This window comes from Enhydra lutris, unplaced genomic scaffold, assembly GCF_002288905.1.
Source record: "Enhydra lutris kenyoni isolate GAN:26980312 unplaced genomic scaffold, ASM228890v2 scaffoldscaffold120, whole genome shotgun sequence".
Lineage (NCBI taxonomy): Eukaryota > Metazoa > Chordata > Mammalia > Carnivora > Mustelidae > Enhydra > Enhydra lutris.
In genome coordinates this window covers 170,726-241,368 of record NW_019154204.1, presented here as the reverse complement: position 1 = coordinate 241,368, position 70,643 = coordinate 170,726, and the positions used below count along the sequence as shown (strand labels likewise).

At 50.2% G+C, this 70,643-nt stretch overlaps 1 protein-coding gene across 2 annotated transcripts; it reads left to right on the top strand.

The window, feature by feature from the left end:
* The first annotated feature begins 24,202 nt into the window (after window positions 1–24,202).
* On the top strand, window positions 24,203–55,246 carry LOC111139819 (zinc finger protein 496). Of its 2 annotated transcripts, none has more exons than XM_022492238.1 (10): window positions 24,203–24,222; window positions 24,402–24,613; window positions 25,690–25,806; window positions 26,213–26,592; window positions 26,994–27,177; window positions 29,615–29,691; window positions 46,574–46,706; window positions 47,143–47,250; window positions 47,980–48,093; window positions 52,582–55,246. In XM_022492238.1, exons 4-10 carry the CDS (start codon window positions 26,263–26,265, stop codon window positions 53,328–53,330), a joined length of 1,695 nt encoding a protein of 564 aa, XP_022347946.1. In that variant the 5' UTR covers window positions 24,203–24,222; window positions 24,402–24,613; window positions 25,690–25,806; window positions 26,213–26,262; the 3' UTR covers window positions 53,331–55,246. The 2 variants fall into 2 exon arrangements, with proteins under 2 accessions (XP_022347946.1, XP_022347945.1); XM_022492237.1 differs by having other exon boundaries at window positions 26,166–26,592.
* The last annotated feature ends 15,397 nt before the right edge of the window (window positions 55,247–70,643 follow it).

Here is a 70,643-nt window from a genome sequence, read left to right as displayed (position 1 = left end):
GGAGTCCTGTTCAAATCAAATCCCTGCTCTGCACCCACTGAACCCCTGAGCCGGGCAGTGCAGAGCCCCAGTCCTGGCAGGCCCTCCCCTCCGTGCACCCGCGCCTTCCTCACCTCCTTTTCCCACCTCATCGACACCCAGTCACAAGAAAGTCTCGTGCAAGCCTGCAGCTGTACAGAAGGGAAGAGACATTGGAAACCATCCCATCTAATGCTCTCCCTTTAACCGAGACTCAGGCAAGGTTGGGGACGTTTGCGTGCTCAGTGTTAAAAAGTCAAAAGCCCCAGTTCTCCACGTGTTTGGCCTCAAGGACCCTTTACACTCCCCAAAATGAGAATCCCAGTAGGCTTTCTGGAGAGCATCCCATCTACCAATACTTACGGTGTCATAAATCAAAAGGGAGGAAAATGTTAAGTAATTGTTAATTTGTTTTAAAATAATAAACATGAGAACTTAAGTTTTCTTAAAAATAACTGTTTCCCATGACAAAAAAATGCCTCATGAGAGAAGTGACCTTTTACATTTGGCACATCTCCTGAACTTCTGATTGAGTGGAAAAAGTGAATTCTCACATCTGCTTCTGCATTCCGGCTGTTGCAATACCATACATCGCAGAGCCTACTGAAATTCCACTGCACCCTTGTGAGGGTGAAAAAGAAATGTCTGAATACTATTATGAAAATAGTTTGAACCTCACAGACCCCCTGAAAGGCTGCCAGGGGTCAGGAGGTTTCCCTTACTGCATTTTAAGAACTGCAGGTAGACATCTGGAGTGTCTCCCAAACCTCTCTCTTCTGTCTTGACATCCTCTGATGCTATTATGCATTATCATGTCATCTCTTTATTTATTTATTTTTTAAAAAATCAAAATTATTGTTAGAGCTTTATAGAAAAATCTGGAGAATATGTTTGGGATGACTGGACTGAAAAGAGAAGTTGCATAAATCACCTCAAAAAGATGTCCGGTTTTCTCTTCACGGAACCCAAAGGAGAATTGCGGAAGATGGGCTCCGGCAGTGCTGTGGGCGGTGGACACAAACTGTCAGTGCCAGCACATTCCCCACTGCTTGGCTCTGCACACAGGAGCTGCTCTTTGGGCACTGAAAGTTCCTCCCTATGGAAACTCTACATCCTGATGCACTCCAAGGGTGGAAAACACTCCTGCTGTCTTTCTTTGTAATTTAACGGTGGTTAGTGGTTTAGGCTCCTGCAGCTAGGACCAACCAGGGAGTTGAGGATATTTTGCCTTAGTCCATTAGTAGGGAGCCCACAAAGGTTGCTGCAGGGAGGAGAGCCTCCGTCCTGGGACCCACAGAATAAAGAGGGAGAGCTGCAAATCTGAGTACTGCCTGTCTCCCTCCACCTCTCCCTACCTCTCAGCCCCTTCTCCTCTGCCTTGCTCCATTTCCTGCCGGAGCTCTCTGCTCCAGGACTCAAGGAAGGTGCTCTTTTCTTCCAGTTTTAATCCAGATATGAGGAGTATAAACACAAAGTTTCTGAGCACCCACAAACCCCTGGATCTGGTAGCACAACAAAAGACAAAAAAAAAAAAAAAAGGCAGGGTGAGTAGAGAGAGACTTTCCGGTGTTAAGAAATTGGTTAATCTTGTGGAGTGTTGGTGGAATTGTAAATTAGTACACCCATGAGGGAAAACAATAGGGAAGTTCCTCAAAAAATTAAAAATAGAGCTGTCATATGAGCTAACAATTCTACTTCTGGGTATATATCAAAAGGAAATGAAATTCATGCTGAAGATGTCTGCACCCCCATGTTCATCACAGCATTATTCCCAGTAGTCAGGCCGTGGAAACAACCGAAATGTCCATCAACACATGAGTGGGTAAAGAAAATGTGATATATTCAGACATTTTTAAAAAGGGAAATCCTGCCATTTGCAATAATGTGGATGGACCTTGAGGGGATTATGCTGAGTGAAATAAGTCAGATAGGAAAAAATGAGTACTGTACAATCTCACTTATATGTGCAATAAAAAAAAAAAATCATGCAGAAGGAGATCCGATTTGTGGTTACCAGAGGCAGGGGCTGGGGTGTGGGAAAACTGGATGAAGGTGGGACAAAGTACAAACTTCCAGGTTCCCCATTATTCAATAAATAAGTACCAGTGATGGGACGTCCCTCATGATGACCAGAGTTAACACAGCTCGATGATATGCTTGGAGTTGCTAAGAGAGTAATTCATGTAAGTTTTCATCACAAGGGAAAAACACATACTGTTTTCTCTTTTGTATCTATACGTGATGATGTTCTTGACAGTCATCTCATGATATAGAAGTCATTGCACTGTCCACCCTAAACTTAAATAGTGCGTGTGTCAACGACGCCCAGGTAACACTGGAAAAGAAAGGAACTGGTTAATGTCATTCATTAATATTAATAAGACAAAAAAGCACAAAAACAATCACACGGTCATCTCCATGAAAGCTAATGATACATTAATAAAATTCAACATCTTTATTGATTTGTTTTATTGACCTATTTTTGATTTTTAAATACTCTTTGGGGTGCCTGGGTAGCTCAGTTGTTAAGTGTCTGCTTTCAGCTCAGGTCATGATCCCAGGGTCCTGGGATTCAGCCCAGCATTGGGCTCTCTGCTCAGCAGGGAGCGTGCTTCAGCCTCTCCCACTCTCTCTCTCTTGCTGTGTGTCTCTCTGTCCAATAAGTAAATAAAATCTTAAAAAAATAATAATAATAAAGAATAAATACTCCTTAAAGTAACAGTCATAGGACCAAGTACATGCCATGATGATAAGCATATCTACCACCACTTAGCTATGGATGGGATTGATAAGTTGGAGTCCTAACTCACAGAAGGTGACCTTGTTTGGAAATTGGTTAGTTGCAGAGGTAGTGAGTTAAGATGAGGTTGTGCTTGAATAGGGCAGACCCTTAGTCCTTAGATGAAGGACCCAGGCACATGTATAGCTATGGGAGAATGCAGACAGACAGCAGAGGGACACAACTGCAGGCCAAGGGGCACCAAGGGTTGCCGGCAAACACTGGAATCTAGAAGAAGCAAAGAAGGGCTCTGTTCTGGGTGTCCAAGTACGTGGTCTTGTCAACACTGTGATTTCAGATGTCTGGCCTTCAGAATGAATAGACGATAAATTTCTGTTAAGTCATGTAGTTTGCAGCACTTTCTTATGGCGGTCCTAGCAAACAAATATGCCCCCAAACGTCAACCTCATGCAGAATGGAAAAATGCAAGGAGTATCCTAATTACACGTGGGAACAGGACACGTCTACCCACGATTATTTTTAACCCTGGTCCAGAGGTGGTGACCTGCAGTCAGGTAAGAGAAAAATGGGCACTGTAAAAATTAAACAGAAATATCAAGTTGTCATTCTTTCCAGACCAGGTGATTGTTTCTGGAGGAACTCTAACTTCCTTTCCAGAGAATTAACCCAGAAATTGTTAAGAAGCAGGAAAGTTAGAATTTACAGCTGAACACAAACCTGCAGAAATCAGTACATTTCATGTATATAAGCAAATCATAGGTAAAAAGGAAAAAAGTATATCTATAACCGCAAACAAAAGAACAAATACCAAATAGGTGAACTGTATTTAAGATGTGCATAAGGGGGGGCGCCTGGGTGGCTCAGTGGGTTAAATCCTCTGCCTTCAGCTCGGGTCATGATCCCGGCGTCCTGGGATGGAGCCCCATATCCGGCTCTCCGCTTGATGGGGAGTCTGCTTCCCCCCTCTCTCTCTGCCTGCCTCTCTGCCTACTTGTGATCTCTCTCTCTGTCAAATAAATAATAAAATAAAAAAAAATAAATAAATAAAAATTTAAAAAAATGAAAAAGATGTGCATAAGGGGCGCCTGTGTGGCTCAGTCGGTTAAGCCTCAACTCTTGGTTTCAGCTCAGGTCGTGATCTCATGGATCACCATCGGTGATGGTGTAAGCCCCCATCGGTCTCTGAATTCAGCGGAGAGTCTGCTTGAGGTTCTCCCTTGCTCTCTGCCCCTCCCCACCTCCGCTTGCACATGTTCTCTTTCTGTCTCTCTAAAATAAATAAATGAGGGCACCTGGGTGGCTCAGTCTGTTGAGTGACGGCCTTCAGCTAAGTTCATGATCCTGGAGTCCCAGGATCAAGCCCTACATTGGGTTCTCTGCTCAGTGGGAAGTCTGCTTCTCCCTCTGCCCCGCACCCTGCTCATGCTTACTCTCTATCAAATAAATAAATAAAATCTTTTAAAAATAAATTAATAAAAATAAATGAGATTAAATTCATTAAAATTAAAATTGATTAAAATAAATAAAAAACATTTAAAACAAAGAAATGTGCAAGCATTTTGTATCTTCATGTATATGTTCATTTCAGCTTTATTTATGATGGTGAAAAAACTGGACACACCTTAAAATTCCAATAAAATGTGAATGGTTAAAATTTATGGCACTCTAAGTAATAAAATGACTATAGCTATTAAAACTCAGATTGACCAAGTGTACAGGGAAATGCTTATTTTGTACCATTAAGGAAAGCATTTATATTAACTAGTATAATCTCAAATATTTGAAAAGCTGTACAAGACATTAGAGGAATGTTTACAAATACTGTAATAAAAATGAACTTTTGGGAAGACATTTTTAATGATTTTTTTTCCTGTTCTGTTCCATTTTTCTATACTTTCCAACTTGTCTAAAATGAGCATGTTATTTTTTTTTAATATAAATTTAAGAAAAAATAAAGAAAGAAATGTGCTAATACTATATGAAGAGACATGGAATATAGAAGGGGATTAGAGAAAACGTGAGCCCCCCCTCGGCTAGCAGAACTCAGGACCCTAAAACCGCCGCTCTTGTGAAGTCAATCTCCAGGGTCAATAGTCAATAGGTTCTGTGCATGAGAGATGGGGACACACAGGATTTTATGAGCAAAGAGAAAATGCTGCAAAGAAAGAATGAAGAGGAAAGATTAATCCCTCTGGACACTAAAACATTTTAGAAACCTGAGCTGGCATGTCAGTGGGATGAGAACATCTCCATCCCCTGCAGACACTGAATTTGTGTACATGGTGCCTGGGGGCACCCCACGTTGCATTTGTTTGTGTCTGGCTTTCCCGCTGGATGTTGATGTCCTTAGTTCCAGTCCATCAATCTCTGCCTCTCCAGTGCCCAGAGGTGCTTCACCAGCCAGGAGCGCTCAGACTCCTGCTCTGCACACACGCCCTCCTGCCCTGTGCAGGGCCCTATGGGCGAGGGGAGGGTGGGCACACCTCGAGGCCAGAGGGCATTATCCAATATTACTGTGCCTCTGCAGGAAGGGATCCCTCACTCTCCAAGTCGTGCTCCTGGCCAGCTCCCAGTCAGCTCCCAGTCAGCCTTGCAAAGGCCAAGCCAACCAGCATCCCTCCCCACCCAAGTGCTGCCCAACATCTGTAGGAGGACAGACAGCACACCCCACCTCCACATCCCAAACATCCCCGCCACCCACAAATCTGCTGTGATGCCTCCAAGACTCCACACACCCATGTGTGTCAGTGAAAACGCTCACATCCCTGGAAGTTCAAGGGATCACCAACCATGAACAGCTTACTCTGAGATGCCTTAGCAGCTCCCAGAATCAATGGGGCCCACCGTACTGGGATAGGACAGCACTGTCCATACCCGTGTGCTTGTACTCTGATCAACCGAAACTCACTCACACACCATATGGGGCTTCATTCAGCCACAGCACAGGTTCTCCCAGCTCTCTGGGATTTCCCACCTTCAAGAGTGGAACGGAAAATAGTCTAGAGAGGCTCTGTGATGTCTCCCAGCTGTTTGAACATACAACGCTTTCATACCATCTCCTCTGTTTCAGACCCACTGGTCTTCCTCCCAAATTCCTATGTTAAAGTCCTAATCCCCAGGACCTCCAAATGTGACCATATTTGGACATAGGGTCTTTGTTTTTTTGTTGTGGTTGTTTTGGGGGGGATTGCCATAATTTTTTATTATGCTCAACTAGCCACAATACAGTGCATCAGGGGCGCCTGGGTGGCCCAGTGGGTTAAGCCTCTGCCTTCGGTTCAGGTCATGATCTCAGGGTGCTGGGATCGAGCCCCACATCAGGCTCTCTGCTCAGCAGGGATCCTGCTTCCCCCCCTCTCTCTACCTGCCTCTCTGCCTTCTTATGATCTCTCTGTCAAATAAATAAAATCTTTTAAAAAAAGTACAGTGCATCATTAGTTTTTGATGTAGTGTTCAATGATTCATTATTTGCATGTAACACACAGTGCTCATCACAACTCCTGCCCTCCATAATACCCATCACTGGGTTACCCCTCCCCCCACCTCCTTCTCCTCTGTAACCCTCAGTTTGGTTCCTGGAGTCCAGAGTCTCTCATCATTTGTCTCCCTCTCTGATTTCTTCCCATTCAGTTTTCCGTCCATTCCTCTGTGGTCCTCCATGCTATTCCTTATGTTCCACATATGAGTGAAACCATATGATAACTGTCTTTCTCTGCTTGACTTACTACACTCAGCATAATCCCCTCCAGTTCCATCCATGTGGATGCAAATGGTGGGTATTTATCCTTTCTGATGGCTGAGTAATATTCCATTATATATATGAACCATATCTTCTTTATCCATTCGTTTGTTGAAGGGCGTTTTGGCTCCTTCCACAGTTTAGCTATTGGGGACATTGCTGCTATGAACATTGGGGTACAGGTGCCCCTTCTTCTCACTACATCTGTATCTTTGGGGTGAACACCCAGTAATGCAATTGCTGGGTCCTAGGGTAGCAGTATTTTTAATTTTTTGAAGAACCTCATACCATTTCCAGAGTGGTTGTACCAGCTTTCATTCCCACCAACAGTGTCAGAGAGGTCACTTGGACATAGGTCTTTGGAGAGGTAATTACAATTAAATGAGGTCATTTGAGTTGGCCCTGATCCAATACGATTGATGTCCTCATATGAAGAGACTAGGACACCCACACACACAGAGGGACAGCTATGTGAGCCCAAAATGGTCATCAACAAGCCAAGGAGTGAAGCCTCAGGAGAAGCTAGCCCTGCCCACACTGTGACCTCAGACTTCAGCCTCCACAACGGTGAAAACACAAATTTCTATGGTTATGTTACGGCCACTGCAGCAAATTCATACACACCGCCACCCCGGTGTCTTCTTCCTGCACCACCCCATGTTCACAATGAAGGGTGCAAGGCGCTAGGAGCAGACAGTACTGGGATTTTACGATATAGCTCTTGAGGCAGAACCTGGCTCCCCCTCACTAAACGCTGGTGATGCTCCTCAGCTCCCAGGACAACTGGAAACACTCACTGCACTGCCCAGCACACACTCTGGGCACCCATGTGGACGCGTGGGAAGCAGATGCAGGACAAGGCCTGGCTTGAGGATTCCACATGTGAGCTTGCAGAGGAGCCACACTGATGTTCCCATATGTCATCCTTGTGGCCCTCATCCCACACCCAAATACTCCAACCGGAGAGCAAGGGTGGGGCACCTCCCAGAGAAGAGTCCGACCCACACTGTGGCTAAGCAGTTCCGTGCGCTGCGCTCCACTCCTAGCAGAAGGCCCCACACTGCACAACCCAGGAGATGCTGACACGGTCTCACAACAGCCTTCCTGTGCAGACAGACAGACATGTGACATGGGCAACGACCTCCCCGGCAGCGTTCCCAGGCTCACCGTGGGGATGGCCTCATGGGCAGCATGTCACAGGCTCATGGGCACACTGTGGTGTTTACAGCAGCCCCAAGATCAACAATTTGAACACGCCTATGTCTCCAGCAGCCTGGTGGAATCATGGTCCACAACCCTCCCCCTCCGACTCCGTCACCCCTACCCCCGCCCCGGAGCCCTGGAGCTTTCACCTCTACCAAAAACACACTCACACTGGCTACTTCACATGGTTAACCCTTGGCTGCCCACTCTTCTAGAATGGCCCAGAGGAAGTAAGGCATGGAAAAGGCTGCCAACTCAGCAGCTCAGACGGTCTTGTCTCCCGCATTTCTCAGCTTTCCTTTATTCCCAGCTATTAGGGCATGCCTGCAGTCCACATCACACATGACTGCTACTGTCTCTGTGTCTTCCAGAGGCAGCACCGAGGGCTGCAAATACACCTACGGGATCAGCATCCATTGACTGAGATATGTTTGTTTAAAAGGACTCAAGTTTGGGGCATCTGGCTGGCTCCCTCGCAAGGACGGGCAACTCGATCTCAGGACGGTGCATCTGAGCCCCATGTTATGTGGAGAGATTACTAAAAAATAAAGAGGTAAACTTTCAAAAAAATGAAAAATGATGGGTGTCTGGGTGGCTCAGTCTGTTAAGCATCCGCCTTTGGCTCAGGTCATGATCCCAGAGTCCTGGAAAGGAGCTTGGCTCAGGGTCGGGCCCCTGGCTTAGCAGGGGGTCTGCTTCTTCTTCTGGTTGCTGCCCCCCCCCACCACCGCCCGTTCATGCTCACTCACTTTCACTCTCTCCTCTGAATAAAGAAATAACATCTTTAATATAAATAAATAAATAAAATAAAAACAGGGAGAAACATAAAAACTAAAAAGAAGGCTTGGTGTAAATCAAGACAGAAGATTTAAACAAGATAAAAACACTCAGTTTCTTCTTTCTCAGTAATTTCAAAACCATCGTGGAAGACTGTGTGTCCTTGCTAACAACACCCGATTTAACCCCTCACTTTGATTCACCAATTCCCCAGTTCTCTGGACCTCAGATTGGAGGCCTATAACTCAATTCTGACAATACCTGGAGTCCACGTCAAATCTCACTGGCTCAGGGCTCCATCCCACAAGACAGCCCCCACCGCAGATGCCAATCTCATCAGATTGTCACTGGGATGTCTCGTGACATCTCCTACATTCAAGGGTTTCCGCATCCACTCCCCACCTCGAGTTCAAAGCCTTTCTAGAATGGCTCACAAAACTCAGAAAAGCACTTTGCTAGTTTGTTATAAAGAATACAGCTCAGTAAAGGCCCAATGGAAGCTGCACACAGACAAGGTTAGGGCAGGGGCGGAGCTTCCACACCCTCTGTGGGCACCGCATCCTCCTGCCACGACTCTGTCTTGGCCCTTCTGAAAGTTCTCCAAATGCCCTCACTTGATGGTATTACAGATGCGTGAATGAGTCAATCATTGGGCATAGGTGATGGAACTCAATCTCTAGCCCTCTCCCCTCCCAGGGGGTCTGAGGATGGGGCTGAAGCTTCCAATGCCCTAATCACATGATGGGTTTGTCTACCAGCCAGGCCCCACCCCAGGGCAATGCAGGGGCCCCACCTAGACTCACCTCATTAGCTTAAACTCAGGCGTGTTTAAAAGGGACTTGTTGAGAATAACAAGAGATGCTCCTCTAACCCACCTCACTCCATAAATTCCAAGGGTCCTAGAAATTCTATGTCAGGAGACAGGACAAAGACCTAATGTACATTTAACACCACACACTCACAGCCATCCTATCCGGCATGCATCATGAAGGCTCAACACTTCCATTCTATCAACAGGGATGCTGAAGCCTGGGAAATGATCACAGTGTGCACCACAACACCTGCTTTGTGTAGGCAGTGGTCCTGTGCATATGGCAGACAGCATTCTAAACTGAGGTGTGGTACCCACGCAGTCATGCATACACTGTGTGTGAGGTACCATGCTGGAATCTAGACCACTGTGCATCTGTTTATGTATTGCACCGTAGAGCACATCGATCTGATGTTTCATTCCCACAGGAACCTTATTTGGTACCATCAGTGGACAAGTGAGCAAACTGTTCTGCAAAGAAGGTCGACGACGCGCAGAAGCTCACACTGTGTGGCTGGCAGCCCAGCTGCTAATGTCACTTGCTGCCAACACTCCCTGAAACCAGGGGAATTTGTCTCAGAGCTGTCAGTCGCCACACTTCCAGGAATCTTCAGTGCTACAGCATTCTCTCCCTACTTCAATTGGAAATGGTTACCCCCAATCGGCTTCACATTTCCTAGATTCTAAACGTTGTAGACGTTTAGACGTTAGAAGGTGCCATAAAGTTTGTTTTTTTTTTTTAAGATTTTATTTTTTTATTTGTCAGAGAGAAAGAAAGTACAAGCAGGGGGAGCCAAAGGCAGAGGGAGAAGCAGGCTCCCCACTGAGTAAGAACCTGGATGCAGAACTCAATCCCAGGACCCTGGCTGGGATCATGACCTGAGCCGAAGGCAGCAGCTTAACCGACGGAGCCACCCAGGTGTCCCAAAAGATGCCATACTGTTAAAACATCAAATGATGCAGAATATAATTTGTGAAAATATTCTCATTTTATACAATAAATTATTAACATCCAAGGTGTGTAAAAATCTATTAAAAATAAGCCAGCAAATAAGCCCTATTGGCTGTCTGTTGTCATGTGTATAACAAGGGGCTACGAAGAGCAAGCATGGGTTAAATGGGTCTGTGCCTCCCGGATGTGGGTGTGACAGGGTTCTGGCTCTGGGTCTGGGTCCACTTCCAGGATCCACTTCCAGGCCCGCTCTCCGCCACTGGCAGGAGGCCGCAGTTCTGGCCACAAGCCCCCCCCCCCCCCCCATGTCTGCTCCTATATAGCTGGCCTCCCCAGAGCAAGGATGGGAGAGACTGAGGAAGACAGCACAAGTGGGCGGGAGAGGTGCAGTCTTCTGTCACCTCGGCTTGGAAGAGATACACCATCCCTTCTGCCAGGTGCTGCTAAGGGTCACACAGATAAACCCTCCTGCAATGGGGAGGGACCACCAGGGTGCCCCAGCAGCAGAACATGGAACAGGAGCCGCCTTCAATGCTGGCTGTCAGCGACATTAAGATGGTTAATCCATAGAGAGATGAGGAAATGCAAATAACAAGAAGAACCTACTCCTCACCTGTCAGATTTGCTAAAACTTTAAAAGTTTGATATTGTCTGTCACTGACCACAATATTGGCAAATGGTGCGCTTTACACCTTGTCTGGGAAGCTTAAATTGATTTTATTTTATTTTATTTTATTTTATTTTATGAGAGAAAGCACAAGCGGCAGGAGCTGCAGAGACAGAGAGAGAGAGAGAGAGAGAAAGAAGCAGGACCCCCACTGAGCAGGGAGCCCCACAGGGGGACTACATCCCAGGACTTTGGGTGGGGGACTCCATCCCAGGATCCTGGGATCATGAACTGAGCAGAAGGCAGATGCTTAATAAACTGAGCCACCCAGGCGCCCTGGGAAGCATACATCAGGCTGGCGCTTGGCAGGAAGAGGGGAAAGGTGGGGGGGGGGGGGGGTGGGGGGAGAGGAAAAGGAAGGAAAGGATGGCACAGAGACGACCCACCCGGCGCTGCAGAGAAGCTCGCTGCTCCCAGGGTCGGTGTGCCGCCGCGCTGAGCTCGGTGGGCCTCAGTGCGCGTGGGCGGTGGAGCGCTGGTGCGTCCGGGGCGAGCGAACCTTGGGGCGTCTCTAGCCAGTAGCTCTGGCCATTCAGATGTGAGGAACCCTGTTAGCACTGCGAAGGGAGCCAGCCCCCGGGGTTCCCAGTGCAGCACTTCCCAAACCACCTTTCCAGCCGGCAGATTGGTGAAAGCGCAGTTTTGAACCCGAAGGCCAAACGACCCTCCGGCACCTTCTCCGCCCTCTGGCGGCTATGGCAAAGGAAAACTGGTGGGCAAGTTTACCTCCGCTACACTCGGGTGTGCACGGATGGATTTATGCAGGAGTCCCGCGGGAAACGCTTGACCTTGCAATTTGTATAAGAAATAAAATAAAGGGGCGCTTGGGTGGCTCAGTGGGTTAAGCCTCTGCCCACGGCTCAGGTCATGATCTCAGGGTACTGGGATGGAGTCTCGCATTGGGCTCTCTGCTCTGCAGGGAACCTGCTTCCTCTCTCTCTCTCTCTCTCTCTCTCTGCCTGCCTCTCTGCCTACTTGTGATCTCTGTCAAATAAATAAATAAATAAATAAATAAATAAATGAATGAATGAATGAATGAATGAATGAATAAATAAATAAATAAATAAATAAAATATCTTTTAAATAAGAAATAAAATAAAAACCGGTCACCATTTCACCGCATGTGTGCACCCCAGCGGACCAGCTGTACCCTCGCGTTCTGCTCAGCACCCGCACGTCTGGAGCCCCTCTGCAGCCTGAACCCCATGCAGCACAGAGGGACGAGCCCTTGTCACCCAGAACTTCGTCTCGTCTGGGAGGACCTCTGGTGGTCATTCCCGGCGGGGAGCGTACTGATACCCTGAATGCCTCAGGGTAAACATCCGCGGAAACTGCAAGGAAGTCGCTCCGCGGGAGACAGGCCGGGAGGCACGGAAAGGAGGCTCCAGGGGATCTCCCGGGTGAGGCAGGGCGCACAAGACACTAACTTTTTTTTTTTTTAAGAGAATTTTTCGATCTTCAGTAAGCCACTTTATTTTTAGAAGAGTGCGCGACTGCTGATAAGCAGTCAGCAGGCATTGTGCAGGCAGCTCATAAACTACACGCCCCACTCCACTGCCAAGGATACGGGCGCGCGCATTGGCCTTCGGGTTCCTGCGGAGCCCACGGCTGTGCAGGCTCCCACAGCGCCTCAAGTCCAGGGAGGGAGTGTGGGCAGAGATGGACGCTTCGGGCTTTACAGCCCCTCCCTGCCTGTCTTTTGTTACCCATTAAAGTACAGCGCTGGGGGGAGAGGGTGAAATGGATGAAGGTGGCCAGAAGGTGCAAACTAACAGGTACCAAGTAAATCCTGGGAGTACAGGCCCACTGCGTTTTGAGAAATGGAGATTGACATGCTCTCCCCGTGTTTCCTACTGGGAAGGCTCGAGGGGCGGCCAGGAATCAGCATTTTCCTGGCACACGATTGGGATACAATATAGGTAACCCCACAGACTGCTCTTTAGGAACTCGGGGTTTAATATGGCTACTGTCTTTCACGCGTTTTTAAATTGAAAGCCAAAAAACTCATTTCACACTGTATTTATGTAAGTGCAAACGCGTGTATGTGTCCAATGAGAACAAATTTCCGGGACTACCCTGACTCTGAGGAGAAAAAGCAGCCCCTCCAACATCAGAACTACGCCTCTTGTTCCAAGAGTTGAAGAACCACAACAAAATTCCTTACATTCTCTTTGTTCTGAAGAAACCCCAGACTCCTCTCACTCCTCTTTGAAATGTATATTTGGATCGCTTTTTGGAGTTTGGCGACGTTTCTGGAAGAGGGAGGAGAGGGAAACAGCACTGCCGCTAGTTAGCAGAACCCGGGGAGCAGCTGTCGTTAAAGCAAGAGATTGAGAGTTCGCACCTGCAGGCGATTCCCCCGGCGGCGAGGGCTCTCCAGCCTGGGACTGAGTTTGTATTTGCGAACGTGCGGATTCTCTTAGGGCGCAGGAAGCCCGCGCCGCTCCGCGCCTGTCGCGCCCCTTAGGACTTTAGTTGGTCGCTAACAATGCGTCGGAACAATCTCGCGCCAGGGACCTCCTAGCTTCCCTTCCAAAGGAGATGCCCTAGGAACAAGATTTGCTTGTACAATTTTATTTAAACCACCTTCCGCCCTAGCAATGGGAGGACTGACCTTTGGTTTACTTTGTATTTCAAACATCTGCATGACAATTTGGAAGTAAGCACGCGCCCCCGAAGCCTCTGCGGCCCGTCTCTGGGGGAGGGCTGGAGCTATTTGAGACTTCCATTCCAGCCCTCGGATTGTGCTGTAGGCTGAGCGAGTCCCTAGCCTCTACCGTCCAGTCCCGACACCGAAGTCGGTCGGTGATTGATGGTGGGTCCAGCCAGATGCCGAGTCACCAGAGATAGCCTGGCAGAGATGCAAACGTTACAGAGATGCTCCCACTCGCCGACCCTCGGCTTCCCAGGGAAGGCGCGCCCCGGAGGAGGTCTGCTTCTAGACCCTCCCCTGGGCTGACCACCGCGGGTTCCGCCGCGGAGGCAGTGCGCCTTAGGACGCACCGCGGGCAGGGCGGGCCCCCAGAAACTCCTGGATCCCGGGCAGGGACCCCGGCTGTGACTGGGCCGCGTGGCAAAGGAACTGCAGAAGCCAGGCATCCCGTGGAGAGGACGGGGGAGAGGAAGATCATGGCGGGTTTGGCTCAATACACGGGTAAGGGTCTGGAATCCTAGAGAGACTACGTGGAAACGATACCGGAACAGAGAGCGGAATCTAAAGTCAAAGGCACTGTGTGTCCCCAGAAATCCCTCTAAGTTTTCTGGGCCTTTGTTTCAACAATTCAGAAATTTGATACTTGGCTAGTTGGTGAGGATTTACCATGGCATTAACTCTGCTAGTAGAAGCAGCAAATTAAAAATTAAAAAAAAAAAAACCTTTAAAGAAATTGTATCATAGCTGTGGGCGTAAATAACTGATCTTGAGACATGCAGGTGTGTGTGAGAGAGAGGCTAAGGATACAAGTAAATTCTCACCTTCCACACAAGAATATGTAAAGTAAGACAATGAGAATGCAAAGGAACATTTAAGCTGTCTATTCCTGGAGTTGGAAACCTGGATCATGGCAGGCATGGCTCACACAGAGTCCATTATAGCTAGCTAGCTAGCTGGTTCATCTGTCCCTCCTGCCCCAGCTGTGACCAGATCCAGAACCTGGGTGAGGGTTAAGGGCCAGACCTTCCACATTTCCCACAATACAGCCCTCACAAAAGGCTAAAGAGGTTTTGGTTTCCAGGCATCCCACAGTTCTGGGAGATAATTTTTACCTGACACTGTCTTTCCACAACCTGTTGGTGGCTGAGACATATAAGGGGCCCCTTCAGGGACTGCTGGATTCAGTCCCAGTTAAGAGGCAGCTGTCTTTCCAGCCTTCAATTCCTGTGCTGACAATTGTCTATTTTCTTGTCAGTGAGCCAGCAACCCACACTTCTCTTTCCTGGCCTTTCCCAAAATGCTACCTGTCAAGATCCTTCCAGCCTTCTGCGAACCCATCATCAAGACCCCTATTATATAAAAAGGTGCATTATAGTCTGTGCCAGTGTTAAAGGAAAAAAAAAAAATCCATGACACTTGTTAAAACACCGTAAGGCAGTCTATTCAAAGGACTAGAGAGATAGTTGTAGGGATCTGACAATGGAATCTCGCAGAGATTGGGCTCCAGTCTGAAAACAACAAGGAAAAGTGGAAATTTATGGCCATAGAGTAGGGTGAAAGTCAGTGGATATAAAGTTACTAAAAGAAAACTTTAGGAGTCAAAGGGGATTCTCGCCACAGCTACATGACCCAAGGGGATTCCCGCAGCAGGGTGATCTGACATCACCCGAGGGACACCTCATCAGGCATCTCAGGGGTGATCAGGTATCTCCAGGGGCAGTTGCTAAAATTAGACAATGCAGACATGAACGGGGAAGGCCAGAAGCCAGGTCTACTTGAAATAATGCCCAAGGAGCCTGAGAGGAGTTGTGCTGAGGAGAGAATGTTTGCCTACTACAGCCCAACCTTTTTCTAGCAAAATAGAATGAAAAGTATCAGAGTGCAACATGAGGCATGTGCTTTGTTTAGTCTTCCTACAAAAACAAAACAAAACAAAAGCAAACAACAACAACAAAAAACCAGGAGAAACGCTTACCCACAGAATGAAATGCATGTTCTTTAACCTGGTGACCTTGTCTACGGGTCACAGAGTTCCATCCAAACAGCAAGTGTTTTCAGGAGACCTCACCTTTCTGTTAGCTTCCTAGGTACCCCTACCTCCTACTACTTGTAAGCTGGTGAGTTCCCCTGATAACCCTAAACCAAACATAACTGATGCCACCTTGGAGGCCTTATTGCAGGCCGACCATGGAGGGAAGTCTGAAGCTGGGAGGGGTGCACTTCAAAGTACACTGGGCCCCTAGTCACCTGCAAGTTCCTTCTTGGCTGTAAACACCTCTGCGGGGATGGCGGGGGGGGGGGGGGGCGGGGAGCTTCTGCAGACTGTCCTGGTTGGGCAAGAGGAGCCCTCAACAGGGAAGTATTTTGTTCCTCTCCAGGAAAGCTGATCACTGCCCTCCTCAACTAATGGCCCTGTGTTCCCTTAGTTCATCTTCGTGTCGTGCCTATGAGGTTTTCAGGTCATCCACTCTAAGTTGATGCCCATAAATGACACTCATAAAATGCTCTGAATTAATCCATAGAGGAGAGAGACAAAGAGGACAGCAGATGTGCTGGCAATTAGCTCCCTGTTCCAAAGAGTTGGCTCTCAACCAAGATGGACAGGAATGCAAAGATGGCCAGGGGACAGTTCTCAAGTCTGCCTGGTTATATGTGGCAAAGAAAGAGCAGGAAAAAGCTGACAGTGACAAGTTTCAAGTCCCACTGAAGGGTCTCATTTATCTACAAGAGACTATGCACAAGAGACTGTGCACTGGAAATAATCATTATAAAACAAAGACGATCAGGCAAAGTTCCTAGTTTGGCAAGTCAAGTTAGTGGGTGTGTGTTTGGTGTGGGCGGGGGATCTTTCCAGGTCTTGGAAGCCCATCACCCCAATCTCCACCTGTGTTGTTACAAGGCTTTCTGTGGGTCTACTTGCTTTTGTTGTTGTTGTTTTAAGATTTCATTTTTAGGGGAGCTTGCCTGGCTCAGTTGGAAAAGCACCAACTCTTGATCTTGGGTTGTGCGTTCAGCCCACATTGGATGTAGAGATTAATCAATACAATAAATAAACCTTGAAAAGCTATTTTATTTTTAAGTAATCTGTATGTCCAATGTGGTACTTGAACTCATGACCCCAAGATCCACAGTCACATGCCTCTCACCATTGGAGCCGGCCAGGTGCCCCACATGGCCTATGTGTAAGGCATCACTTTACTTAGGGTCCACCCTAGGATGTCTGGGTAGTTCAGTCGGTGAGGTGTCTGCCTTTGGCTCAGTTCATGATCCCAGGGTCCTGGGACTGAGTCCTGTATCAGGCCCCCTGCTCATCGGGGAGTCTGCATCTCCCTCTGCCTCTGTTGCTCCCCCAGCTTGTGCTCCCTCTGTTGAATAAACAAACAAAATCTTTAAATAAAAGAAAATAAATAAATAAAAATAAAAATAAAATACTTAGGGCTCCGTGTAATTCAGTGTAACCTACTCTGAACTTGATTACATCTTTGAAGACCCAATTTCCAAATAAGGCACATTCATAGGCATGAGGGTCATTGCTTCAACCTATCTTGCTGGGGAGACACACTGGCGCCCAGTCTGCCCTCAGTGTCACCTGGTCGTGCACATGAGGTAATGAGCTTGAGGAAGAGGCCAGCACACGTGGAAGGGCTCGTAGCTATAGTATCAGGAAATTCCGGAAGATGCGGCACTAAGTTCCCCTGCAGTCATTCAGAATTCACATCTGGAGCAAAACTCTGTAGATGGATCCAGGGGTTTCCACAGCATAAGAATAAACAGATAAACACTAAAATGAGAGGGTTCGAGGTTCACAGGCAGCTAATGGAGGAGAGGAAAAGTACCCACTCGGTATCACTGGCTTTGTGCTAGATACTTAGGTAACATTTTGTTGTTTGATCCATGGGAGCCAGGAGCTGTATATCACCAGATCTTCATGGAGAAACATCTCTACACCTCTCAGCACTTAAGTACCTTACACAGCATGGGGGCAGGTACCGGATTTCCCTGGTCCTAGGACTGAAAGAAAACACCACAGTTATAGGACTCAGTGCTCAGGGTGGATGAAGATGGAGGTGCCCAGAATAGTGTCTGTGCTCTGAGAGGAGTTCAGGGTGTGGGTTCCAGGATGGGGTGTGTGCTCTGAGAGGAGGGTCGGGACACACAGGGGGTGGGATCCAGGATGGGGTGTGTGCTCTGAGAAGGGATCAGGTCACACAGGAGGTGGGATCCAGGATGGGGTCTAGGTTCTGAGAAGAGGATTGGGACACACAGGAGGTGAGATCCAGGATGGGATGTATGCTCTGAGAAGGGAACAGGTCACACAGGAGGTAGGATCCAGGATGGGGTCTGTGCCCTGAGAAGGATTCTCAGGGTGTAGGTTCCAGGATGGGGTCTAGGCTCTAAGAGGAGGATCAGGACACACAGTGAGTGGGATCCAGGATCAGGCTGTGCTCTGAGAGGGTCAGGATACACATAAGAATGAGGACACACAGCATACACTGGTTCCTCCTGTCCTGCAGGACAAATTATGTGGTTCTTTGGCTCCAGCTTCCTGGGATTCCAGGGAGCACTATGATAAAATGCGGGTGGTTCGCCAAGCAGATGCCAAACACATCTTATACAATGTCTCTGTTCATCACTCCTCTCCCCACCCCCTCACACACACACACACACACACACACACACACACACACCTGTCCCATCCCGTGCGGCCCTTGACCACTTTCCTCTCCCTGAGTCTCAGGGGCCATCCTGCAATTCCAGCATCCTGGGATCCACCTGACTTGAGCAGACAGAAAGGAAACCTTCTAGGGGCCAAAGCATGAAAATCAGCAGGATGGAGGTCCAGCAGGGAAGAGACCCAGCAGAGCAGCCGTGTTGTGTTCCCAGGAAACACAGTCTCGTGGCAGCCAGGAAATGCCACCATGCACCTGTCTTACTTGGGATGCCCCCGATCATCTCGCTGTGCCTAGCTTTGACTCTACCCTTCAGCAATCCTCCTATCCAAGAACCCCACTCTCCTGAGCCCACCTCTAGCAGCACCCACCCATGGAAGTTTCCCTAGTGCCCTTCCACTCCCCCTCCTCCAGCCTTTGGCTTCCAGCGGAACCCCAGGGCAACTCTGCTCTTCCCCTTTGATCAAGCCTGGCTCCAGTCTCCTCTGGCTGCAGCCCTCAAGACACCAGGACAAAACCCTGGTTGTTTCAGTGTGAGTGTGTCAGACTACAGGCTGGCTGCTGGTGGGCTGGCAGAGCTGGCTGACCAGAGATGCCTCCTGGTATGAACATGTCACACTATCTCCTCCTGCACTCACGCCTTTACACCCCCACATCCACAGACAACTCCCAAAACTAATGCTGGGGAGGTCTTTGTTTCGTTTCTTTGACTACAGCACCCAATGAATGAGTTCACTGAAAGGGATGGCATCTTTCCCTTGCCTTTCCCGAGGTTCTCATCAGAGCCCCTGAGCAGCTGGTTATGTTGATCCTTCCACAAAAGAAACAGGAACCCCACAAAAACAGATGAGCAGCCCCCTTGTGACAGCTGGGCGGCTTACAGTGTGACAAAATTAATGAAGCCAAGTTCCAGAACTCAATGGACTCTCACTGAGCCCTCTCCACAAGATATGACCTCTGTTGGATCTGAGATGCCATGGCAAGGCCCCTGCTGTCCTTGTCTCCTGGGAGCCCGGGAATAAGTCACAGTGATATCTGGCACTATTATTCTTAGGCCTCTTTGCAAAGCTAGAGTTTACTGAGCGTCTAGTATGCCGGGAACAATCATGGCCCATTTGCAACAGAGCTTCCAAACCACAAAGAGCTGGATGATCCCCCGGAACCTGGCTAACCATGCAGGCCACATGTGCAGCCTGGGGGTTCTATGTCTAATGGGCTCCCGGGGAATGTGGAGGTGGCTGGCCTGAGACCCTGCGGGGAGGCAGCACACTCTCAACATGCCCATATTTGCTGTAGGCACACGGGCCTGTCTTGTGGGGCAGTGACCGGCCAGGCCCCCAGGGAAGACCTGGCTGTGCGAAGACTCTGTTTTTTTGTTTGTTTGTTTTGTTTTTAAGATTTTATTTATTTATTTGACAGACAGAGATCACAAGTAGGCAGAGTGGCAGGCAGAGAGAGAGAGGAAGCAGGCTCCCCTATGAGCAGAGAGCCCGATGCGGGGCTCGATCCCAGGACCCTGGGATCATGACCTGATCCGAAGGCAGAGGCTTTAACCCACTGAGCCACCCAGGAACCCCCAGACTCTGGGTTTTAGGAGAGCTACGCTTCATGCCTCACTGTGAGCAGTTCCATCCCACAGGTGGAGGAATTCATCACTTCCTTTGCGATATCCTCATCACCTCCCAGTGTGCAAAATGAGCATATCACACCACCTCCTCTGGCACTCACATCTCCATGCCCTCCTGCCCCTCCTGGTAAGCCCAGGACCCTGTGTTGGCCAGGGTTCTCTGGGGAAACAGACCCACAGCATCATGTGTGTGGGGGCGGGGGTTAGAAGAGAGTGATTTAGGATACCTACGCAGAGAGATAGGCAGGGTATGCATGTAGAGATATTTAGGGTGTGTGTGTAGAGATATTTAGGGTGTGTGTGTAGAGATATTTAGGCTGTGTGTGTAGAGATATTTAGGCTGTGTGTGTAGAGATATTTGGGGTAAGTGTGTAGATGGAGAGATTTAGAGAGATGATGACTGGCTCACAAGACTGTGGAGGCTGGATGAGGCCCACCCACATTATGGAGGGTAAGCTGCTTTACCCAGGGTTTACTGATTTCAGTGTGAATCTCATCTACAACCACCTTCACAGGGGCGCCTGGGTGGCTCAGGTCATAATCTGAGGGGCTTGAGATGGAGTTCCAAGGGCTCCCCGCTCAGCAGAGCGTCTGCTTGAGTCTTCCTCTTCTTCTGCCCCTCCCACCATTCATGGGCACATTCTCTTTCTCTCAAATAAATCTTTAAAAATACCTTCCTAGCAAATCTAAACCAGTGTTTGATCACAATCTGGGCACCTGGGCGCAGCCAAGCTGACACATAAAATAAGACATTACACCTGCTTCTGTTAGTGGAGTGTGTCACCAGGGACTCCCAGATGGCCACACACCCGCAGCCTGTGAGCCGGAAGGAGCCCAGAGGCCACCCCCAATTCTCCTCCCTTTGCTGTTGCTCTCGGCCCTTCATGGCCTCCAGTCGGCTCAGGGGCATCTCTGAGGGCAGCTCAGGGGCATCTCTGCCCATCTCTACCCAACCCCAGGCCGGTATTTTCCTCAACCAATTCAGACTCCAACCACAGCCCTTCCTAAACCATCCTACAGCACGTCAGTGGGAAATCTGGGCCACCGCCGGCCCTGCCGGCCAGAGGCACCTCCAGCAGCCAATAAGGGAACCGCCACTTCCTGCCTGTGCTTCCCTGGCAGCTTCGAACACAGCGCCTGCCTTCTTTGTCTCACTCCAATCGGCTCTGCACAGCGACCACAGAAGACGAAAGTCCCTTCAGCCTCGCCCCTACTGGACCTGCTGAATATAAAGGGCAGTCGCTCTGTTCTGCCGGCTCCCTGCTCTCTCACTGTTCCCTCAGCTGGAATGCTCTTCCCCACAGCCCCTGCTCTGCTGTCAGAGCACCGGCTGAGCCCTCCCCTTGCTCTCTGTTAAAACGTGTCCTCATGCAGCTCCTTCCAGACTTCCCCGGCGGGCTCCTCCTCACCCTGCTGTATTTTACGCCTTTCATTTTCATGGCATCTATCACCAATGTTTTATTTTTTATCTGATTTCCCTTCAAGCCTCCAGAAGCCAGGATCTTCTGTCCACTGTGGTCTCTCCAAGGACGGAACTGGAGGCAGATGGAAGCTATCTCATAGAAATATACATGCTTAGCAACAGTCCTGTAATCCAAATAAATGTTCACATTGGGTGCGAGATGGTTACGTTCTTTTTTTTTTATATATTCTTTTTTTTTTTTAATTTCTTTTCAGCGTAACAGTATTCATTGTTTTTTGCACCACACCCAGTGCTCCATGCAATATGTGCCCTCCTTAATACCCACCACCTGGCTCCCCCAACACCCCCCTGCCCCTTCAAAAGATGGTGGACGTTCCTTGAGCAGGGTCTCCACCCAGGCTCATCCCATGCTGCTGCACACTATTGTACCCGACAAACCCATCTGGGGCAGAAAGAGACGTGGCCCTGCCCCCAAGCCCCGCCTCCCCACTAAAAGCCCACTCTTCCAGCTCCCTGGCCACCTCCCTGTAGCTCCCCATTAGGCCTCCACTTGGGACACTGTTCTCACCCCTGCTTGAGCTTGACCAACTCAGATATCCCAGTCACACAGGATCCTGCCCTGACCTCTCCAAAACCGCAAGCACCACCAGCCCCTCTCCAGCCCCCATTCCTTGACACTGCTCACTTCTGCACCACGCATCAAACACAGCAGATCGTGTTACAGAGTCTGCTAACTGCTTGCCTGCACCGTGCCCCTACAAGCCGGTTGTGTTCATGGATGTGCCCCAAGTGCCAGGCAGGGGCTCAGGTGTTTATCGAGTGCCTTAAGGACCCCAAATGCACTAAGTGAGGTGGACAGCTTCTTCTCCGTCTCCTGGATGAAGACAAACTAGGCATAGAAAGGTGGAGGATGCCCAAAATCACCCGGTTAGGACGCGAGGGGGCAGGATTTCACCCAGGGGTTGGCTTTAACCCCTGTGCTTAGTGAAATGCAGAAAACATGCAAAGGGGAGGCCTATTCCTAGCTGTGGGGGCACACAGTTTATGGGGATGGGGAGGGAATGGGGCTAAGCAGCATTGATCTGATGCTGTATGCTAGCCATTTCTGGGCTCCACGTTTCATCTGGGGTGAGTTGCACTGGGCACAGCCATGAGCACAAGATTCCCAGCCCTCAGCAGCTCGTTCTGCAGCCAGTCACAGAGCTCAAACTCCTGAGGAGGATGTGGACTCCCCCTGAGGGTGTGGATATCCAGAGCAGTGCCAGAGACCCAAGACCAGCCTACCTTTGGGGTGATCCTTGGTCCCTCCCTGGGGGGCATCTCCCCTCCAAACCATGGTGCCTAGCTGGTGCTCCTGAGGTTCCTGGTGTGCATGAATCCTGCTTATGGGGAGTCTGGTCAAGTCCGAAGGCGGCGGACCTGCCTGTGTCTGTCATTTGGGGGAACACTCACTGTTCACAAAAAGCTCCACTCCTTCACTTTGGTGCATCTCCTATTAAAGTCAGAATCCAGACGTTTGGCAAATGGTGGTTGCCAGTAACCCCACTAGTCAGGAGCCATTATTTGCAGTTTATGGGAAATGGGAAGCGGCCAGGCCCACCAACTGAAAATACACAGATAAGGGTCCAGATTCTCGTCCCTTTGCCTTCTCCCGCTCTGTTCTTCCAGACCACACTGTCTTTGGGCGAACTGGTTTTATTTCTGCTTGGCTTCAAACAGTGATCTGCAGTCAGGTGCCCCTCTGGGACGTGGAACCTTTCCTTTGCCTCCTCTTCCGTGGGAGAGGCCAGCATCAGAGGGGAGCAGGGTATGTGGAAGGGTTGGTGCCAGTCAGGCCTACTCAGGTACCCAACATGCTTTCTCCCAAGCTCGGGAACCTGGAAGACCCTGCTGAGTCACTGGGCTATGTTCAGCATAGGGTAGAGGCCGAGTAGCCCTGTCTGGGGTGTGGTGGCCCCGATTCCCGCTTGCCCCTCACTACCACCGGACTTCAAAGGCCCATAACCTCTTTCTCTGCCACATTAGGAACGTCTAGCTGCTTCCTCCACTGAACCCAGCAGCCCACCCACTGGGGTCGAGACTGACCCCAGCCCCTTTGCGCATTCCACAGCGTTGTCCTGATGCTCAGAAGGGCCATACAACGGGCATCCTTTCTTAAACTGTTAACTCCGAAAACGGGCCTCATCCCAAGGAAGCGCGGGCTTCATCCAGAGAAAGCCTGAGGTCCCAGAATGGACGAGGCGGGGAGGAGGGGTCTGTGGGGCTGCCGCAAGCCGGGCGGAGGGGAGGGGTTCTGGCGGCTAGGGGATTGCATCCGCCAGGGCGTGGGGTCGGAAAGGTCACAGGCGGGCCGCGAGATGGAGTGGTCCACAGCGCGCGGGAGCGGGGCGCACCTCCTTCCGCTCCCCCCTCCCACTTCCAGCATCTAGGCGCGGCTCGGGGGTCGCGCTCCGCCGTTCCTGGCGCCCGCAGTCCCGGGGGAGGCCGGGCTGCGGAGACCAGCGGCGGGAGGAGCCCTCACACTGCCCTTTCGGCACAAGCGCGCCCGGCGGCCGCCGCCCGCATCCGCGCTCGCCCGCTCGCCCGCCCCCGCGCGCGTCCCCCCCGCGGGCCCCGGGTCGTCCAGGCCGCCGCGGCGCGCTGGGCCCGCAAAAGCCCCCGGCCGGAAGCCCAGACCCGGGCGCGCGGAGCTGGGGCGGGGCGGGGCGGGGCGCGCCGGTCGGGCCGGGCCGGGGGTGTCGGATGTCACCCCCCGCGCACACCTCGGCCCGGGGGCGGGGGAGCGAAACACTGAGATGCGGAGACCTCCCCGGTCCTAGAGCGGAGCAGGAAGTGTCCCAGGGGAGGGAGCCGAAGGGCTCCGGCCTTTCCTTTCCTGCGCGTCCGGCGGGCTCCGCGGCGGCCAGGCTCGCGCGGCCCGCCACCGGGGACGCGCCGCGGGGGTAAGTGCGGCCTGGGCGGCCCGGCTCCCCGCGCGCCCCGGCCCCGCGCGCACGGCTCCCCGCGCGCCCCGTTTCCCCGCGCGCCCCGGCTGTCCGCGCGCCCCAGCCGCCCTGCCGGGAGCCCTGCGGCGGGGACGGTGCGGGCGGGGCCGTAAGGCGACACAAACGCTGTTTTGCAGGCGCCTCCATTTGTTCCCACCTCTCCACTCTCGAGCGCAGCCGCGGTTTTCTGGATGAGCCGGGGACGGCGTCGGCCCCTGCGAGGAACCGGCCGGCCTCAGGAGGGACGCCCGGAGGAGCGGGCTGGAAGGATGCAGAGCTGCTGCCAGAGGCTTCCGCCGCAGCAGGAGGGACTCGAGTTGGGCGCCCGGCAGCAGTTCCGGGCGGTGAGGTGAGCAGCCGGGAGCTGGCGGGACTGCGGTCTGACGGGGAGGCGGCGAGGAAAGCTGGCCCCTGCGCCTGGCCTGCAGTCCTCCTTCCTCGCCGCTGCTCCCGCGGAGTCCTCCCGGAGCTGCTTTCCGCAGGCCCCGCCCCTCCGGGGGTGCCCCCGGGACGAACGTGAGTTCATTCATCAGGCGTCTCCTCCGAGCCGCCTGCGTGCCGGGTGCCCGGTTGAAAAAAGGGCCCGGGCTGTGCGCTTGAGGGTGCCCCGCAGCGTCCTGAGCGGTGGAGGTGGGGCACGAGTCTGGGGCAGCCCTGAGCGCTCTAGAGGCCCTGCAGCTGTGGGATGGCGGAGTTCCTGGGAGCTGGGGGCAAGTCGGGCTAGGCTGGTGCTCCAGCGGCTGGCGTACACACCCTCAGAGTCCTTTGGTGTCCCCTCAGAGTCCTTTGGTGTCCTACTCTGTTTGTTTTTATGGTGGGAAGCCAAGAGGTCCGGAGCCTGGAGTCTGGTGGCAGGTCAGGGGCCTTTGCTGCTACTGTGGCCTCGCATGCTGTTGTGCGAAGCGTGGGTGGGGGTAGCATTATGCAGTCTGCTGTCCAAGCGTGGCAGAAGCCTGAGGATGAGGGAAGGGGCTGTGGGCCCCATGCACCCTTCACTTTCCTGGAGTCTCCCAGTCTAGAGTAGCCATGGTTGCTCTCTGATGTCCCTGGAGAGGTGTGGGGGCCCCCCCGGAATCCCTGTGCCCTGAACACTGCCCCTCTGTCCTGCCTGAGGAAGCCGGGAGCTGTGGGCTGTCGCCTTCACCATGGTTTGGGGATGACATGGGGGTGAGGAGCACAGGCTGATAGGCAGCACTGCTGTTTCTAAATACACAGTTATTTTTCTCTGGTTACACGTAGGATGTGGCTGCATCTCTGGTCTGTTGTCTTGGGGGCTGTCTGCTTCATCCTCTCCGCGCTGCTGGCTGGGGCTCACTCCTGCAGGTCCAGCACCGGCCCTCGGCCCTGGCCACACACGGGGTTGACTTCTGGTCCTGGGTCTGCTCTGAAGGCTCTTGCCAGGCATGTCTCTCTTTGTCTTTCCAGCTCTTTTTGCAAAGGTCTCAAGGGCAAGGACGGCGACTTTGGCTCCAAAGCCTCAAGATAGCGTCCTGCTTGGCGTGTGGGTTTCAGGTCCTGTCCAGGAGAACCTGGCCACTGAAGGTACCACAGCACCTTCACTCCATCTGTCTCCTGCGTGTGGTCCATCCATGACGCTGGTTGCTTGAAACACTGGTGTCCTGTCCTGCTAGCGCTTTTCTCCCAGACTCCCCACCCCCCACCCCCGCCTTGCGTGTCTGGTCACCGGGCTAGGGGAATCACATGATGGTGCTGTTGGGGGGGGGTGGTACTTCCCTCTCTCCCCTTGTGTAAGGAACAGCCATGCTGACCCCTCTCCCATGTCCCAGAACTCCTCCCAAGGGCTGGTCTCTGGGGGCTTTGCCACACTCCCCATCACCGCCCCCAAAAACCTACCACAGGAGACCAGAACATTGAAGCCAGTGATTTCTGTTTGGAAATAGGGTCGTCTTCTGCTGCTGACCCCCATCAAATCCCATCATGCCCACAGCCCTGTGCCCCCGAGTCTTGGCTCCAAAGGAAAGTGAGGAGCCCAGGAAAATGAGGAGCCCACCGGGAGAGAACCCTAGCCCCCAGGGGGAGCTTCCCAGCCCCGAGTCCTCCCGCCGCCTCTTCCGCCGCTTCCGTTACCAGGAGGCTGCGGGTCCCCGGGAGGCCCTGCACCGCCTCTGGGACCTGTGCCGGGGCTGGCTGCGGCCGGAGAGGCACACCAAGGAGCAGATCCTGGAGCTGCTGGTGCTGGAGCAGTTTCTGGCCATCCTGCCCCGGGAGATCCAGGGCTGGGTGCGGGCCCAGGAGCCCGAGAGTGGTGACCAGGCGGTGGCAGCCGTGGAGGCGCTGGAGCGGGAGCCGGGGAGACCCTGGCAATGGGTGAGCAGGGGGTGCTACGCTGGGCTAGTGAGTGTGGGGGGTTGCTGGGCGGGAGAGGCAGGGAGCGGGTCTGGATGACATTTGTGGAGAGGGGCAGCCGTGTCCTTGGATGTTCGGCAGTATCACATGTTCTCTGGCCAGGGGTGAGAAACTCTTCATGGAGCTCCAGGCTTCAGTGAGGCTCAGGTTGCAGTTCGGATTCCTCAGAAAACGGGTTCCGTGCCTCGAAGGGCCTGACCTCACAGCCCTGTAGAAGGCCCTGTCTGAGCCTCTGGCGCTCCACCAGGAGGGTGTTCAGCAGGTCCAGGGATGGGTGGTATTGGTCCAGTCTCTGGCCGCCAGCTCTCTCCTGGCCAGGGACCTCTCCACCTGGCCCTGAAAAACCCTCTCTGGAACTGAAGCTCAAGCACTGTGAAGACCCTGTGGTGATCGAGGATGGGGACGGCCCTCTGGACCAGGAGCAGGAGCGGCTGCCAGCAGAAGCCCAGAGCGACCTTGCCAAGAGCCAGGACACGCAGTCTGTGGCCCTGGCGCCAGGCCCTGGGCTCCCGAGCAGACCACCAGGCCAGCTCAGTGGGGATCCAGGTACTGCCAAGGGGGTGGGGGAGGGGCATGCATACCCCACCCATGCCCTTGGCAGCAGCTCTCGGTATCCGTATTTCCTTCTCATCCACTGAAGAGCCATGAACTATGTTGGGAGTCTGGGTCCTTCCCTAGAGCGATTCAGTGAAAATCTGATGAGCATGTCTGCCCTCTTCACTGTGCTAGGCCCTCCCAGAGGGACCACTGCCCATCTCTTGGAGGGCGCATCTCTGGATCTTGTCGGCTTGGGGACCAGCCAGGCACCATCACCCAGCAGGGCCTGTGTGGGCAGCTGTGCGCGGCTGTGCCTTGTCTCCCTGAACCGCTCTTTCTTCAGCTATGAAACAGCTGCCCTCAGGATGTGTCATAGGAAATATAAAATTGCCTCGCAGGGAACGGGCTGGTGTTTTCAGGGTACAGGGCCTGGGTGTCAGCTAGATGCATTTGGCTCTCTGTGGGAAGAGCGCCCGTGACTGGAGGCAGGTGGTTTTGACAGCTTTGAATCCTCGAGCTCTGACCTAGGGCATACTCCAAGTCCCGGTTTCCAATGAAATCTAGAGACATTTTTTAGAGACATCTGCACAATTAGGAACTACATGGCTTTTACTGGAGGCACATCCCCAGTAACAAATCAAGCACCCTTCCTGGGTTTGTTGAGGTTTGAAGGATGAGACCCACAGAATGCTGAGAGCAGGGACCCCGAGCTGCCCATGATCATCACGGGAATTGCAGTGCCCTCAGGGTGAAGGAGGGGATATCCACGATGGGAGGGTCAGTTTGGGAGGACTTGCCACATTGTCCTGTAATTACAGCTGGAGAAAGCCAGGAGTGCATGCTTGTGATTCACACAAGTGGTCCTTTGTAATGTAGTCAGGTTTTTAGTTTCCAAAAAAAAAAATCCTAAATTTCTCTCAGTGTGTAATTAATCTGCCTTCTGTGTAAGGCTTCATTTTTCTTTTTTAATGTCAGGGCTGCTGGCCATTGGGGCTCGCTGGGGCTTCTGTGAACAAGCACCATCCACTGGGCAGTTCACACAACAGGAACGCATATTCTCACAGTTCTGGGGGGCCAGTGCCCTCCAGCAGGGCATGGGCGTGTGGCTTTCTCAAGAGGCTCCTCTCTGTGGCTTGTAGGCTCCTCCCTGCATCTTCACAGAGTTGTCTCTGAATGTCCATCTGTGTCCTAATCCCTTTTGATCAGGACACGAGTCACTGGATCAGGACCCACCCATGGGACTTCACTGTAGCTCAGTTACCCCTTGGAAGACTTCATCTCCGAGTGCAGTCATACTCTGAAGTTACACGTTCATGATTGGTCACTGGGGGATGAACCTCCAGTAGAAGCCATACAGTTCCTAGTCTTGCAGGTCTTCCTGAAAGGTAGATTTCGTTGGAGACTGAAAGCTCTCCAGTGATTCTTATGGCGTCCCTGTACTCCTTTCTCTTGCGGACAAGTGAGGGAGGGCTGTAGTTACCTGGAAGGAAGCACTTGTGAAACCGGAAATACAGCGTCCTCCCACATCCGAGCCCACACAGCCTGCACTTGGGCCAGTGGGGCGGTCACCTGTCACTGCCCCTGAGCTCGCCCTGTTTCACCCTCCTTGTGTTGGAGGCTGCTGTCCCAGCCCTGCAAGGGGAGGCACGCCAGATGCTGATATCGGCTTGGTTGGGGGGGGATTCAGCATGTGAAGTAGGCTTCTCCTGGATTTGCTCTGACCCTGCAGACGCCTGCTTTCCAAGTCTTCCTCTGCGGAAGAAGCAGGTTTCAAAACAATTCGTTTTTCAGGGCGGCCCCGCAGTCCAGGCATGTGGCTCACCATCTGCAACCCTGAGCAAGGTGGTGTGTAGGCAGGAGAGGAGTCCTCCTGCAGCCGAGCGGAGGGGTTGACCGGGCTGCTGGTGGGCCACACTCCCACGCCTGCTGGAGCTTAAAGCGCTTGGCCCACGGCTCTGCCGGGAGCTGCTCGTGGTTGGTAGCCGTCTTTCTTCCGGAGCTGTGTGATTTCTCAACTCGTAAATAAGTGACTGCAGGTCGCACAGTGATGTTCGTTGCTGGCAGCTCTTAGGGACACCTCGATGCCATAGAGCTTAAACCTTTATTTTCCCGGTATTGGGTCTCTGAACCTGTGGGAGGCAGTGGAGTGTGTTGAGTAATAGATTGTCAAATCTCGAATAGGTAGATGGTCCTCCTGATGCAGATAGAATAGTGTGTGTTCACTGTACTAGGAGGGACAGCAAACAAGAAGAGAAAGTAGGCGTCACTCATGCACGGAAAGCCGCCTTGAACCCAGGCATGCCCTACCTGCTCAGGCCCCTCCTGGCTACATCGGAAAGCACAGTGACAGAGTTTCCTGTGGTTTGCAGTACTCTTCATGTGCATCGTCTTGTACTCCCCCCCCTCCTGTGGACGAGGAAGGAGACATGCTTTCCCTGTCTTTCAGTTCTGCAAGACACCCCCCTTCTTCAGGAAGCAAGTTTGAGGGATGCACAGCCCGTGACGGCCCTCCAGCTACCCCCGGTGAGTGACTTCTTCCAGAGCCCTTGAACTCCCCAGTGCTGCCCCTCCCTGCCCCCACCGTGCTATGTGAGCAGAGACAGCCTCAGGTCAATGTGCGCCATCCTCTGGACACCTTAGGGTCCCCCTGGGAAAGATGGGGGAACCTCACGGCATATCCGTTTCTGTCCTAATCGTCACAGTGATTATATTCCAGAAGTGTTAGGAGGTGAGGGGAGAAGGCACATGTCATTTCAGTACCGTACATAGCCAGGCACACTCATCAGGACTTTTTGTGGCATGTTCCCATGTGATACTACACACAGCCAAGCAAGGCATCCTTGCTCACGTGTCCCCATGCAAATAGAGAGCCCGTCCAATGGGGGTCTCCCTCCCTTCTTTCCGGCCGTTTTGCTGCCTTTGGCTGCAGCTGCTCATCGTGCCTCCTCCATTTTTCTGACACGTTCCCGGCCTGGCAGGCGATGTGGTCTTGTGCCATGGAGAAGTGGGTGATGTGAGGTGTGGACCTGGCAGATAGAGGACTGTCTGGTGGTCCCAGGTATGCCTCAGCACCATGCATCCTGCGGGACTTGGGACCTGGGAGTGGGGTCGGCTCACGGTGGGGAGGAGCTGGCGGGTATGTGGCTTGGGATGTGTGTCTTCCCTTCAAGCGGTATCCAAGGGCTCTTGTGTGCAGCGTGCACTCCCACATCACCGATGTCCCGTGACAGTTGTGGAACAGACTGACCCAGAGAAGGTAAAATGCCCAGTTCTTACTAAAGGTAGAGATGTTTGACTGGTACGACATGCAGAGAAGCACTGTGAGCTCAGAGTCCAATGAGCTTGGTATCCCTCTGAGTCTCCACGTCCTCCTGTACAACAGGAAGGTGGATTTCGGTGAGTCAGCACCATCTTATCGCTCCCCTGAAGACAGTTTCTGCTCAGTGCACTGGAGGTCACCATCACAAAGGTCTTATTTTTTCAGAATCATTTTTAAATTTTTAAATTTTTAATTGTGGTAAAATACATACTGCATAAAATTTACCATCTTAACTATTTTTAATGTACAGCAGTGTCTTTAAGGGTTCAGGGAGAGTAGGTATGTTCACACCACTGTGCAGACAGCCTCCAGAACTTTCTCATCTTCCGAAGTGGAAACCCCTTGCTGGTTAGGAAATAACTCCCTTCTCCCCCACACCTCCAGCAAAATGGCTGCTCTGCCTCCTCTGTGAATTTGGCTACTCCCTATAGTTCATGTAAGTGCAGTTACACCTTTACACCATTTGTGTTTTCATGACTGGCTTGTTACACACAGTGTGGTGTTCGCGAGGTTCCGTCACACTTTTGTGTGATGGGCTTTGCTTCCTTTCTGAGGCTGGATAAGATTGAACAGCGTGTATGTGATACATTCTGGTTAGCTGGGTAATACTGTACGGCATGTGTGTGAGGAGTTCTGGTCACCCGGCTAAGAGTGCACAGTGTGTGTGTGACGCGTTCCGTTCAGCCGGGTAAGAATGCACAGCATGTGTGTGACACATTCTGGTCAGCTGGATAATACTGCACAGCATGTGTGTGAGGTGTTCTGGTCAGCTGGGTAAGAGTGCTCAGTGTGTGTGACGCATTCTGGTCAGCCAGGTCAGAGTGCTCGGTGTGTATGTGATAAGTTCTGGTCAGCCAGATAAGAGTGCATGGCGTGTGTGTGACACATTCTGGTCAGCCAGATAATACTGCACCGTGTGTGTGTGACCGTTCTGGGCAGCCAGGTATGAGTGCACGGCGTGTGTGTGACGCATTCTGGTCAGCCAGATAATACTGCACTGCGTGTGTGTGATGCGTTCTGGGCAGCCAGGTACGAGTACACAGCGTGTGTGTGATGCGTTCTGGGCAGCCAGGTATGAGTGCACGGCGTGTGTGTGACGCATTCTGGTCAGCCAGATAATACTGCACTGCGTGTGTGTGATGCGTTCTGGGCAGCCAGGTACGAGTACACAGCGTGTGTGTGATGCGTTCTGGGCAGCCAGGTATGAGTGCACGGCGTGTGTGTGACGCATTCTGGTCAGCCAGATAATACTACACCGCATGTGTGTGAGGCGTTCTGGTCAGCCAGGTGAGAGTGCACGACGTGTGTGTGACACATTCTGGTCAGCCAGATAATACTGCACCGCGTGTGTGTGACGCGTTCTGGTCAGCCAGATAATACTGCACCATGCGTGTATGGCATGTTCTGATCACCCAGGTAAGAGTACACGGCATGTATGTGGCACAGTCTGGTCAGCCAGATAATACTGTACCGTGTGTGTGTGACGTGTTCTGGACAGCCAGATGACGCGCACGGTGTGTGTGTGACTTGTTCTGGTCAGCTGGGTAAGAGTGCACGGCATGTGTTTGGCACGTTCTAGTCAGCCGGGTAAGAGTGTGTGTGATGCGTTTTGGTCAGCCATCTAAGAGTGCACGGTGTTTGTGTGACTTGTTCTGGTCAGCCGGGTAACAGTGCACGGTGTGTATGTGATGAGTTCTCTTTGCTCACTTGTCCCTGGTCTGCATCTGGATCTTGGCCCCTGTGAGCAGTGCTGTTGTGAACACAGGCACACACGCGTAAATGTGCTGTTCTTTTTCCGTCTGAGGTTAATTGCATTCATCTACAGCGGCCAGAAATGACAGAGCTCCCTTGTACTCTTCACACTACGCGATCGTGTATGGTGAAAATACCGTAGAAGGTCGTGGCCGGCCCGTTTGTGTGGAGGCACACAAGATGCGGACCATGCGCTTCCTCGGAACCATCCTTCCCTTTGCCCTTGACAACAGCCTGTGTCCCTCCAGCCTCGGGCTGCCCAACCACAGACGTTTATAAATGGATCCTGCATCTGGGGACTGTGTTCAGTCTGCAAACAGAGGAGCTGTGGCAGGCTTTGCAGGTGTCTGTGGCTCGAGTCCTGCTGTGTGTGATGATATTCCACAGCATGACTCGCCGCAGTGTGCCTGACCTCTCCCCTATTGAAACCTCTGGCTTGTTTCTAGTCTGGGGCCGCGTTGCATAAAGCTGGTGTACATATCGGCTTGCGGGCTGTTGTGGGAGTGTCAGCTTCTTGCTCTGGGAGGAAGGCCCAGGTTTGCACTTGCTGCATTGTATGGTATGTGCATATTTTATTTTGTGGGAAACTGCTGCGTCCTTTTCCAGAAGGAGTGCTCGTTTCTAATAGAACAAGTGCAGTTGGCTTTTGTTGTTTCTCTTGGATTTTGTGACCTTGCTGGATCCATGCATCAGTTTGTTTTTAAACGGTGTGCTCTAGATTTTCCGTGTATGCAGTCACGCTCTCTGCCCATGAAGACAATTTTACCTTTTTACAGTCTATGTCTTTGTTCCCTGTGCTGGCTTCCTTCCGCCGAGAACTCCTGGCACAAAGTCGGGAGGCGGTGCTGAGCGCCTTGTCCCCTGCCTGTCCCCAGGGTTCGTGGGAAAGAGTTCATTCAGTCTTTCACTGTCCCTGACCATGGCAGCCTTAGGGGTTTGGAAATAGTCTTTATGCAGTTGCGAAAGTTCCTCGATCCCTGTTTTCCTGCAGTTTTTATTATAATGGGTGGCTGTTGAAATTTGTCGAAACTTTTTCTGTTGCTGTTGGTCACGTGTATTTTCTGTAGATTGTTAATGTTGTGGATTATATTTATCGATTTGTGGATATTGAACCATTCTTGCATCCTGGAACGAAACTCTCCTGGTCATGGAGTAACATTCTATGGGTATATTGCCAAATTTTATTTGCATTTACAGTTGACCCTTGAACACGAATTTGAACTGTGCTTGTCCATTTACTTTTTTTTTTTTTTTTTTGACAAATACAGTATAGTAACCTCAATGTGCTTTCTCTTAAGGTTTTTTTAATAATAGTCCCTTTTGTTACTTCATTTATTGTAAGAATACAGCATGGAATACATATAACATATAAAATGTGTGTTCATCAACTCTTTATGTCAAGTTTTGGGGAAGTCAGAAGGTATATATGGGGTGTGTGTTGCAGGGGGAGGGTTGTGCCCCTGACCCCTGCATAGTCCACGGGTCGCCTGTATTTTGTTAAGGATTTCTATAGCTGCCGTTTGGGGAGAGACGGTCTGAGTTTGGTATAGGGTAATACTAGGTTCGTAAGATGAATCTGGTTGTGTCCACTCTTGATTTCTAAAGGAGATTGTTTAGAATTGGTTTTCATTCTTTGACGATTGGTAGAGTTCTCTGATGGCACCGTGGGAAGCCGGAGGTTTCATGGGGTGGAGGGGAAGTGGTGTTTTAATCATAGACCTGACTTCTTTGGTGGTCCTAGAGCTATCCACGCTGCCTCTGTGATGGTGGGGGTGCTGGTGTTTCTCAGTCAGCTCCTTCCTTCGAGCTTGTCAGATCTATGTGTGCAGACGTGCTCGTGCTGTTCCTGTATCATCCGTCTGGTTTGGCTGCGAAACCCATTTCACTTCTGATACTGGAGATTGGTATCTTCTGTTTTTTCCATGTCAGTCTTGTTAGAGGTTTTCAATGTTGGTGATCTTTTCAGAGAACTAGCTCATTGTTTCATTGATTTTTCTCTAATTTCTTGTTTCTGGTTTCATTGATTTCTGCTGTCATCTTGACTGTTTCTTCTGCCTGCCTGCTTACTCTTTGTGATCTTGGCTCTCGAGATGGGAGCTTCGGTTATGAGACTTCCCCTCACATGGAGGAATTTCAATGTAAGTGTTTCCATGCAGTGACCGTTCCCCTGAGAACTACTTCAGCTGTATCCCACAGATTGTAATGATGTAGCTTTACTTTCATTCATTTCAGTGATTTTTTTTAATTTCCCTGACCCTTCTTCTTTGACCCAAGCATTGTTTTAAAATGCGCTGTTTAATTTCCAAGGGCTTGGAGATTTTCCCTTTATTTTCTGTCCCTGATGTCTGGTTTGATTGCATTGTGATCCAAGAATGCGCTGCGTGTGTTTTTGCCTCTTCCATGTTTGTTGGGAGTTCCTCCGCTCCTTCCAGGATCTGGTGAGCCACGGTGCAGCCTGTCTGGCCAAGCCGTGTGCGTGTTGGGAACAGTGTAGGTGCTGTGGGTGGTGTGGACCGAACGCACAGGTTGTGTGCTTCTGCTCTTGCGTATTTTCTGTCCCTTGACAGAAGTCAAATTGAGGCCCCTGTCAGTAGTGTCGATTCCTCTCTTCCTTCCAGTTCTGTCACTCTTTGTGTCCTGTTTCTCAGCTCTCTGGTGCGGGACACACACAGTGAGGGTTGCTGTGCCTTCTTGGGGGACGACCCTTTTATTAGTATAGAATGTTCTGTCTCGTTTTCTTTGCTCTAAAGTGGGCCTTATCTGGCGTTTGACTACTCCTCCTCCCTTTGATCAATGGTTGTGCCATACATACCTTCCATCTTTTTACTTCCAACCTGCCTGTACCGTTATGTTTGAAGTGAGTTTCTTTTCTTTTAAAGATGTATTTATTTATTTGAGAGAGAGAGAGGGAGAGCACACAAACAGGAGGGAGGGAGGGATAGAAAGAGAATCCCAACCACACTCCGCCCACATGTGCAATCTCTCTCAAATAAATAAATCCTTAGGAAGAAGTAACTACATTAAAATATATATGGTCTAAATACATCTTTAAGTGAAACTCTGCACCACACATGGGGCTTGAATGCACAACCCTGAGATCAAGAGTCGCATGTTCTTACGACTAAGCCAGTCAGGCACCCTTAAACACATCCGTTAAATCACAGCGAGTGATTGGCAGAGTAGACTAAGAAACCTGACCTAACTCTGCTGTCTAAAAGAAACTCACTTCTGGGGTGCCCCAGTGACGCAGTCGGTTAAGAAACAATTCTTGGTTTTGGCTCCGGTCGTGATCTTGGGACAGAGGGCTCCATGCTTCCTCATCGAAGCTCCGAAGGGTCTTTGCTCCCGCAGGGAAGGGATCCTCCTTCCCTGGCCACTTCTGGGGTGCTCGTGCCCTTCCTCTGTCTCCAGAGTCCCCAGCCCACGTATGGTGTGTTTGCCACGATTTCTCTGGATGGCCTGTCTCCGGTTCCCTCCGCTTGGGTCTGCGGGGCTGTGTGTTTTAACATATACAGGAATTCTGGACTTGGTTTCTCGTCCCGTCAATTCCAAGCACCCTCTCTGCCTGCAGGACTTGGCCGACGGGACTTCGGCTGTCCCAAGGCCCTTGCCCAGGCTCCTGACACTCTGCTCACTTGTTCACAGTCTATTCTCTGCCCATCGTTCAGATTGCACGTCGGGTTTCTCCATCTCCTCCCCATGGGCAGGTTCTGTCCTCTGTCCCCTTCTTGTTGCCGTGAGCAGTCGCTGAGCCCTCTGCTCTGCAGCTCTGCTGTTTCCACTTAACTCGTTCTTCACGTCTTCTGTGTTCACTCCAGTTCTTGGTACTTGGTGTAGGCTGATTTTCTACAGACAAACGCACTCTTCCTGGGTCTCCTTGAAACCATCTGTCCAGCTGGGTTTTCCCTTCAGACACTGTTCCAACAGAAGGTAGGGTCAAGCTGCCTCGGGGTCCCCGCTGGCACAGCCATGGGGGGGCTCCTGCGTGGGACTGGGGCATTGAGGGGGGCATAGCCATGGGGGGTTTCCTGCATGGGGTGGGGGTGTAGGGGAGGGCACTGCCATAGGAGAGGCTCCTGAGTGGGGCTGGGGCATGGGGGGGGGGGGGTGGACAGCCACGGCGGGGGCTCCGGCGTGGGTCAGGTGCGCAGGGGTAGGGGGGCTTGGGAAGCTCACGGTGCCCCACTGAAGGCATAAGGCAGGACTCCCACGTGCTCCCTGCTGGCATGAGCAGGGCTAGGGGCTCATTGCTGTAGTTCTTTGGTCCAAGGCCAAAAGCCCATCTTCTCTCCACCTTTCAGAGTCTTGAGTATGGGTTTTAGGTATCAACGGCCTGGGATTTCTGTTCTGGAGGCAAGAGTTAGGGAAAATATATCTGTTCCATGTGTCAGAAGGACGCAGAAGTCTCTGAAAATCCATTTTCCTGATGAAACTTGGCAAGATTGAGAAAGGGAAAGCCTGTGACACGTTCCCGGTTACCTGAGATCTCCACATGTTCTGTAACGTTCTTCCAGACTCTTCTGTGTCCTTTGTTTCTGCCTGACTAGGATGATACGTGGGGTCAGTGTAGACCATGGCTGCTGCCAACATGTGAGCATGTGTCCCTGCAGTGCAGAATTCCCCAGGTCTCTGTGGCAGAGTCCATGACCCCACCCATGTGGCCTCCGGGCTCAGTTTTGCATCAGTGAGGCCATGAGTGTCTCTGCCCACTGTGTTTCATTCCTCCATTCTTGGGCACTGATCCAAGGGTGAAGGGAAGGAAACCCATAACTCTTGCCTTGCTGTGTAGTCCGTTGTTTTCTCCAGAACCTGCAGAGCCAGCAGACACTGCTGTAAGACAGCTCTGATTTCCTTCTATCTGACCAGCCGTGGCGCTTCCCGTGTCTTCCTCCTCCGCAGGCCGTCGGGAGCAAGCCCCTTCTGTGCTCTCCTGGGCTCAATGCTGGCCTGCGCAGGGGCTGACGGGTGGAATGCAGGAGAGAAGGGGGCACTTCATGTGTCTGTGTGAGAACCCCAGGCAGGCAGGTAGGTCCCTGGCTGAAGGACTCTTTGGCCGGGGATCACGCGGATGGTGATGGGCACTAAGGTGACGTTTGATGTTGTCTCTGAGCCAATCAGAATGCTGTCCTGTCTGGGGGGTTAAGGGCTGTTGGCCCTTCCGGGCAGGGGAGAGTCAAGGGGGCTCTTGATGAGGAAGAACAGTGCTGGCTTTAGGCAGAGACGGGGCAAGCAGAGCACGTTGTCTACATTCTCATTCTTTGGTTTCCCTCAGCTGGAAAGTCTTGATGCCAAAGTGGCTTCCCCAAATGGGGATGGCCCTTTGTGACCCACTCTGAGACCGACACCTGGTTCTCTGCTGCAAGCCCATGGCTTCCCGCAGTCTGTCATCCTTTCTGTGGACTGTGTGCTGCCCCCACACTGGCCTCCTCCTTGTGGCCGTTGAGACGCAGCTGCTCAGGCTCCGTGGACCTCCTAAGACAAGGTGTGTTTGTATGGAGACGCTGAGTGGTTCATCCATGTCTGTGAGATTTGGAAGCCGGTTCCCAACTCCTGTTCAACCCTAGACATTTCTGAACTGTTCTGTTTATTTTAACTTTTGTAATGGACTCCAAACTTGAGGAAGATTGCAAGAGCAGGACAGAGACTTGCAAATGACCTTCACTTTAGTTTCTCTGTCGTCTCCCTGCCCCCACCTTCCAGCCTAGGCTCATCTTTTCCCCGACCCTGCAGAGCGTCAGACGCATCTTTATCTCTCCGACCACAGCACCCCCAGCTGCAAACATGAGTGTGATATATGTATCATGTTCTGGAAGTTTCAGTTGAGATAATGTGCAACCAGGGTATGCTTCTGGGTTCTCGTCTGGTGTCCAGCATCCCTCCCGTGAGCTTTCCTGGTCTGTAATGTCCATGATCATTCCAACAGGTGGAGACTGGCCCTCCTCACATAGAGGCAGTTAGCTCTGCACAGATGCAGGCCACACACTGTGGCAAGCCCATGGGCTGGGCTGTGTCCACCCCGGCACGCGTGCCCCACAGAGTCTGTGTGGCTCCGTCGCTGGAGTACAGGTCTCCGGAGGTTAACACCTTGTAGGGGGAGAGTGTGTGTATATGATTGTTCCACAGGGAGCTGTTCTTTTATATTAGAATTGTTTCTCATCTTCACCAGAACGATGGTGGAAAATGCTGTCTTTATTTGTACTTCCTTAAATCTAAGTTTGAGGAGCACCAGGGTGGTAACCTCAGGGTCCTGAGTTCAAGCCCCGATTTAAAAAACAAGCTGATTTGGGGCTATAATCTGCATACAGTGCAGCCGTTTCAGCATCCAGCTTGCAGAGTGTCGGACAAGTGTGTACACTGCTGTCCTGGTTGCCCCTGTCAGGATGGGGAGCATCTCTGCACCACCCCCAAGGCTCCCTGGTGTCCCTTTGTGGTGGAGCCAGGCCCTCACACCTGCGCCTCGCCTCTCTCCATTGCCACTGAACATGAGCTTCTCTCCTGGAACTGTACATGAACAGAATCGTACGGGATGTGGCCCAGGGGCGGCTCCTCTTACCAGCCCAGTGATCCGGGCATCACTCACGTGTGCGAGTCAGCGGTGAGGCCCTGTTCATCGATGAGTAGCATCGCATGTGGTGACAGCCGGTCTGTCGTCCCCTGTCCACGGGGATTTCAGTCACTTCATTTTCAGCATTACAAAGGAACTTCTAGAACATTTGCATGTCTTCATGCAGAGACACGTTTTTATTTCTCTGGGAGTGAAGTTGTTGGAGGGTAAGTGTGTGATCAGTTCTACAAAAGATGGCTGTTTTCCCTGGACCGCTTACGCTCCCACCTAGTGAATGCACCTCTTCCCCACTTTTCATTTTCTTAGAAAAAGTATGTTTTTGGTCATTAAAATATCCATTATGGTTTTTGTTCACATTTGACTCAATGAAGTGTATCTATCTTCTGTGAAGTGTCCAATAGCCTGTCTATGACGGGGTTCCTTGTCTTACTGTGTAGTTTTAAATAAGCTGCACACCCAGCATGAGGCTCACACTGGAGACCCGAGATCAGGACTCACCCTCTATGACTGAGCCAGCTGTGTATCCATCTTACCATGTTTTAAGAACTTTGTATAAATCATATATTCTGGAGGACAGTCGTTTGTCCTATACATGTACTGGAAGTTTGTGGTTTCCTTGTTTTAATGGTGTCTTTAGAGGGTCAGACATCTTTAATTTTCACGAGGTCAAGTTTATCACTTTCTTTTCTTTGTCATTTATGCTTTTTATGTCCTAAGAAATCTTTGCCCCAAAATCATAAAGAATTTCTCTTGGAAGTTTTAGAGTTGTGGCTTAGTTACATTTTTAGGTCTTTGGTTCATTTCAGGTTATTTTTTTGTGTTTGGTATGAGGTGTAGAGTTTTTTTTTTAATGTTGATATTTAGTTGTTAATCACCACTCACTGAAAAGATTTCCTGGGGCGCCTGGGTGGCTCAGTGGGTTAAAGCCTCTACCTTCGGCTCAGGTCATGATCTCAGGGTCCTGGGATTGAGCCCCACATCGGGCTCTCTGCTCAGCGGGGAGCCTGCTTCCCTTCCTCTCTCTGCCTGCCCCTCTCCCTACTTGTGATCTCTGTCTGTCAAATAAGTATATAAAGTATTTTAAAAAAAGAAAAAAAAGCACATCTGAATGTTTAAAAAAAAAAAAAAGATTTTCCTTTAGTGGCCTTGATACCTTCGTCAAAAATCAGTTGTCTGGGAGCGCCTGGGTGGCTCAATCGGTTAAGTGGCTGCCTTCGGCTCAGGTCATGATCCCGGGGTCCTGGGATCGAGCCCCACATTGGGCTCCCTGCTCTGTGGAGAGCCTGCTTCTCCCTCTACCTTTGCCTGCTACTTTGCCTACTTGTACTCTCTATCTCTGTGTCAAATAAATAAAACCTTTAAAAAATTATCTTCTGATATTCAAAAAAAAAAAAAAATAAGTTGTGCACGTACATCTGGGCATCTGGGCTGCACCGTGGTTTATCCGTGCTCTGATTCTTTACACCAGACCACTGTAACTTCATAGGAAGGTTTGCAGCTGGGCAGTGTGAGTCCTCCTGTTTGATTCCTTATTTTCAGAATCCTTTCCACTGGTCTGAGTGCTTGCTTGTCCACATTCATTTCAGAATTAGTACATCAGTTTCTGTAAAACTGCCCCCTGGGGTTTTTGTGTGGGATCATCTAGAATCTGTAGGTCACGGTGGGGCGAGCTGACGTTTTAATGGTCTAGAAATATGTTCAACCCTTCCGTGTTCAGACGACACACAGAGTAGAGTTTGTATGCGTTTTCCTTAAGAAGTCCATGGTTTTGATGTTGTAAGTGGTCTAGCCTTTTTTTTTTTAATTTCATCTTCTAGTTATTGCTCATACAAAGTGATATAGAAATACAGATGATTTTTGTATATTGGCCTGCTGTCCAGAAACCTTGTTAATTTTACCTATCAGGATAAAACCTTTCCAGAATATTCCAGACCATGTCCTGTGATTGGGTGGTGGGAGTTTTGGCCTCTCCAGTGAGGCAGTGGTTCAAGGGTTTGAGAGGAGATAGAGGTTTATTGAATCCAGGGCCAGGGAGTAGTGGGCTGGACGGCAGAGCCGAGGCCATGTGCCAGGAGGGTGGGCGGTGGTTCAGGAGGAAGGTGGGACGGGGAGGAGGTTTGGGAACATAAGGAATGCTCCCTTTTTTGTACTCAGTGGTAAGTAGCCCATTGGCCCACTCTGGCCTGTGGCTGTTCTGAGGTGGGCTGCCCGATGGCCCTGCTTGCACCCAACCCAGGGGCTACCATGGGCCCTTCTGTCTTACTTAGCCTTCCAGAAGTGGCCTCTGTGTGCCCCCTGACAGATAGACATTGGCATTGGGTAGAGGCCTCAGTAGCTGCTTCCTCCTGAATGAGGGCAGGGAGGGGGGCGTCTGTCTAGCAGGAGTTCATGTATAGACCAGAATGTGGTTTGAGGTTAGGAAGCTGGTGGGCCATTGGAGTGATATTACTTGGTGGTCAGGGCCATGGGATTTCGGGGAAGGGATCCCTCCAGTGGCATGGGCTGGAATCGCTGTTCAGCAGTCCTTCCCATACGGAATTGTTGGATTCAAGATGAGACCAGGTAACAAAGATTAAAGAGGGGACCAAAATGAGGAGTATGAGTATTGAGGGCAGAAGCGCTAAGAAGAGAGGAAGTCGGGAGAGCTGTAGTTGGTTTCCAGGAAAACCAGGCAGGTGATTGAAGGTGAAACAAAGGGACAAGGGCCATGGAAGAAGGAGCAAGGCAGCTGGGAACAGCCACCTCAGGACAGCGTCCCAGCCGGCTCCTAACACAGGCAGATTCACCCTGGTCCAGCTTCTCTGCACACTGGGAAACGGAGACTCAGCGGACCAAGTGGGAGAGCCGGCGAAAGCGGTCCTGACCCGCCCCCCGCCGCCAGGGCCTTGCAGCCCACCTGTTTGCCCTCGCATCTTCAGACCACCCCATAGAGCCGCCCTGGTTGAAGAACAAGGGCTCTGCCGCCGCAGAGCTGGTGGGGAAAGGGAGGGAGGGAGGGTTCCCTCCGAAGGGTGGGAGGGGACACCCATCATCCTTGTGGGCAGGGGCCATGTGGCGGGTTCACCCCGGGCTTTGGGTCCTCACCCAAGAATCACACAGATGGGAGGTATCAGTGTACCAGGGAGAGTCCCTAGAGATCCCTGGGAAATCAGGGGAGAGTCCTAGGGCCAAGGTCCTCCAAAAGTGGGGGGTCCCAATTGGATGTGGGATGACGATTAGGTAGAGGGGACCCCGGCTGGCATAGGGGGGGTCCCAGCCGGTGCAGTTGTCCCCGGCAGGTAGAGGTGACCCTGGCTGGTGTAGGGCAATCCTGGCAGGTAGAGGGGGACCCCAGAGGGCTGAGGCCAGCAGGAGGTGGTGAGGGGACAGAAGTTCTCTGGGTATAATTACAGGGGCTGTGGCTTCTGCCAGCAGTGTTTCTAGCACGTGCTGAATGGTCAGGATTGCAGACAGATCTCCTCGCCTGTCTTCCAGTCTTCATCAGATGGTTTCATAGGCGTGTTTTCATGCACGAGTCAAGTTGAACTTTTTCTCATATACTTCGAAGTATTTACTTTTCTTGCCTCCCTCTTTAATGGATATGGAAGGCTCTCTAGACAGGTGCTCTGTATATTCTCAGCCCCCCTTCTCATTCATTCATGATGGACCTGTGTTCCCATTTGTCATTTGTCTTAATCTCATTCATGCTGTGTCATTACTGAGCATACTTCTAAGTTTTATGTGTCTGCCCATTATTTCTTAACATGGTCTTTATTTTTACGCCCTGGAAGCCATTTTTTATTTTTTGCCCTTTTGGTACTTCAAGGTTTTTAGGGGTTTTTTTTGTGGGTTTTTTTTTTTATTTTTTTTTTAAAGATTTTATTTATTTATTTGATCGATAGAGATCACAAGCAGGCAGAGAGGCAGGCAGAGAGAGAGGAGGAAGCAGGCTCCCTGCTGAGCAGAGAGCCGGATGCGGGACTCCATCCCAGGACCCTGGGACCATGACCCGAGCCGAAGGCAGAGGCTTAACCCACTGAACCACCCAGGCGCCCTGTTTTTTTTTTTTTTAATTTTTAAATTTGTTTTCACCAACCTGTACACCCAACATGGGCTCAGTCTCACTGCCCCAGATGAGAGTCACAGGCTCCATCAACTGAGCCAACCAGGTACCCCTAAGGTTTTTATTTTTATATTAGTTTGGTCAAGGATCAGGATCTAGTTTTATTTCCAGTCAACCAACTATATCAAATACATTAGATAAAAATTATCTTTTCTGGGGCACCTGGGTGGCTCAATCATTAAGTGTCTGCCTTCAGCTCAGGTCATGATCCTGGGGTCCTGAGATCGAACCCCACATTGGGCTCCCTGCTCCGCGGGAAGCTTGCTTTTCTCTCTCCCATTCTCCCTACTTCTGTTCCCTCTCTAGCTGTGTCTCTCTCTGTCAAATAAATAAATAAAATCTTTGGAAAAAAATTATCTTTGCCTTTTCCCCACTGATTAGATTTTGCTTTTTCATGTGGGTTAAATTTTATGTCATGACTTTTTCTTCTGTGTTGGTCTGTTTTCTTCCAAAACCACATGTTTACGTCAAAACTCACTTAACCAAAATTATCCCCATACTAAAGTGGTCAGTGTTTTCCTGCAGTCCATCCTGTACTACTGACATTACTGATTTTTTTATACCACCATAAAGTGATTGGAATTTTTTTATTTTAAAATTAAAATAATATGGGGCGCCTTGGTGGCTCAGTGGGTTAAAGCCTCTGCTTCAGCTCAGGTCATGACCTCAGGGTCCTGGGATCAAGCCCCACATCGGGTTCTCTGCTCAGTGGGGGGCCTGCTTCGCCCTCTCTCTCTGCCTGCCTCTCTGCCTACTTGTGATCTCTCTTTGTCAAATAAATAAAATCTTTTTTAAAAAATTAAATTAAATTAAAATAATATTATGCTTTCTTTTATATAAGAGTGAAGTATATCCACAATTTTAAATGAGCTGGTAGAAAAAGAAAAGAAAGAAAAAAAAAGAAAAAGGAGCCATTAGAAGATAGAAAAATAGGCAAAGAAAACAGAGGCATTTCAAAGCAGACAAACACAGGTTGGCCACTAAACCTAGAGGAGAGGTTGGTGGAGAGCAGGGTGGGCTCCCACTAGGACGGCTACTCACCTGGTTATTGGAGCATGACAGTATTGACGCCCAGTGCTGGCAACACGGTGGGGAGACAAGACACAGGTGCGCAGTCTGGGGCAAGAACCATGCAGGGGTATTTAATATAGGGGAAGATACGTGTCAATAGGGTCCAGCACTCCTCCGCTGCGTGTCCCTAGAGTCCCTTGCCCACAGACAGGGGAGGCCCATGAGAGAGCTCCCTGAACCATTGCTGTAGCAGCAAACTGTTGTGGGGCACCCAACGCTACTGACAGAAGAAGGGGTGAATCAGCAGCGTTCTGAAATCACACCTCCATGTAAGTGCGTGGACTAGACACACGTGCACAGAAATACAGCTGAATGGGAGGGCAAGCGAACTCCAAGTTCAGCATTGGGAAGCATGCAGAACGGTGCTGTGGTGTGATTTAAGGCTGGGTTCACATCTGGTGGCTGTCCTAAGGTAGGCACCGACCATGTAGCTCCAGGCCCACACTGTGTCCTCCCTCCACCGGCCCTAGGGGTGGGGCTCGGAGCCACAGCTGCACAGAGGAGACCACAGGCCCCCGAAGCAAAGGCTGTTAGTATTTGTAGTTTTTACACCTCTGTGCTGGGGACCTGCGGGTTTTGTCTCTTTGATCATAGACGATGCATGCTCAGGGCCCCGTCAAACACGAGGGAAAAGCATGCAGAGGAAACTTCATGTGGTTCCACCCAGTGGGTGTTCCGCAGTGTTTGACACACATTCCTGCTTGTGCCTCTGAATCTCCCGGAAACAGTGGGTGTGCTTGTGACGTATCCCCAGAGGTCCACAAACATGTGTTTCCACTCAGTGTGCATGAGGTCCTGTTTCCCAAATTCTTGAGGACACAAGAGAGCAGGATACTTATAATCCTTTTCAATCAGCTGCTCCCTGGGGGGGGGGGGGGACCCGAAACAAAACCAAGTAAGTGCAAAGCTGGGACTGTTTCCACTTGAACCCCTGATGGTAGATGTGTAACGTCACACTTAGTTTAGCAAGGTTTCTGGGGTCCCCATTAGAAAGTTAACACAGCAGTTCCCCATCCTAACTGCTTGTTACAGGCACCTCTGCAACTCTAATTTTTTTTTTCCTTAAAAAGGAAAGACTCATAATTCACACAACACAGGATGAGGTTACTGAACCCTGGGCAGTTTGGGGGTGTTGTGGAGTGGTCTGTCTGCTGTGGCTCTGTGGACATGGTGGCTGGGTCACTGTTTGCTGCGTGGGGCTGTCCAAGGCTCGGCAGTCGATGCCAGGGAGCCCACCCCACGGTGGTGGGAGGCAGGCCCTCTGGGCTGGTGCAGACCAGCCCCACCGGGCCAGAGTCGCTTCACTCAAAGAATCACGCTGGTAGATGTTGGGTTGACACATGCCTGCAGTTCCTCGGTGGTCAGGGGAACAAGAATCTGGCACCATATATGAACGGGGGTAACTTGGTACATCTGCCTGAGTGGCTCTGTACCCCTCGTGTTTGCTGCCTCAATCTCCTGTCTCCAGATTCAGTTTTAAGAATTAAGAAGTGTGTACGTGATGGGGCGCCTGGGTGGCTCAGTGGGTTAAAGCCTCTGCCTTCGGCTCAGGTCATGATCCCAGGGTCCTGGGATTGAGCCCCACATCGGGCTCCCTGCTCAGCAGGGAGCCTGCTTCCCTTCATCTTTCTCTGCCTACCTCTCTGCCTACTGTGATCTTGGTCTGTCAAATAAATAAATAAAATCTTAAAAAAATAAATAAATAAGAAGTGTGTACGTGGGACGCCTGGGGGCTCGGTCAGTTAAGCGTCTGCCTTCAGCTCAGGTCATGATCCTGGGATCAAGCCCCGCATTGGGCTCCCTGCTTTGCTTCTCCCTCTTCCACTCCCCCTGCTTGTTTTCCTGTTCTGTCTGTCTCTGTGTGTCAAATAAATAAAATCTTAAAAAAAAAAGAAAAAAAAAAGGAAGTGTGTATGTGAGGGAATAAGAGGCATGTTACATGGATATGCCATCAGATTTTAGATTAAAATCAATTTTGACACATTTCTGGGGTCCATGACTCAAAAGTGTCAGAAATGTCTCCTTGCAGTAGTAACCTGCGGCCCCTGTAGCAGTTGCTGGCGTCCCAGATGGTGAGACTTCTCCCCGTGGGGACAGGCTGGACAGCCCTCTGCACAGGAGCTTTCATGCACCAGCAGACCGTGGAGGGTCCCTTCTGCCTGCAGACAGGCCCTCCTGCTTCCTCACGGGTGTGTGCTGTGCCCGGCAGCTTGCCCCATTCAGAGGCCGTGTTCAGTCTGCCGCTATTACCCAGTATCACTAATGCTGCCATGAAAAGTCCCGCACGCAGAATGAACTCTGGAAGTGGGATGTCAGCATGGGTACTGGGGTTGGGCGTCCCGCGTTTGCCCACCTGACAATTGCGGGTGTCCAGCCACCATGCACCGAGTCGGAGGTCCGTCCCTGTACACCCGCAGCCACTCTGTGAGGCACCTGCCGGATGAGAGGGGCGTGAGGAGGATACCAGCTGGAGCAAGGGAGGGATGGCGCCGGGCAGCCTCCCGGCTCACTTGTCTTGCTGGAGGCTCTGCCCTTCGCCCCGCATGCCTGCCCGAGCTTGACCCAGGATTGAGGTGTCCCTGTTCTGCGGTTTCAGAACCGGGTGTCCCCCTTCAAGGACATGATCTTCTGCTTCTCACAAGAGGACTGGTCCATTCTAGACCCTGCACAGACTGGCTTCTATGGAGAGTTCATCATCGGGGAGGACTGTGGAGTTTCCTTGCCTCCAAGTAAGCCTTCCTTGCCTCTATCCTGAAATCAGAGAACTGCGGGGCCAGTCTCTGCTTCAGTGTTCACCCCTGAACCCTCAGGCCTACTGACTGCACATACATCAGGCCTAGCTGGCTGGTTTGCATACTAAGCCAAATGTAACATGCTTTCCATGCGCATGGTTTTCTGTTGTGTGTAGGCATGGCTAGTTTTGCTTCTGTTTCCCTGATGGTCCTGAAGGAGACCCCCCCTAACCACAGCTCCTCCCTTCATATGCTCCTCCTGTTCCCTCCCTGTTTCCTCTCAGTAACCCTTCCTGGCCCCCATGGGGGCTGTGACCGGTGTGCTTGTCTCCGGCTCTCCTTTCTGGACCTGTGTGGGGTCCGCCCTCCACCCTCCCTGGCTTCCTGTGAGAACACATGGCTGATGGGTGTGTGTCCTCCCCTTCGTGAACAGATGACCCAGGCACCCAGCTGGATCTCTCCCAGGGAGAGGAGAATGAACCCCGGGTCCCCGAGTTGCAGGACCTCCAAGGAAAGGATATGACCCAGGTCTCATACTTGGGTGAGTAATGGTTCCAGAACTGGGTGGAAGGTTGCCACCGGCCAGAGGCAGGCCCGCTTCCGCCACTATCTCTCTGCAGCCCGGTGTTTCTCCTACACCTTGCCTGGCCTCCTCCCTGACTCTTGCCAGAAAGCACGTTGCCATTCTCCTCAGCCAGAGGTGAGGGTATGACAGGAATCCTTCCCTGTGCTGCAAGTGGGGCCTGGCTTATGCTAACTAGGTGGCCCATCCACAGGTGAGCTCAGATCCTCCCCAGAAGTCAGGTTGGGGAGGAAGAGTGGATGCTCAGACTGTCTGGCACCCAGCCACACGGGGAGGAGCTGGGGCTCGGCCATGGTGTTTTCTCACATCCTCCCCCACACTGTGTCCACCGAGCTCATGTCTGTAGCCTCCGTGCCCTGGAAGTGTCTCCTTCTTCATGGGAATGGGCTCTGTGCGGTATCAGCAGCAACCCCCATCCTCTTGGAACCCTAAAGCTGGCATGGAGCAGACCAGGTTTTCGCCCCATGCCCACCTGGAACGAGCGTGCACATGCCCTGGCTAACTCTGCACACTGCGTGTATGCAGCATCTGCGTGAGGTGGGGGACCTTGTAGACACCCAGCACAGAAAGTGGGAATGAGCGCTGGGAGTTCTGTTGAGTTCAGCACCCAGGTTCAGGGGGTGACCCGTCTTGTCTACAACACTTTACTGAACCCAGGGCTATTCTCCAACCAATTAATTTCTCCAGACTGCGCAACCCTCCAGCCATTCCAGATAGAAGAGAGACGAAAAAGGGATGAGCTACAGGTGCCAGAGTTCCAGACCTGCCAGCAGATGACACTCACTCAGAACACCTGCCCAGGTACTGGGTTAGGGAGGCTGCACACCTGTGTGTGCGGTGTGTGTGCACGAGTGTGTATGCGTGCTGCTCGGGGAAGGGGGTCCCTGGGTCTCTGAGATCCCTGCTGATGGCTCCTGTGGACTATATGCTATAGCGCTATTCTCCCCGTCTGGGACCCTCCCCTCCTCTCCTTGCCTTCCCTCTGTGGGTGAGAGCCAGGGCTCCGCCAGCGGACGAGGGTTCTGCGTGTTGAGGGTGCTCATGGCTTGAGGAGTACCCAGGACAGGCCTTGGCATCCTTGCTGGCTTCTGCGTGCCTTCAGCACCTCTTTAGAAGGTGGATGCTAACCAGCCAGGGTTGTTCTCAGCTCCACCTCCTCCTCCCTAGGCCCTGTCGGGGATTTGGCTCTGAATGGGCAAGACACTGAGTGTGGCTGTCTGAGAACAAGGAGGGATGCTAGGTTTCTAAGTGCGTTGGTCGCCCATGGCCTCTGAGCAGGGGAGGGGCTTGGGCCCCCACCGTTCGCATGCAGGGTGCCCCTGGCCTGGTCGCTGTAATGCCTCACTGGACTCTCTTCATGCTCAGGGTGCTTTCTCTGTGCATTGCCTACATAATACTCTGCAGTCCTGGTATTGTTTTGTGTTCCCCTCCCATGGGGTGAGCTCTGCTTGGACCCAAGCCTTATGGTAGCGTGTAGTCTGTGCGAGGTGCTGTGTGTGCACCTTGTGTGCTGATGACTCTTCCCAAGAGGTCTGCCAAGACAGCAGATATTTCCCTCCTCGCAGTCCTGGAATGGGGTCAGGGCCAGCCTCGGAGGTGCTGGCAGGCTCTGTGGATGGTGAGGACATGCTCTGCCATGGAATGCCTGCCCTTGCCCTGTGTGCTCACGTGGCCTTTCCCTACACCTGCTGTTGGAGACAGAAGTTGATGCTCTCCCATCTCTTCCTTTCCTTGTAAGTGCTCATCCCAGCACAGGGCTCCCACCTTCAAGACTGCTTCTAGACCCACCTACCTCTCAAAGGCCCCAGTGCCTGATGCCCTCACACTGGGGCTTAGGGCTTCCTGGCTCTTGTCTGTACCTCACTGAGCCATTGCATGTCCTCTCTGGGAATCTCCTAGAAACTCTAAATTATGGGCCTGGATCTGTTGCCTCTTAGGTATTTGCACACAATTTCTCCCCCTTTTATAAAATTTTATATGTCAGCCCATAACTTCTTCTCTACATTTGATGATTTTTTTTAAGATCTTATTTATTTATGTGAGGGGGCACAAGCAGGAGGAGAAGCAGGCTCTACGATGAGCAGGGAGCCTGATGCAGGACTCGATCCGGGACTCTGGGATCATGATCTGAGCTGAAGGCAGATGCTTAACCGACTTAGCCACCCAGGCATCCCTTTCTACATTTAAAAAATGTAAATTTTTCATCATCTCCTTTCAGGTTTTGTGTCTTATAAGAAAGCCTCCCATTTTTTTTAAGCTTTTATTTATTTATTTGACAGAGACAGAACATAAGCAAGGGGAGTGTGAGAGGCAGAAGCAGGCTTCCTGCTGAGCAGGGAGCCTGATGAGGGGCTCGATCCCAGAACCCTGGGATCATGACCTGAGCCAAAGGCAGACGCTTAATGGCTGAGCCACCCAAGCATCCTAAAAGCCTCCCCATTCTAACATGACAAGAATATATTTCTTATAACGCCTGGGTTTTTATTTGTTTATTTTCTCATCTCTCTGACCCCGCCGTGACTCAGCCCTCCATCTCAGGGAGCGTGCAGTGCGTTTGCAGACCATGAGTGCCCTTCCCAAGGCAGGAGCTGCCCCCGTGGCCATGCGTGTGCTCCCAGCACACCCCATGGTCTGGCATTTCCCGCCTGCAGCTAGCCAAGCACAGGCTACATTTCTGTTCTCCTGAAACCCTGGGCAACTTTGTCTCTCAGAGATAACAGTCCTGGCCGCCAGGTGGTTACTGTTGAGGATTAACTAATTCACGAAAGAGCCCTCAGACCAGTAATTGCTTCCGCCTTCCCTCCTGTAATCCTGACCGCCCCCACACATACACCCTGAGTTACTCAGCACTGAGCTCCTGTCCCTCTTCCCCTGGTGTTTGGGCACGCCTCTGAGTCTCAGCTCTTCTACTAGTTCTTCACGTTGTTGTGTTGATAACACATGACGGCATTATTGTCGATTTATTCCTCCCTCTGTAGAAGCTCTGCATTTGTTTCTGTTTACTCTGATTGGAGTGGATGTGACCCCATATGCATTATGTTAGTCTTCTAGGGCTGCATACCAAAGAAGCACAGATGGGGAGGCTCAAGCAGCACTGATCTCAGAAATCTGGGGGCTCAAAGCATAGGCTGAAGGGGGCAGCACGGTGTCCTTCCCCTGAGGCTTCCCTTCTTGGCCTGCGGACAGAGGTCTCCTCCCTGCATCTGCACATGGCCCATCTCTGGATGTCTATGCCCTGGTCTCTTCTTAGAAGGACACCTGCTAGAGTAGGACCTGCCCTGATGACCTCATTCTAACTTCTTTACCCCTTGAAATGCCTTATTTCCAAATAGTGTCGTATTCGAGGTACTGGGCTTAGGACTTCAATGTACAGATTTTTAAGGGGATGCATTTCGGCTCATTGCATTCTGCCTTCAGGTGCCCCAAAATTTCTGTCCTCTTCATATGCAGCAGATAATCACCCTCTCCAAACATCTCTTAGTCTGTTCTACATCCGCCCTACATCCATCTCACCTAAATATCCTGTAGATCAGGTGTAGGTGAAACCCAGGCATGTTCCCCTCCAGCTGTGAACCTGTGCAACCAGACTTCATGTTATGTACCTCCCAAAATGCAGTTGTGGGACAGGCTAGAATGGACCTTTTCATTCCAAAAGGGAGAAATTGGCAGTGCCTGGGTGGCTCAGTTGGTTAAGCATCTGCCTTCAGTTCTTGGGGTCCTGGGACCGAGCCTCGTGTCGGGGTCCTGGGACCGAGCCTCGTGTCGGGCTCCTTGCTCAGCGGGGAGCCTGCTTCTCTCTCTCCCACTCCCCCTGCTCATGCTGTCTGTCAAAATCTTCAAAAGGGAGAAATTAGGAAGAAGAAAGGCTGATGGCCCCCAGGCAAAGGTTGGAATTCCATGAGAACATGCGGCTTACAGGTAGCAGTGGGCTCAGGGCTCTGTCGCCGTCGGGCTCGTGGATGCAGTTGGAGTCCTGTCTCCCGAAGGACAGCCTTGGCAGCCAGTCTTCCTTGGGCATCAAGGATAAGTAGCTCTCTGGCCTATTGTGTAGAATGCCAGAGGTCTGAACCCCAAGGTTCATCCATCTCTTACTCTTTAGTCTAGGCTGGCAGTGTTTCTACTCAGACACAAGTCTCAGAACCAGTGTTGGGCCCTTGCAGTCCCCAGGAGCTCAGGCCATGCAACAGGAGAGTCCTTTACGGATCTTTCCTGGATTATTCCATCTCTGTTGCCTGCCTGGATCTGTGGCTCACATCCATAATCCCTTTACCTGGTGGTTCCCCAGCCCCTCCGTGTTCTCTCCAGAACATGCTTTGTCATCTTCTCCAGTATGGATGAAACTGGGAATTTTCCAGATATTCTTGTCTTTTCCCACCCCCACCACCCCAGCCTCATATCGAGCTGAACCCCATGACCTTTGTCTTCTGAGGAACAGATGCTCCCATGGCTCTGCTGTTGCCTGCTATCTCTTGCTCTCTGGCTTCTTGGTCTCCCTGCCCTGCTTCTGTCTCTCTGGCTTCACCTGCCCTCAGGTGCCCTAACCTCACAGAACTCTCCTTGTTCCAGAGATTACATCCAGAACACCCGAGTGGTTGCTGCGCGTGGGCTGCGGGCTGGGACCTCATGCCAGGCACTCCACTGCCCACCCACTTTTTCTAAATCACAGACTTGGGATTCATTGAGTCTGCTTCAGACTAGGTTATAAACTCCAGAACCACTACCTATCCCCACGGTGGCTGCTGGTGGGCTTCAGAGGTGACATAGTTGACCTGGGTGGTAGGAACGGTCAGACAGTCATGACATCATCAGCACAGCGAAGCTAACTCTGTCCTCAACCCTGAGCCCAGAGTGTGTCACCCCAGTTGGCTTGTGTGTATAATTTGGCAAAGAATAGGTCATTGGGTGGTGTCCAGGAGCCAGTGGGGCTGTTGGTGTCAGAAGTCTTACAGAGACTCTGAAGGATTTCGGTGCTCAGCCCCTAGTAGCTGGCACCTTCCTGCCACTGCCTTTATAGGATATAGGGTCTTTCTCCCTACCATGGTCTTTAAGGTGCCTGATTTCTGGTTAAGTAGGGCAGTGCTAACTGAAGTGCATGGCCACGACTTGACTGACACTGATAGAAACAAGTCGTTAGGGCTTGAAGGGTCTTAGTGCCTAGAGAGGAAAAACAAAGATTGGGATTTGGGGCCTAGTGGGAAAGAATCAAGCGGAGCCTTCCCGGTTGGGGTTTCTAGGTGTGGGGATGTGGCTGATGCAGCACCACTGACCCTCCCTGTGGCTTTCCCGTAGCTGGAGGTGACGCGCTGACCCCTGAGAACGGCCTAGACGAGGAGGTGACCATCGAGATCGTCCTGTCCAGCTCTGGGGACGAGGACTCCCAGCACAGCCCCTACTGTGCAGATGAGCCGCGGAGCTCCACCGAGAAGCCACGCAGTCTCCCCGCCTCCCACCGGAGTGGCGCCGAGGCTGGGGGCGAGGTGCAGACCTCATCCTCTAAGAAGTCCTACATTTGCCCGAACTGTGGGAAGATCTTCCGCTGGAGGGTAAACTTCATCCGGCACCTGCGGAGCCGCAGAGAGCAGGAGAAGCCGCACGAGTGCTCGGTGTGCGGGGAGCTGTTCAGTGACAGCGAGGACCTGGACGGGCACCTGGAGAGCCACGAGGCCCAGAAACCTCACCGCTGCGGCGCCTGCGGAAAGAGCTTCCGCCTCAACTCACACCTGCTGTCGCACAGGCGCATCCACCTGCAGACCCGGGGACTGGAGCCAACGCAGAAGCGAGAGGCTGCGGGCGCGGGGCCTGGCGCGCTGCTGGCCGAGGGCGCGCCCAAGCTCAGCTGTCAGTGCCGCGAATGCGGGAAGGCGTTCCAGCGGCCCGAGCACCTGGCGCGCCACCGCAGCAGCGCGCACGCGAAGGACAAGGCGCGGCCCTTCCAGTGCCGCTACTGCGTCAAAAGCTTCTCGCAGAACTGCGACCTCCTCCGCCACCAGCGTCTGCACATGAAGCGCCGCTCCAAGCAGGCTCTGAACTCCTACTGAGGAGGCCTGCGGGACTGGTAGTATGTCTCCTCCCTCTTCCCGGGACAGGGCTCCTTCCCCAGGCAGGGCGGCCTCCCGTCCAGTTCCCTTTCCTGATCCCGTCTCCCTCCTCCCACCCCAGGGCAGGGTGAGGCTCTCCACACAGTCTGGTCCCACACCCGGCCCACCACGCACCTCCCCCAGGACAGAGTCACACCTTCCTGCCCTTTGCTCTCAGGTAGAAACGAGATAGTGCCCGAATGAGCATTTGTTCTGTCTCTGCTGTGCCAAAAAGCAGGGAGGGCTTGTCTCCACCAGCTTTGACTTTTCCATCTTTCCAGGTCTTAGAGAACCCCTGCACTGCTTTCCAAGCGGGGAAGGACCCGGGGTCTCCTCCACCATGGTGACCCCACAGGGGTCTATCCCTTGCCAACCAGTCTTAAATACACTCTCATAAGTACCTGTTGCACATCCTCCCTTCCCCCATCCTGCAGTCTGGGAGTAACTGTACTTCTGTGTGCCAACAAGAAGCTTCCCGTGTGGGGGTGGGCTGGGAGGAAGGCCCGGAGGCAGGTGTCCTCTGGTGCCTGTGGGCAGCAGGCCAAGCACCCCAAGCCATGTCCGATCCTCAGAAGTCCGTCCCCATCACCATCTGGTCCATAGGAGCAGTCCACCGTCATCAGGAGGCTTGGAGAGGGAAAAAGTCCCACCCTTTTATTTGTCATGGTGTCTGGTTATTAGGGAATGTAAGTTCATTGAAGGCAAAGCCCGCATTTTTACATTGTTGCACATTCTCCCCAAAATGTTTCTCTGTACCCTGGGAGGCCCTTGATAAATGGTTGTGGGGTGGGAGCGTGGTCATCGTTTGAAGAGCACTAAGGCACCCCATCCCACCCCACCACGTCTAGGAATGGGGTGCTCAGCTGCCAGTCCCCCAGGTGGGCAGGGGACAAGATGTTTAATGAGCATTAACTCAGCCTGCCAGTCGTATCTGTAACAGTGGGTTGGCTTAGACACATCTTCTGAGTTCTGGAGGAAGGAGTCCAAGATGGAGGTGTGAGCAGGGTTGGTTTTTTGAGAAGGAGGGTCTGTGTCACGTGTCTCCTCTAGCAGGTAGTCGCTAGCAGTGGTTGACACTCCGTGACTTGTTGGAAGCATCACCCCATCCATGCTTTATCTTCACATGGTGTTCTGTGTATGTGTTTGTCTCCACACTTCCCTTGTAAGGACATCAGCCTAAGTCCTACCCTTCTGACACCGGTCTGTTCCCATCTTAACTAATTATATCTGCCAAGGCTTTATTTCCAGTGTCATTCTGACGTACTGGGGTTAGGACTTAAACCTGCACGTTGTGGGGTTGGACACAGTTCAGCCCACAACACCGGATAGACCTGCAGTGCTGCTGCCGTTCCCAGTTCATGGAAGAATCAGTACAAACGAGCTTGCTCTCCTGTCCATCAGAAGCAGGATTCAGAACCAACCTTCTGTTTCCAGGGTGGGTATCCAATGTACAAGAACCTTTGAAAGTCTGCAGCCCGTGATTGTGGACTGGGAGCAACCACTGGTAGTGGAAACTTGAGCAGTGATCACTGGGCTCACTGTTGTGGACAAACGCAGTCCCTTAGTGTCCCGATGACAGGGAAATAGGGGGGCTGATGAGTCGCTGTGGCCAGTTGTAAAAGTCAGCAGCGACCAGGCAGGGGTTTTGTATAGTTTTTATGTCCGGGCCCCTCAGCTGCCATTGCACCATGTCAGATGACCCCTTCATGACCACATGGAGATGCTACTCCCCCAAACCAGTGAAAGGGTTACCAGGTCCTATAGTTGAACTCTGTGCCTGCGTAGATGTACCTACCCACCCAGGACAGTAAATGCAATAAAACCATTTGGTCATACCTTCAACAAAAAATAAACTGTTGGGGCTCTTTGTTTCTAAATAGTTTGTCTCTTGTGTTGATCTGCCAGGAAGAGAGGGAAAAGAACCCCCCAAATCTTTAAGGCTAAAAGAGAGGAAAATTCCAAATAGAAACCGGACTCCACACATTTATCCCATCCACCTGAGCTCTCTCATTGGTGGTGAGTGTATTAACCCACCCACTTAAGAAACTTGTTTAAAAGAAGCATTGTTCAACTCACTTGTGTATTTTATGGGTAAAATTGGGTCCTAAATAGAAAACAAATGGAATGTAATAGGCTGTGCATTTCTTTGAGTGTCCATCAAGTACTGTGAGGCCTTCTTGCATTCAGTGACCCAAAGCTGACCAAGGTGCTGACCAAGCTGACCAGGAAACTGGGAGTTGACATTGCCCCTGGAAACTGCCCAGGCTGGTGTAGCTCAGATGCCAGGTTCATGCCATGCAGAAGCCAGGGCTACATACATTGGGGAAAACAGACAGGAGAGCTGGCCCATCTGGTTCCTCCTTCCTCTGTGGGAGCTGGGCAGGCAGGTGAGATGTCTGCCTTGCCATGAGGTTCAGAGACCACACATCTGAGAAGCATCTGCCCTCCCTGTTCCTCTCATCCCTTGGTACTGTTTCCACAAACGTAACAGGTGCATAATAAAAATTCTCTGGATTAATATTCGTGTTAGACTTAATTTTGTTTAAAAAAAAAAAAAAGTAGAAGCACAGTCTGGTCAGTCAGTTGGAGAGTGTAGGCGCGCGAGGATATTGAAAATGGCCCTTCTGCATGTCAGACATCGCCTTGTGAAACTTAAGTCTCAGATAGTTTCAGTCATCTGATCTAGAGGAGAGAGGAAGGAAAGGTTTCCCTATACCAGGTGTAGGTTACACACCTGGTCACACCATAGCCATTTAAGTCAAAACTGGCCAGGGTTTGGTGTATCCTATGTCTCCTGAACACTTGCTCCATCTGGGCAAAAAAAGATGAGACCAGTGGTGGGAGAGACTCGCCATTCCAAAGTCCCACCATGACACAGATGGAAGAGAGGACGCACGTCCACACCGGCCTTAGACTTGGGGATTGGTCCAAGTTGCTCTCCCCCGAGATGGTTTCCCTCCTCCGCCAAAAACAGAATTTGGACGAGGCACAAGCTCTTCTGCTTCCATAATGTAGGGGAATTAATGGTCTCCAGTCCTATCAAACAAGGCTAGGCACATTTTCTACTAGCAACAAAAGTTGATACTGTCAGTCAAGGTGTCTGGGGACTCAGTTGGTCAAACCACCGACTTGATTTGGGTTCAGGTCATGATGTCAGGGTCCTGGGATCGAGCCCTGGAGGGTTCCATGCTCAGAGGATGGTTGGCTTGAGGATTCTCCCTCTCCCTCTGCCGCCTGTTCACACATGCTTTCTAAAATAAATGAAGAGAGCTTAAAAAAAAAAGAAAAAGAAAAAGAAAAAAAAGATGGTCACTGCCCACCAGTGCTCCATGCAACAAGGCTACAAGTTAAGAACAGGAACCAAGAAGGCAGACTGGACCCGAAAGGAGCGATGGGAAGAAGCCTGGATGATCTGCCGCCCCACCCCACATGCAGGGCACCCAGCATCCAGAAGTTGGTTATTAGAGATCATGAGTTCATCAAGGGCAGACCCCTGGGGTTCTGTCCATACCTGCTTTGACCATCAAGCACCTGCTGGGAACTTAATTCTTTCTGGAAACCATAGCCTACAATCAGGGCACCATGATTAATGTACATATAATCAACAGTACATTGAAGCCAGAGAAATTCCACATAAGATGCAGAATTCTCTGCAGAAGAAATGGGAAAGCAGATTCCTTGGGAACACACAGGTGTGAAGGGCCAGTGGCTTACCTCCAATATTTTCGCTACAGCCGAGGATCTCACAGGCAGACTGGTGACCTCTACAAGACAAAGGCTGTCTCACCACACAAGCGATTGACAAGAGATTGCCCTTTTCTTCCTCTTCTGCTTAAAAAATAACTAGGTCTTGCTCCATCTTGTCAAAATATGGAGGTACTCGGATACCTGCTCAAAAAACATAGCAGGTCAGAAAAGACACAGCTTGTAGTAGCGGCAAATTGATCCCACCCAAATTAACGTGGAGCTTTTTTGAAAGCATGGCTCTAAGAAGAGACAGGACCTGCCTGCCTCCAGCCCACTGTGAAGGTAAATTCAAAGTGAAATTTCTGGATAGTTTTAAGTGTTTTCCCCGAGTGTTTCCCCAGAGGATGATCTGCTGTGGGAAAGAATATAAACTCAGGTGGAAATCATACCAGCACTTTGCATCTTCAGCAAACACTGACTCCTCCAGTTGTGGGGGTGAGAGACTAGGAATGGGAGACAGGGATGGTGGGTAGCTGGACTATATTTGTATCACCTCCCTTTTGACTACTCAAAATGGCTTGGCTGGTGTTAGGATGATATTCTGTGGTCACGATCTGAAACCTTCACTAACAACTCCCTTTAATCTGTGCTCAAGAAGGCAAAAGTCTGGATGTGCACTCACCAAATTTATAGAAGCAGACCCAGTGTTCCAGCAAATACAGCCACCTGGACAGGTGTGCAGGGGTGGCGGGCAGCATCTTGAAAGCAGTCTCCAATAACTGTGTGGAGATTTTCGTATAGCTGCCATTGGTGACACTCCCTGTCCTGTGAAAAGCTGTTAGGCGGGTAGGCAGTCGTAGGGCTCGGAGACAGTGAGCACAGACCCACGTTGTAGCCGGGAAGAAGAGAGCACATACATACATAGTGCATCTTCTCAAAATTTTCTCCACAGCTTCTCACCAAAGGCAGGAACCTCAATGTGTTCATTTGTTTATGTCATCCAGCTCAGCATCTGTTAACAATATGGAACTTTGATTGTGGGTTCTAGAAGGCTGGACCCATCATTTCTACTGTCTAGAAACTGAAATAGAGGCCCCAGGTCCCCCAGGAAAGCCTGCCACTCACTGTCCTAATGCCAATTCTTTGACACCACATAAGTGTCCACCACGTAAGGTGTCTAACTACCTGGGATTAACATCAGATCCCACAGGTTAAAGGGCAAAATCCTGCACAAAACTCCCCACTTTGGGTGTCAGCCACACATCTCAGGGGCCACTCACACTTCTTCTGAGCTGACTGCAAATTAGGGCTCCAATGACCCCTCATCTTCCAATGAACTTACTGAGAGCACTGTCCTTATAGTTCGTTTTTATTATAAAGGATACAGTGACGACTGGCCACATGGAAGGTCCTTGCACAGGGCAGGGTCAGGGAAGGTCTCTGTGCTCTTTCCCTGTGGAGTCAGGGTGCATCCTCCTTCCAGCACAACACTGGGTTCACTATCAGAAAGCTCCCCCAAGCTGAGCTGTCCAGAACTGTTGGCAGGATTTCATTACAGGGCCCTGTGTGGCTGACACAACTTTCTGCACCTTCCTCCCTCCTCTCTGCCCAAGAGCTGGATTTGGTCCAAAGTCCTAAGCCTTTCATTAAGTGCTTGGTTTTCCTGGTGACCAGCCCCACCCTGAGGCTACTGGCCCCCCTGTCCAGGAGAAGTTCCCTCGTCAGCATAACAAAGACATTTCTACCTCTCCGGATATTTGCAGGGTTTTTGAAGATCTGTGCCAGGAACCATGGACAGAGACCAGATATATTCATTATTATGCCTCACTGTCTCTGGTAGGTTTCTTACAGAGCCTCCTTAAGAGAGGACACCTCAGAGTGTGGGACCCATTCTGCTCCTGTCTTGTCCCTACTGCCACTGTCTAGACCCCCATGCTGGCTGCAGCCTGACCTCACTGGTTCACTTAAGGATGCCAGCTTTCTGGCTTCATAGAGATGCTGTTGTTCCCAGAACCCACTGGAGTTGCAAGTCTGAAGAGAACTGCATGCTGGAGAAAATTTCCTAGGAATAGCTGGTTTTATTAGTACTAACTAGTACTGTGGATACTTCACGATTTCAAGGAGCTAAAAGAATCAACCGATCACATACTAGGGGAACAACAAAGTGGCCATTGCTCTGAGGATTTTACTCAAAGATGGTGGGCTCTTACCCCCTTTGTCTTGACAGATGCCACTGCCCCCCGCCCCCATCCCCAGCACCCTATGCATGTCAAGGTGGCTGGCATTGGAGGGATCAGTAGATCAGCCCCCACTGATGTGGGAAACACAGAAGGAAATGTAGGTAGAAGTCCTTAGGTCCTGCAGCCCATTGACAAATACTTGGAATAGACAGAGTGGAACATTCCTCCCAGAATCTGTACATCTTCAGCATATGAAAGGCCTTTTGGCACTTCCTTTATTTTACTCCCTCCCCTCACCCCACCTGAGCTGAAAGGTATATAATCAGTTGCCCCTCACCATCCCAGGACAACAGCTCTTTCTGCCCATGCATCCTGTCCCCTTGCTTTAACAAAACCACCTTTTTGGGGGCGCCTGGATGGCTCAGGTCATGATCCAGGGTCCTGGGATGGAGCCTGAGCCTGAGCCCCACATCTGCTCTTTGCTCAGCAGGGAGCCTGCTTCCTCCTCTCTCTGCCTGCCTCTCTGCCTACTTGTGATCTTTGTCTGTCAAATAAATAAATAAAATCTTTAAAACAAAAAACAACAAAAAAAGCCCACTTTTTTGCATGGAAGCCATCTCAGGAATTCTTTCTCCAGACCCCACCAAAACGCCAACACCACCCCCCCAAAACTACATCACCATGAGTTTAGTCTCCAGATGGAGAATCAAGTTCAAACTTTGAGAAGAAATGCATGCAGGTGAATATTCTCACACATGAGACCTTCACTCCTAAACATTTGTAACCAGAGACAACTCCTAGAAGAGAATTTTTCAAGAAATGCTTCATACTCAGGGAGTTAGCCTGGTGTGGTAAAAGGTTGCAGGTGATTGGGTTTAATACCATGTGATTTTTGAGAAGGTATTTCTCTGCACCCATCCCCTTTGTCTCTACAACAAAGAATGCCCGTCTGTACCTGTCTTAGGAAATTCCCAGATGTAAAGGAGCCATGAGTGGTGGTATGGGTGTGTTAAACACGAGAAAACAAACATGGAGCTAGCTATCTGTTGCTCCAGACAGACACCATGCGGTTCCCATCCACAATTACCTACCTTCCTTGGTTTGTGTTAAACTTTGCATTCTACTCCTTAGAAGTGGGAGCTGGAAACAGACACCTAGTCTTTGACAGCAGTGACCTAGTCATGCTTCCTTCGGTTCACAGCTGTGGAAACTCCCACCTAGTTGGGTTTGGGCAATGTGACCCCTTTCTTAGATGGTTTGCAGCCCAGGTGAATGTTTGCAAATTCTTCATTGGTCTGGATGAGCATATTTATTCACTTTACGGCATTCCCTAAGCATTTAGTATGACTGGGGTGCATTTCGGGGTGGGGGGAGCAGCTCCATGTGGATTCTTCCAGATGCCACATTGCACAAAACTGTCAACAAAATAGCAGAGTCACAGGAAAGGCAGGCCCCTGCACCCCAAAGAAATGACAGTCAGGTGGCCTTTTCTAGCCTCTCATCTTGAAGCAGATCAGGTAGAGAGGTTTATAAGACATGAAATGACTCCATTTCCTACTCCCAGGAAACCTGTTTTCCACAGCATTTGTAATCACAATTTATCTACAAAACTCTTGGAAGCAGGAGACCAGCATAACCCTGAGCACAGAAGCACATTAGTAAAAGTCAAGGGATAGAAAGAGTGGGAAGGACATAAAAGAAATTTGCCTTGGGTGTCCGAGTGGCTCCTCAAGTGTCTGATTCATGATTTCAGCTCAGGTCCCAATCTCAGGGTTGTGATTTTAGCTCTGTGCTGTGCATGGAACCTGCTTAAGATTCTCTCTCCCTCTGCCCCTCCCCACCCCTTTCCCTTTCAAAAGAAGAAGAAAGAGGAGAGGAAGGAGAAGAAGAAAGAAGAAGAAGAATACTCATGAACTATGAACACCTTGGTCAGGGTCCTGATATAAGACCTCAAGGTTGTTCAGGGGGCTGATTTAATGCAGAACCATTTAGACCAGTGGCCACATCTCCTAAATGCTCTTCCTAGGACTCTCCATATGAGTAGGCACAAATATCCACCCCTCACTACCTAATGAGGCACCATACATTTCTTTTTTTTTTTTAAGTTTTATTCAAATTCCAGTTAGTTTATATAGAGTAAAATATTAGTTTCAGGTATAGAATTTAGTGATTTATCACTTACATAGAAACCCAATGCTCATCACAAGTGCCCTCCTTAATGCCCATCTCCCTGCCCATCACCCCTCCAGTAACCAGCAGTCTGTTCTCTATACTTAAGAGTCTTGGGGCATGTAGGTGGCTCAGTGGGTTAAGCCTCTGCCTTCAGTTTGGGTCATGGTCTCAGGGTCCTATGATCGAGCCCCGAATCAGGCTCTCTGCTGAGAGAGAGCAGAGAGCCTGCTTCCTCTTCTCTCTCTGCATGTCCCTGCCTCCTTGTGATCTCTGTCCAAAAAAAAAAAAAAAAAAAGTCTGCTGCTTGGTTTGTCTATTTTCCCCCCATGCTTGTTTGTTTTGTTTCTTAAGTTCCAAATATAAGTGAAATCATATGGTGTTCGTCTTTTTTTTTTTTTTAAGATTTTATTTATTTATATGACAGACAGAGATCACAAGTAGGCAGAGAAGCAGAAGGAAACAGGCTCCCTGCTGAGCAGAGAGCCCCATGCAGGGCTCAATCCCAGGACCCTGGGATCATGACCTGAGCCGAAGATAGAGGCTTTAACCCACTGAGCCACCCAGGCGCCCCCATATGGTGTTTGTCTTTAACTAACTTATTACATTTAGCATAATAGTCTCTAGCTCCATCCACCTCATTGCAAATGGCAAGATTTCATTATTTTTGATGGTTGAGTAATATTCCATTGTGGCTTTTTATTTGTTTGTTTGTGCAAAAAGCTGGTTTTATTAAAGCACAGGGACAGGATCCATATGCAGAAAAAGCTGCCTGGAGTAATATTCCATTGTATGTGTATATCACATCTTCTTTATCCATTCACCTGTTGATGGACACTTGGGCTCTTTCCACTTTTTGGTTATTGTAGATAATGCTGCTATAAACATCAGTGTGCATGTGTCCCTTCAAATTAGTATTTTTGTATCCATTGGGTAAATACCTATTAGTGCAATTGCTGCGTTGTAGGGTAGTTCTATTTTTAACTTCTTGAGGAACCCCCATACTGTTTTCCAGAGCGGCTGTGCCAGCTTGCATTCCTACCAACAGTGTGAGAGGGTTCCCCTTTCTCCACATCCTTGCCACTATCTGTTGCTTCTTGTTACTAATCTCAAGACTCCACAAGAGACCTCACTACTAAGAGTGAAATCTTAAGTTAAATAAATGTTCTTGGGAGAAAGAATGTTCATTAAGGATTCCTGAGAATCTGATATAAGCAAGACAATAATAAACTGCAAATAAAATGCAATAAAACATGGCCCCAGGGGAAAGCAAGAGAAGGCCCTAAGGAACTGGGTGGGAATGAGGGGATTGAATTCTGTCCTTCGAAAAGAACATATGACCATGGTGCACCTGGGTGGCTCAGTGGGTTAAGCCTCTGCCTTCAGCTTGGGTCATGGTCTCAGGGTCCTGGGATAGAGCCCCGCATCGGGCTTTCTGCTCAGCCGGGAGCCTGCTTCCCCCTCTCTCTCTGTCTGCTTCTCTGCCTGCTTGTGTTCTCTCTTTCTCTGTCAAATAAATAAATAGAATCTTAAAAAAAAAAAAAAAAAAAGACATAGGTCCATGTCTGAACCTCCAGAACCTATGAATGTGACCTTATTTAGGAAAAAGGGTCTTTGCTGATATAATCAAGTTAAACATTTTGGAATAGGTTATCCAGGATTACCTGAAATCCAATGACAAGTGTTCTTAGAAGAAGAGACACAGATAGAAGAGGGTACACCTGGGAGCAAGGTCTGTCAGGACAGAGGCAGAGGTTGGAGTGAGTGTCCACAAGATGAGAGAGCCTCGAGCCAATGAAAGCTGGAAGAAGCAAGAAATGACAGGACCCTAGGCCTTCAACACCTTGATTTCAGACTTCGAGCCTCTAGAGCTGTGTCAGAACACGTTCTGAATGTTTTAAGCCACAGAGTTTGTGACAATTTGTTGTGATATCCCCCAGTTACACCAGCTTTGGATGGCTCTAGGCATCCCTTGGCTGGTGGCTGCAGGATCCCAAACCCTGCCTTTGTCTTTTTACATCTTCTATCTCACTGGAATTAAGAACAACCATAATCCTTGATTGTCTCATCTCAAAAGCCCTAATTTAGTTAATCTGCAGAGACCCCTTCTCGAAATAAGCTTACATTCACAAGTTCCAGGGAACAGATCTTTGAGGGGGGCCTGTTGAACTCACTATAGTGATTACTGAGGATCTGATTCTTTCAAGGGAGGATTATAATCAAATCCAGCCAATTAATTGGTAATGTTCTACCATGCTAACAAATTAAAACCACCCTTGAGAGTCTGGTTTTCAACAATAAAGAAGTACTCCCCCAAGAAATGATCTCCTCAGTCAAGAGCCTGGAGTGTTAAACCTGAAAGATCCATGGATAGTTACCTGAACCCTCCTTGGCAGGAGGGGACAATTTGGCTTTGTGTGAGATCCTAGACTAGGGGAAAGAACCCAGGATGTCTGCTGGTGGGCCAGGATCCCAGTCTGCAACACTGGGGTTGGTAAGAGGAGAGACAGGATGAAATCTCAGTGTGTTGATAAAAAGAAACAACAAGCTCAAAGTGGAGTCCCTCTTGCTAAGCCGGATCAAGACTTAATAACTAACCCAACCCAATTCTAGAGTAGAATTTTCAACCACTCAGTCTAGAATTTCCTGATCAACATTAGTAAGGTAAATTGCATGATAGGTCCTCACCCTTACCACAAAAGTGACCTCGCCTGAAATGATAATTTCTTTTCTTTATGACTTTCTTGCCCCTGCCCCTCTCTGCCTATTAAGGTCTTTCATTTTATACAGCACCTCAGAGTTCCTTCCCTTCTATCCACTAGACAATGCTGACTAATTCATGAATCATTGACTAAAGTCAATTGAATCTTTGAATTTACTCAGTTGAAGGTTTTGTTTTTGTTTTTGTTTCAAAGATTTATTTATTTATTTGACAGTGAGAGGGAGAGAGAGAAAGCACAAGCAGGGGAAGCAGCAGGCAGAGGGAGAGGGAGAAGCAGACTTCCCACTGAGCAGAGAGCCTGACCTGGGGCTCTTTCCCAGGACCCTGGGATCATGATCGGAGCCAAAGCCAGATGCCCAACCCACTGAGTTACCCAGGAGCCTCTTGGGTTTTTGTTTGTTTGTTTTGTTTTGTTTTGTTTTTATTTGATGGTATCTGTCAAGAGGGGCACCTGGCTGGCTCAGTCAGTGGAGTATGCAAATCCTGATCTTGGGGTTGTGAGTTCGAGATCCATGTTAAGTGAGTGTAGAGATTATTTAAATAAAAAATAAGAAGTCTTGGAGTGCCTGGGTGGATCAGTCAGCTAAGCATCTGCCTTTCGCTCAGGTCATGATCCCAGGGTCCTGGGATCAAGACCCAGGTCAGGCTCCCAGCAGGGAGCCTGCTTCTCCCTCTCCTCTTCGCTCTTGCTCTGTCTTGCTATCTCTATCTCTCTCTCTCAAATAAATAAATAAAATCTTTAGAAAATTAAAAAAAAATTAAAAATAAAAATAAATAAAATAAATAAATCTTAATAGTATCTATCAGGATTTTCCACAGAAATGGCACCAATATAGGATGTGTATATATACATATATAAAAAGGAACTTATTTTAAGGATATTGCACACCTGATTGTGGGGGCTGGCAAATCTGAAATCTACTGGAGGTACTGGCTGGATGGATGCTCAGGAAGACTTGCAGTTATAGTCCAAAGGCAATTTGCTTCCAGAATTCCTTCTTTCTTGGGAAAAGCCAGGCTTTTATTAAGGCTTTTGTCTTAATCTGGGCTGCAATAACAAAAGTACCAGAGACTGGGTGGCGAAACAATGTTTCTTAAACATTGCTCACAGTTATGGAGGTTGGAAAGTCCAAGATGGAGGCTCCAGCAGATCTAGTGTCTGGTGAGAACCCACTTCCTAGTTCATAAGCAGACATCTTGCTGTGTCTTTATGGTAGAAAGGGTGATGGAACTCTCTGGATCTCCCTATGGGGTGCACTAATCCCATCATAGGCTCATAACCTAATCACTTCCCAAGGCTTCACTTCCTCATAGCATTAGGCTGAGGTTAGGTTAGTTTTCAATATATAAATTAGGGGCAGATACAGTCCATAGCAGCCTTCATCTGATTGCCTGAGGCCCACCCACATTACAGAGAGCAATCTGCTTTTCTCAGTGCCTACTGATTTAGATGTTAATCTCACCCAAAAACACCTTCCCAGAAACATCCAAAAATGTTTTTCCACTCTTTTTTTTTTTTAAAGATTTTTATTTATTTATTTGACAGAGAGAGTCAGCAAGAGAGGGAACATAAGCAGAGGGAGTAGGAGAGGGAGGAGTAGGCTTCCCACAGAGCAGGGAGCCCAACATAGGGTTCAATCCCAGGAACCTGTGATCACAACCCAAGCCAAAGGCAGATAGAAGCCTAATTACTGAGCCACACAGGCACCCCATCCAAAAAAAAAATTTTTTTTAAAGATTTTATTTATTCATTTGACAGAGAGAGAGATCACAAGTAGGCAGGGAGGCAGGCAGAAAGAGAGGAGGAAGCAGGCCCTCCGCGGAGCAGAGAGCCCGATGCGGGGCTCGATCCCAGAACCCTGGGATCATGACCCAAGCCAAAGGCAGAGGCTTTAACCCACTGAGCCACCCAGGCACCCCTCCAAAAAATTTTTGACCAGATATCTATCCCCCATAGCCCTGCCATGTTGACACATACATCAATCATCACACTTAGATTCCCACTTCTTTTTTTTTTTAAGATTTTATTTATTTATTTATTTGACAGACAGAGATCACAAGGAGGCAGAGAGGCAGGCAGAGAGAGAGGAGGAGGAAACAGGCTCCCCACTGAGCAGAGAGAGCCTGACTTGGGCCTTGACCCCAGGACCCTGAGACCATGACCTGAGCTGAATGCAGAGGCTTTAAACCACTGAGCCACCCAGGTGCCCCTAGATTCCCACTTCTTTGACCAATTCTGTGCTGCAAAGGCAAAATCCCCACTTTCTCAGGTAACTGGTGGCAAGAAGTCTAGAGTGAGTTAAAAATGTAACCTTATGGCAAGGTTAACAGCTGGCCAGGCCTATAGTTGGCTTTTCCTCATGAAAGTAAATTTAGGTCTGCTTAAGACAGAGCTCTGTTCCAAGCCTCTCAATTCATGCTGAAATTCTACAAGTCCCTTGAGTGTCCTGGGCATTATCATGATGAAGTCAGCCAGAATAAACCATAGCACAGCCAGGGGAAGTCATGGGTCAGGGCTATATAGAGCTCTGGACATCCCCATTCTGGTGCTTCTGGTCACTCATCAGTCCCACCTCTTGCTAGAGTCCTGCCATTCCCTTCCTTGCTGACTTTGCTCCCCATTTAGAGAAGGAAGAAGGGGGTGGAAGGAAGTGTATGTTATATATTATATATTATCTATGCACAATCTATAGGCACTTCTTAGGATGTGACTTTTCAAAGAATGACTGAACCTCAAAAGGGTAAATAATTGGGAGCCAGGAGGATGACCTTTAGAGATGAGATGAGCCATCACTGAGGTTCTGACATGCTGCATGGATGTAACTGACTCTGCCCTAGCTGACAGAGGCCTCCTTGGTTTCTCTCAGGATGGTTCTGTACAGACCCAGGGTGTCCCTGGCTCCCTGATGGCACTCATGCCATGGTTTGGGCAGTATTCAAGGCGGTTTATAGTAGACATGTGAACATGATGTCCCCTGGTGAACACCTGATCTCTGGGCTCCAGAAGCTGGTGCCCTTGACCACCTACCATGCTCCATACTTGGGTGTCCACCTAGAAGCCTAAACAAACACCTGCCCTCTTTTCTTTTTCTTTCTTTCTTTTTTTTTTTAAGATTTTATTATTTATTTGACAGACAGAGATCACAAGTAGGTAGAAGCAGAGAGACAGAGGAGGAAGCAGGCTCCCTGCTGAGCAGAGAGCCCAATGTGGGGCTGGATCCCAGGACCCTGGGATCATGACCTGAGCTGAAGGCAGAGGCTTTAACCCACTGAGCCACCCAGGCGCCCCTCTGCCCTCTTTTCTTTTCCATAACTTCCATAACCCACTGCCTTGAGTTGACAGATAGAAAACAGAGGCCCCATGAATCTGTTTTCTTCCTTTCCTTCCTGCCCCCCTATTACCACCAGCTGCCCCCCATCCTGACACGTATTATTCTGCATCTCCCTGCTTAGGAGCTTATCCAAGCCCACCTACTAGAGAAGCAGGAAGGTGGGCTGAGAAGAATATTGTGGCCTGTTTTTCTCCATTCAGAGGCTGCTATGCTCCAAATCAGGACATCGCTCCCAACTCTAGAAACTATCATTGTTTCTACTTTGAGTGGCAAGATTGAAAATCCATGCTCCCCCACCCTCTTCTCCTACCTGACATCTCGAGATTAAATTGTCTTGACTATGAATGTGCCTTTCACAAGCTGAGCAAAACTCAACACAGGGAAGGGATGATGTGGGAAACAAAGGCAGAATAAAAATTTTTTAATTTCCTTACTACCTAGAGCCCACTGACAAGTCCTTGAAACAGGTAGAATGACATTCCTCTATGGACTCAACTGCTTAGATGCTTACTTTGCTTACTTACTGCTTACTTTGCTAAGGGCAAAAGGCAATCTTAGCCCAACCCCCCAAGATCCTCTAAGTCTACTTTAACATATAAAAATTCCTTTGGAAACTTCCTTTATCTCTGCCCCGCAAGATACATGTTGGCAATCAATCCCCAAGCATACAACCCATTGATATACACCTCAAGGGTCTCATGACTAAGGTTTTATTAGACAGTAAAAAATGACATTTTCCCAACAACTAGCCTCCTTAAGGTCCTGGCAACCTTGCTTCCAAATTCCTTAGTTTTATGCTCTTCCTAACCCCCTCCCAACTTGAAAGTATATAATGGGCCACTTCTCATGACCCCAGTGCAGCTTTTTCTGCTCACAGGTCTTGTCCCTGTGCTTTAATAAAACCACCTTTTTGCACCAAAGACACCTCAAGAATTCTTTCTTGGCTGTTAGCTTCAAACCCTACTTCTTTCCTACATCAGGGGACCCTTCATTTGCAGACTCTGGTTTTAAAATCCCTTTATACTATCCCCTTATCTGGGATGGAATTAGAGGGACAAGAGTCAAAACATTGGCATGACAAGGAATTCTCCCTAATGAATTCACTGTCTCCTAAGAGGGAAATTGTTCTCACTGCTATTGATATTTGCATAAAGGTGCATCCTTGGCTTTGGTGGTCAGGATAGAGTTGATGTGGGAAACAAAGGCAGAATAAAAATTATTAAATTTCCTTATTATCTACAGCCCATTGACAAGTCCCTGAAACAGGCAGACATTCCTCTAGGAACTCAACTGCCTCAAGGTTGATACTTTGCTAAAGGCAAAAGGCAATCTTACCCTAAATCCCCCAACCCCCACCCCAGGATCCTGTAAGTCTGCTTTAAATGTATAGAAATCCCTTTAGAAACTTCCTTTATATCTAGCCCTCCAAGATACATGTTGACAATCCTCCCCCAAACATACGACCCACTCATATATCTGAAGGGTCTCATGACTGAGGTTTTATTAGACAGTAATAAATGACCTTTCCTAACCCTCTCAGGATCCTGGAAGGCTTGTTTCCAAAAGGACTTTCATATGTTAAAGAAAACTCCCAGGATCCTGGAGGTCTCACTATTGTCAAACTAGGGTTTCACTTTGCTTCCTGTGAAACATTAAAAAGAAGGCAGTTAGTTGTGAGTTTCTGGAGGAATGCCATACTCTGCCTGTCTAAAGTACTGGTCAATGGGCTGCAAATTGTGAAGAAATTTAATTTCATCTGCATTTATTTTGCCTTTGTTCTTCACATCACTTGCAGCAGATTCCTCCAGCTTCAGAGCACCTCTGTGGCTTGCAGGGGGGCATCTCTTCCTGAAGCTCAGTTTCCCTCATCCAGGGCTGGCATCTGCTCTTGGTCCATGGTCATCTGTACCATCCTGTTCTATTTGTCCCAATTTCCTGTCTTATCTCCATGTTTCAAAGCTGGGTTTCTGTGCCTGGTCTCAGCTGGTCTTTACTGAGCACTGCTAGGGAGGAAAAAACTCTTTCTTTACCCTTTTCTATTCATTAATTAGGAACCTCCAAATTAAACTGGCAAAATGTAGATAAGCAAGAGAAAAGACAGATTTTTATGCATGTGTAGACAGAAATTCATAGAGAAATGTGATTCAAGTTGGTGGTTAGACTTTGGGACTTATATACCATCTTAATAGTTGGTGGGGAGGGCCAGAGGGGAGAACAAATTACTTCTTAGAAGTCTTACTTCTATTAAGACTTCCATAAGACTTACTTATGGACACACAAAGGACTTACAGGGCCCTTAGGAGAACAGATAGGAGGTACAACAGTTTATAACAAAGTCTGTGTCCATGTGGTGACTTCTAATCTCCTTTCTTGTGATAAAAGTCAATCTTTTGGTGAAGCTCCCAGGAGGGGAGGGGATTTAGGATATCAGTTCATTTGCAAGGCACTGCTTTTAGGCAAATAAGGAATTCCAGGAACTCAAATGCCTTTAGCTCAAAATTGTACTTACCCCACGGTGGCATATTTTGGGGTGGCATATCCTGATGTCCTTCAGTGCTTACTGTAAATTGCACCTGTGTGGGGTTTCCATCATTCTGCTAATCGTGATGTCCCAGGATGTGGGCTGCAAAGTGCCTCACCCATGGTGTGCTTTACTAGCCATGTTGAGCAAGGTGCTGGGTGGCCCAGAAGGCCTTGTGTGTTACCACTGCCTCCACCCCAGCCCCGGAAGTCTCCTTGGAGGGGGAATAAATGTAATAGATACAGTTTTCTCCCTCTAGGCTGGACAGTCTGAGAACATGGAACACATGATTTTTGTCACTATTTTTTGAGATTTTGAGCTAGGTTTTAAGAGGCAGAGGAAAGAAAATTGCTTTTCTGCATCTTCTTGGATGATGTAGGAAACAAAGGCAGAATAAAAATTATTACATTTCTTTACTACCTAGAGCCCACTGACAATCCTTGAAACAGGCAGAGTGACATTCCTCTAGGGACTCAATTGCCTCAATGTTAATACTTTGCTAAGGGCAAAAGGCAATCCCAGGACGACCAACCCCCTCCCCACAACAGGATCCTATGAATCTCCTTTAATATATAAAAATTCCTTTGGAAACTTCCTTTATCTCTAAACCCCGACAAGATACATGTTGGCAATCATTCCCCAAGCATATGGCCTACCAATATA

Bases quoted from the DNA above. Each gene is read 5' to 3' on its own strand.
- LOC111139819 (XM_022492237.1), top strand. From the start codon at position 26,203: ATGCCCACAGCCCTGTGCCCCCGAGTCTTGGCTCCAAAGGAAAGTGAG. The intron at 26,593-26,993 runs GTGAGCAGGGGG...CTGGAACTGAAG, and splicing joins CGGGGAGACCCTGGCAATGG to CTCAAGCACTGTGAAGACCC. The intron at 27,178-29,614 runs GTACTGCCAAGG...CCTGTCTTTCAG, and splicing joins CCAGCTCAGTGGGGATCCAG to TTCTGCAAGACACCCCCCTT.